Raw genomic sequence first — 65,580 nt, 5'->3', positions numbered from 1 at the left:
AACAAGCTTCCCTGAACTGACGGGCTCTCCAAACCAACAAGCTTCCCTGAACTGATGGGTTCTCCAAACCAACAAGCTTCCCTAAATCAGCAGGTTCTCTAGACCAACAAGCTTCCTGAAAACAACCAGCTTTCCCGAACCATGATGGTTTTCCATAACAGCAAGCTTTCCTAAACTGAATTTTCTCCAAACCAGTGTTCTCAGAGCCGGTAGCTTTGGGTGCGTTTCTTGAACCAGAAGATTCCTGACCCGACTCACTCCACCAAACTGAACCAAAGGTCCTCTCAGAGGTGACCAAGTCCCATAAACAAAGAGCTAGTGGTGTTTTTACACAAATGTAGTTCAGCGAGGGTCATTAAAGTGAGAGAGAGAGAGAGAGAGAGAGAGAGAGAGAGAGAGAGAGAGAGCTGATCCGGCAGGATGAAGTTGTTTAGTGATGCAGGAATGAGCGCTGACCGGATGATCTCCCTCTGTGCATGAAAGGTAAGTGTGTGCGTGTGTGTGTGTGTGTGAGAGAGAGAGAGAGAGAGAGAGAGAGAGAAACAGATAACTGATGTCTCTATCACACAACACAGCTAGAGCTGAGGATGAAGCATTCCTTTTAATGCTAAATTGTTTCCAGATTTTACTATTTCACAAAATAATCTCTCTTTCTCTCTCTCTCTCTCTCTCTCTCTCTCACACACACACACTATTGTCTAGAGGCTCTCACAGCTGTGAAGGTGCAGTACTGCCAAAGTTTACCTAATTTAGGCATGCAGTCTAAAACAATGCAAAACTGGCAGCTAGAAGCTTTCAGGATTTTGTTAGCTACATTATCCTCAAAATGCAAAACACACAAAACAACAACAACAACAACACAACTTAGACACTAAACACTGAAGAACATTTGGAGCAAAGGGAGGAAATCTGGACAATGTGTAATCTGAGCCAGATTGTTTTTTTCCTTTTTCTGCAGAAAAAGTAGCAGATCTACAAAACACTTCACCAAACCTCACAAAAATCCGATTTTACTAAAATATCTTTGACCTTTAATCCAAATTAAACCAACACACACACACACACGTGTTATATTGTAACACAGACACATTGAGCCATGCTGCACTTTCTGATCACAACAGAGCTGCTAACAACTTTCAAATGTTTTATAACGAGTGTGTTATAATTAAATACCCGTTATTAATGATGTAAACCCTGTTTATTAATCTAAACTCCAGCTCTCATCTTACCTTACACAAAAATACAGCTCCGGTTTGAATCCCTAATCCGGAGTTCCTGAACCGATTCATGTCCTCTCCTCCCACACCCACAGAACCCGTTATTCTCTCTCTCTCTCTCTCTCTCTCTCTCTCTCTCCCTCCCACCCTCGAGTCTTTCTTTTTTTCTTTCTCCACTCCCCCTTCCTTCTAACCATTCCTCCTGCTCGACTCAAGGAACCGAATCCTCCGGCTTTAGTGAGTCGAACACGTCGGATGTTGATTCGTTTGAGTTCAGTCGCTTGAATCAATATGTCGTGATAATAAACCTCACTTTAATTAAACAGAAATAACCCAAACTCACTACTAAATAAACATTTATATAAAGAAATGTACACATAATGCTTATATTTAAACTTTATATTTATATATTTCCATCAAAATAATTTACACCAGATGTTAAGACTACAGGCGAGTCCAATAGGGCCCGATATCAGTAGCGCGAGAATTGTTGAATTAGTAAAACAATAATATCCTGATATGTTGAATCAGTCTTATTAAAGATTAATGACTCTTTCTCAGCCCTCGTTTGTTGTGTAAAATGCTTTAGAAAGAGTGTTAAACACAATTCTCTGACCACACCCCCCTCTTCAGAGGCACAATGGAATGATCCGTTTCCGTGGAAACGTGCGCCCGCGCGATTGAGTCGTAAAGCTAGTAAAGTTGAGTTGTAAAGCTATGTGGTTTTTGTGTTTATGGTTTCAGTAATATTCCGAGGAGGCAAAATTAAAATGTATTTGCTATTAAACAAAAGACGAAATTAAAATGATTATTTTTTTAAATTACAAATGTGCTTTGTGCGAAGAATAAACGTTGTTTTGTTGTGAATCGGTTACTTATGAATTGTCTGAAAGGCGAGATGAATCGATTCCTTAGAATCGAACCGATTCTGTTGGTATTACTTAAATTGAATCGATTCTGCAAAACAGGGTCAATCTGTACGAGAGAGAGAGAGAGAGAGAGAGAGAGAGAGGACAAGGTCACACATTGTCTGTATTGTTGTAAGGAACATATCAGTTGAGTTGACAGATGGAGCAGGATTTTATTGTAGCTCCACACACACACACACACACACAGGAAAGTTGCCTAATCACTTGACTGCTGCTGAATTTGCAGATTGGGTCGATCTGCTCCAAGCTCCTTGATTCTTTTCTTCTCTTCATCTGAACGTCTTGTGAAAGGGTATTTTTGTAAACACAGAACAGAGTTTTCTTTCTTCTCGAGATATTTCGCTTGCTTCCACCAGGGTTGCCAGATTGCACAGAATATTTTCAGCCCAACTACAGCTTAATAACAGCCCAAAGTGCATACTGTGATAACTAATACAGTAACAAACAGAAAACCCAAAACAAATGAGTTAGTGCCAAGGGAACTATTTACACACACACACACACACAGTGTTGGGGAGTAACTAGTTACATGTAACGGCGTTACGTAACTTAATTACAAAATAAATGTAACTCGTTACAGTTACTTAGAAAAATATGTAATTAAAATTACAGTTACTTATGAAAATGTTAAAGATTACAAATAGAGTTACATCTGAATATTTTCTTTAAAAAAACTATTATATGTTGAATAAATATTAATTTGCTGTTCGAGTTTGTTAAAGCGGTGCTATTCTGATGATTCTGATTGGTTCTCTGATTTGAATTTGCGGATCGTCTGCCAATTACATTAATCCACATTGCCTCGGAAAGCTTTAGGCTAAAACACTGTCTGAGAGTGACCACCATGGCGACTGATAAAAATGCATTTCAGTCCTGGAAATTTAAAAATAATTTCATCCTGAAATCCGATAAGGGGCAAATATAACAGTTCAGGGGGAAATTAGTTTCCCGGCTGTTAAAATGCTTTCAGTATCAAAGGCTTCAATGTTGAACCTGAGGAAGCATCTGCAGGTATGGAACCTAGCCTTTCTTTATTTTATAATATATTTAAAATGTAAAATTTTTGTCATTATTGTGAGTGTACAGAAATAAAAACAGACCGTTTATTTTGGGATGATATATTACTCGTTTCTGTATAATAAAAAGTGACGGAGTGGTCAGTTGATTTCCTGAAGCTGCTGTGTGGAAAAAAATCCACTGAAATGCGCCTGCGCATTCATCGAGCCCATAGAGTACTCAAGACCTGTATTCATAACATTCACAACAAATTAGCTAGTCTGCTGGCCATGGGCGTCATTAGGCCATTTTAAAGCCCCCCTAAAATTCTGCGATTGTCCATAAACTGTACACGAATAAGTGACCTCCTCAGTCCCCTTTACATTTCATATGAAAACTCCAGGAGACTTTCGGCTCCTCCCACTCTTTCAGCGCGTTCTTCAATCCGCAAACCGCGGCGTCACAGAGCGAGGATCAGAGGACAAGTGTGTATGTGTGTGTGTGGCTGTGTGAGTGTGTGTGTGTGTGTATGTGTGTCCGTGCGTGTGTGGCTGTGTGAGTGTGTGTGTGTGATCAGGAAGACTCGTATTTGTCTTGTTCAGTACTCAAATGTTATACACATCTATGTAATACAGTGGAATGCTGCAATAAGTTTACCATCCTCCCCTGTCAGTCAAACCTTTATTTTATTTTATTTTATTTATTTATTTATTTTTACTATTATACCCACACTGGGGGCTGAGCCCCCCTTAAATGAAAATCCTAAAATCGTCCCTGCTGCTAGCTACCAGGCACACTTCTATTTATGAACTCTGACAGTAAATATATATCTCACACTTTTCCTCCTTGTAAATGTGTTGGTGTCAGATCTAATATAACTTAGTTATTTTAGCGCTGTAGCGTACATTATGATGACTCTTTTGTTCTGAAGTCTGGTTTTGTGGCTGGGCTTAAAATGAAATCAATATAATCTTAATTCAAGTGATGAAAGATTTAAAATTCTTAAAGTTGAGTTCTACTGTAAGGTTAATGCTGCCTGGGATAAATGTTTGGAAATGATTTAGTTGAAAATATCCATTAGAAACTGAAAAGTAATCAAAAAGTAATCAAATGTAATCAGTTACTTTACTTTTATAAAGTCATTGAAAAGTTACACGACTTATTACATTTTAAACAGAGGAACCTGTAATCTGTAACCTATTACATTTCCAAAGTAACCTACCCAACACTGCACACATACACACACACACACACAACGTTAAGTTTTATTTATTTATCGAACATTACATCAGAATTTTAGAGCAGAATAATAGCATATAAACACTCTTACCTTTTTATAGTACAGTGTGTGTTTAATGATTACCTTCATTACTCCATTACTGATAATAAACCCACATTGAACTCAAATACACTGATTTATAGTAGATTTATTGCATGCTTTCACAATAACATTTTCAGTTTTTTATCTTAGCAGTAATGATACACAATCACCTGATAAATGCTTATTTACAGCCCTGCATTACTAACAGTTTGAAGTTTATTATTTTTCAGCACAGCATGTGTTAGACTGTAGAATTGATAATTGATATTAAAGCCTGGTGCTGCTTTAATTATCCTCCTGCTCTCATTAATTACAGCCACAGAACAATAGTGAAGACAGGAGATTTACCCAGTGAACAAATATTACATTCATTCCTCTCCGTTCTCCTCCCACACACACATACACACTCACACAGAGTACACACCCTTCTCTGGAGATCACTTTTTGAACAGCAACTTTTTGAGAGCATTTAAAACTCGAGGAGAAAACATTCAGATGGTTTTTTATGATTCAGAAGTCAGTAGAGTGAGCCAGACGGACAGAGAGTGAGCCAGACGGACAGAGAGTGAGCCAGACGGACAGAGAGTGAGCCAGACGGACAGAGAGTGAGCCAGACGGACAGAGAGTGAGCCAGACGGACAGAGAGTGAGCCAGACGGACAGAGAGTGAGCCAGACGGACAGAGAGTGAGCCAGACAGACAGAGAGTGAGACAAACAGACTGAGAGAGAGATTAAATCCTGGTCATGAGATACCATTTGCAGGAGTAATTCTTCAGAAGAGAAGGATCCTCAGAGTAGTAAAGATAAGCAAGAAGAGTTTTTCTGAAGAAACAAAGGCGTGGTCATGTCCAGCTCCACAGCGCTGCTCTTCCTCATCCTGCTGAGTCTTCTAGCTTCCACAGGTACGACCTGACCGCCACAACACTCTGCACTCTTCATTAGCACTAAATCACCACCACATGACCCGCTGAGTGTGAAGGGTGGGTGTGATAGTGCAACTTTAAATCTTTTAAAGAGAATAACAAACATATATATTTATATTTATAAGAAAATGGAGTTCATTCAGCTCTACTGTGATGAAGGACGTTCATGTGAAGTGATGTGAAGTGATGTAGTGTGATGTGAAGTGGTGTGAAGTGATGTGGTGTGAAGTGAAGTGGTGTGAAGTGATGTGGTGTGGTGTGAAGTGATGTGGTGTGGTGTGATGTGGTGTGAAGTGAAGTGATGTGGTGTGAAGTGATGTGGTGTGAAGTGATGTGGTGTGGTGTGAAGTGAAGTGGTGTGAAGTGATGTGGTGTGAAGTGAAGTGGTGTGAAGTGAAGTGATGTGGTGTGAAGTGAAGTGAAGTGGTGTGAAGTGATGTGGTGTGGTGTGAAGTGAAGTGGTGTGAAGTGATGTGGTGTGGTGTGAAGTGATGTGGTGTGAAGTGATGTGGTGTGAAGTGAAGTGATGTGAAGTGATGTGGTGTGAAGTGATGTGGTGTGGTGTGAAGTGAAGTGGTGTGAAGTGATGTGGTGTGAAGTGAAGTGGTGTGAAGTGAAGTGATGTGAAGTGAAGTGATGTGGTGTGAAGTGAAGTGAAGTGGTGTGAAGTGATGTGGTGTGGTGTGAAGTGATGTGGTGTGGTGTGAAGTGGTGTGGTGTGGTGTGAAGTGGTGTGAAGTGATGTGGTGTGGTGTGATGTGATGTGGTGTGGTGTGATGTGGTGTGAAGTGAAGTGATGTGGTGTGGTGTGAAGTGAAGTGAAGTGGTGTGAAGTGATGTGGTGTGGTGTGAAGTGGTGTGGTGTGGTGTGAAGTGGTGTGAAGTGATGTGGTGTGGTGTGATGTGAAGTGAAGTGGTGTGAAGTGAAGTGATGTGGTGTGGTGTGGTGTGAAGTGATGTGGTGTGAAGTGAAGTGAAGTGGTGTGAAGTGAAGTGAAGTGGTGTGGTGTGGTGTGGTGTGGTGTGAAGTGAAGTGATGTGGTGTGAAGTGATGTGGTGTGGTGTGGTGTGAAGTGATGTGGTGTGGTGTGAAGTGATGTGGTGTGGTGTGGTGTGAAGTGATGTGGTGTGGTGTGAAGTGAAGTGGTGTGAAGTAAAGTGAAGTGGTGTGGTGTGGTGTGGTGTGAAGTAAAGTGAAGTGAAGTGGTGTGGTGTGAAGTGATGTGGTGTGGTGTGAAGTGATGTGGTGTGAAGTGAAGTGAAGTGGTGTGGTGTGGTGTGAAGTGAAGTGGTGTGGTGTGAAGTGATGTGGTGTGATGTGGTGTGGTGTGAAGTGAAGTGGTGTGGTGTGAAGTGATGTGGTGTGGTGTGGTGTGAAGTGATGTGGTGTGATGTGGTGTGGTGTGAAGTGAAGTGGTGTGGTGTGAAGTGATGTGGTGTGGTGTGAAGTGGTGTGGTATGGTGTGAAGTGAAGTGATGTGGTGTGAAGTGAAGTGATGTGGTGTGGTGTGGTGTGGTGTGGTGTGAAGTGAAGTGATGTGGTGTGAAGTGAAGTGAAGTGATGTGGTGTGAAGTGAAGTGATGTGGTGTGAAGTGGTGTGGTGTGGTGTGAAGTGGTGTGAAGTGAAGTGAAGTGATGTGGTGTGGTGTGGTGTGAAGTGGTGTGGTGTGGAGTGAAGTGGTGTGGTGTGGAGTGAAGTGAAGTGGTGTGGTGTGGTGTGAAGTGGTGTGGAGTGAAGTGAAGTGAAGTGGTGTGGTGTGAAGTGAAGTGAAGTGGTGTGGTGTGAAGTGATGTGTTGTGTGGTGTGGTGTGAAGTGGTGTGAAGTGATGTGGTGTGGTGTGAAGTGATGTGGTGTGGAGTGAAGTGGTGTGAAGTGGTGTGGAGTGAAGTGGTGTGGTGTGAAGTGGTGTGGAGTGAAGTGGTGTGGTGTGGTGTGGTGTGAAGTGAAGTGGTGTGGTGTGGTATGAAGTGAAGTGGTGTGGTGTGGTGTGGTATGAAGTGAAGTGGTGTGAAGTGAAGTGGTGTGGTGTGGTGTGAAGTGGTGTGGAGTGAAGTGAAGTGGTGTGGAGTGGTGTGGTGTGAAGTGGTGTGGTGTGAAGTGAAGTGGTGTGGTGTGGTGTGAAGTGGTGTGGTGTGAAGTGGTGTGGTGTGAAGTGGTGTGAAGTGGTGTGGTGTGGTGTGAAGTGGTGTGGTGTGGTGTGAAGTGGTGTGGTGTGAAGTGGTGTGGAGTGAAGTCAAGTGGTGTGGTGTGGTGTGAAGTGGTGTGGTGTGAAGTGAAGTGAAGTGAAGTGATGTGGTGTGAAGTGAAGTGGTGTGGTGTGAAGTGGTGTGGAGTGAAGTCAAGTGGTGTGGTGTGGTGTGGTGTGAAGTGGTGTGGTGTGGTGTGAAGTGGTGTGGAGTGAAGTGGTGTGGTGTGAAGTGGTGTGGAGTGAAGTGAAGTGGTGTGGTGTGGTGTGAAGTGGTGTGGTGTGAAGTGGTGTGGAGTGAAATGAAGTGGTGTGGTGTGAAGTGGTGTGGTGTGAAGTGGTGTGGTGTGAAGTGGTGTGGAGTGAAGTGAAGCGGTGTGGTGTGGTGTGGTGTGAAGTGGTGTGGTGTGGAGTGAAGTGGTGTGGTGTGGTGTGAAGTGGTGTGGTGTGGAGTGAAGTGAAGTGGTGTGGTGTGAAGTGGTGTGAAGTGGTGTGGTGTGAAGTGGAGTGAAGTGAAGTGAAGTGGTGTGAAGTGGTGTGGAGTGAAGTGAAGTGGTGTGGTGTGGTGTGAAGTGAAGTGGTGTGGTGTGATGTGGTGTGAAGTGATGTGGTGTGAAGTGATGTGGTGTGAAGTGAAGTGGTGTGGTGTGGTGTGAAGTGAAGTGGTGTGGTGTGGTGTGGTGTGGTGTGGTGTGGTGTGGTGTGGTGTGAAGTGAAGTGAAGTGAAGTGGTGTGGTGTGATGTGGTGTGGAGTGAAGTGGTGTGGTGTGGTGTGAAGTGAAGTGGTATGGTGTGGAGTGGAGTGAAGTGGTGTGGTGTGGAGTGAAGTGAAGTGGTGTGGTGTGGTGTGGAGTGGAGTGGAGTGAAGTGGTGTGGTGTGGTGTGGTGTGTGGTGTGGTGTGAAGTGGTGTGGTGTGAAGTGAAGTGAAGTGGTGTGGTGTGGTGTGGTGTGGTGTGGTGTGAAGTGGTGTGGTGTGGTGTGGTGTGAAGTGGTGTGAAGTGATGTGGTGTGGTGTGGTGTGAAGTGAAGTGAAGTGAAGTGGTGTGGTGTGGTGTGGTGTGGTGTGAAGTGAAGTGAAGTGGTGTGGTGTGAAGTGAAGTGAAGTGAAGTGAAGTGGTGTGGTGTGGTGTGATGTGGTGTGAAGTGGTGTGGTGTGAAGTGGTGTGGAGTGAAGTGGTGTGAAGTGGTGTGGTGTGAAGTGAAGTGATGTGGTGTGGTGTGAAGTGATGTGGTGTGAAGTGATGTGAAGTGGTGTGGTGTGAAGTGATGTGAAGTGGTGTGGTGTGGTGTGGTGTGGAGTGAAGTGAAGTGAAGTGAAGTGAAGTGGTGTGGTGTGGTGTGGAGTGAAGTGGTGTGGTGTGGTGTGGTGTGGTGTGGTGTGGTGTGAAGTGGAGTGAAGTGAAGTGAAGTGAAGTGAAGTGAAGTGAAGTGGTGTGGTGTGGAGTGAAGTGAAGTGAAGTGGTGTGGAATGAAGTGAAGTGAAGTGAAGTGGTGTGGTGTGGTGTGGTGTGAAGTGATGTGAAGTGAAGTGATGTGAAGTGATGTGGTATGGTGTGAAGTGATGTGAAGTGATGTGGTGTGAAGTGATGTGAAGTGATGTGGTGTGAAGTGATGTGGTGTGAAGTGATGTGGTGTGAAGTGATGTGAAGTGATGTGGTGTGGTGTGAAGTGATGTGAAGTGATGTGGTGTGAAGTGATGTGAAGTGATGTGGTGTGAAGTGATGTGGTGTGAAGTGATGTGAAGTGATGTGGTGTGAAGTGATGTGGTGTGAAGTGATGTGGTGTGAAGTGATGTGGTGTGAAGTGATGTGAAGTGATGTGGTGTGGTGTGAAGTGATGTGAAGTGATGTGGTGTGAAGTGATGTGAAGTGATGTGGTGTGAAGTGATGTGAAGTGATGTGGTGTGATGTGGCGTGGCGTGGTGTGGTCTGATGTGGTGTGTGAAGTGAAGTGAAGTGAAGTGATGTGGTGTGGTGTGGTGTGAAGTGAAGTGGTGTGGTGTGGAGTGAAGAAGTGATGTGGTGTGGTGTGAAGTGGTGTGGAGTGAAGTGGTGTGGTGTGGTGTGATGTGGTGTGAAGTGATGTGGTGTGAAGTGAAGTGAAGTTAAGTGATGTGGTGTGGTGTGAAGTGGTGTGGTGTGAAGTGATGTGGTGTGGTGTGAAGTGATGTGGTGTGGTGTGGTGTGAAGTGGTGTGGTGTGAAGTGAAGTGATGTGGTGTGGTGTGGTGTGAAGTGGTGTGGTGTGAAGTGAAGTGATGTGGTGTGGTGTGAAGTGGTGTGGTGTGGCATGGCGTGGTGTGGTCTGATGTGGTGTGTGAAGTGAAGTGAAGTGATGTGGTATGGTGTGGAGTGAAGTGAAGTGAAGTGAAGTGAAGTGGTGTGGTGTGGTGTGGTGTGAAGTGGTGTGAAGTGATGTGGTGTGGTGTGAAGTGAAGTGAAGTGATGTGAAGTGATGTGGTGTGGTGTGAAGTGATGTGGTGTGGTGTGAAGTGAAGTGATGTGAAGTGATGTGGTGTGGTGTGGTGTGAAGTGGTGTGAAGTGATGTGGTGTGATGTGAAGTGATGTGAAGTGGTGTGGTTTGAAGTGATGTGAAGTGATGTGAAGTGATGTGAAGTGAAGTGGTGTGGTGTGGTGTGGTGTGATGTGAAGTGATGTGAAGTGGTGTGGTGTGGTGTGAAGTGGTGTGGTGTGAAGTGGTGTGGTGTGAAGTGATGTGAAGTGAAGTGGTGTGGTTTGAAGTGATGTGAAGTGATGTGAAGTGAAGTGAAGTGAAGTGAAGTGGTGTGGTGTGAAGTCATGTACTGTTATATGAAGTGACGTTATGTGACGTGATGTGAAGTGAAGAAGTGTTACAAGATGTCGCTTTAAACACATTCATTTACAACTCTATGAAGCAGGACCAAGCTCAGAGTGAAACGTTTCACACATGTCCAGGACCGATGGTCTTCAAACTAATCATTTTTTGTACATTTTTGTGTATCACTTCTACAGGGTGTGTAAATTAAACGAAAGTGGGGCGGGGCTAATGTCCAGGTCTGAAACGTGAGATCCACTGCAAATCATAGTGCTTTTGGAAGCAAATCTAATCCGGGAGATCTTCATGCTGAAATCTGAATCTCGTGCTACAGAGAAAGAGAGCTAGTGCTCGCTGTGTTCATTCACTCATCTTCACTAACTCCTTTATTCCTGAGTCACAGTCATGAGACTTTAAATATTAATTCAGGAATGTTTGTTAGCAGATGAAAGTAGAAGCACAACACCTCTTTTCAGTGAGTCGACTCTTTCCACTTCTTTTTTCGTTCGGAGTCGACTCTTTCCACTTCCACATTTTTAATTCATGTTTTTAAACCTGAAACTTTTCCTTCATGATTTAAAGCCAAGCAACTTTACTTTTCATGGGTTTTTTTAATAACAGCCTGCCACACACAGCTGAGAGTCAAACTCAGTGTTCACCAACAGCTGGGACATTTCTCATGACACTCGATAACAAAATCAGTATATACTCTAAACTCTACATGCTTATATACAGCTTTAAACAAACAAAAAAAAACACATTATAATTATTATTATTATTTTAGTAGGACTTGTTTTCCCATCTAATTTGATATTTGTTGCATTTGATTCAAAGAGTCGACTCCTTCATGAATGACTCCTCATGTGTGTGACTCTGTGAGCTGAGCTGAACACTGGCTGCTTGTTGTTTCAGGTTGAGGAAACTGATAAAGCCTTCAGCATGGCTGAAATGTGGAGGGTGGAAACTGAACAAGAAGAACAGTATGCCTATAGACAATGCATGCTTCTCTCCACAGTATAACTATTTATTCATCGCTCCGCCTCTCCATTATCACCACCGTTATATCTCAACGTTCCAGTTTCCTCAACCACCTCATCAATTCTGCTAGCTCCAGATCAAAGAGGCGTGGCCTGATTTTTACCTTATAAACCAGTCACTCATTTTCATAGCCAGCTTTAGGGTTTGTTTTATTATCTAAAGTCTACGGTGGCTGAGAAGTGCAAAACACAATAATAAATCCAGAAACACAAGGAGAATTCAGACAGAGTGGAAAAGGTGGGTATAGTGTGTGAATGGAATTTTTATCTCTGATTGGACGAGACATCGGTCACTCAGGATCTACAGGAAGTAGGAAATTGTGTATCTAACTTGATTTCTTGTAGAAGTGTGGAGTTCTGCCTTCACTTTAAACTGTTTTTCTTTTTCCGATAGTGCAACTTTAAATCTTTTAGACAATAATAAACCTATATCTTTATCTTTATAAGAAAATGGAGTTCATTCAGCCCTGCTGTGATGAAGGACGTTCATATGGTGAGATGTTGGATATACTGACAGTATATCATGGCGTAAAGATTAGTTTGCGATCTCTAAACACCAGGTATGTGTGGAAGACCAAACTATTCCAGATTAAAGGATGTAAGGAGCGCTATAAGAGCAGAGGTGTGTTCATACACACACCAATCCACTTTCTACTGCTGCAGCTACTGCTGGACTTCCTGTAGGTCCTGAGTGACCGATGTCTCGTCCAATCAGAGGGAAGAATTCAGTTCACTAACTATACCTACCTTGTTTGTTGGAATTCTCCTTGTGTTTTCTGATTTATTATTTTGTTTTCATTTCTGTTATTGTTTTTTGCACTTCTCAGCCACCGTAGTGGTCACATGGGTCATTATTTCTCTACTAGGTTGAGCCCTAAGTGCCATTACTTATGCCAGCACTAGATGGCGCTCTTGGCATTGGAATATGATCTAATCTCACAAAAGCCACCATCTAGATCAGTATTTGTAATTCTCTAAATATCTGTTCATATTTCTATTTGAACCAGAAGTGGGCGCGGCCTACATCAGAACTTTATTTATTGACCTAATTTTTTGGTGAACTGTACTGGACTTCAAAAACAAAAGAAAACAAAACAACAGCTACCACAATGCAACACTGGAATAAAAGTTAAGATCATTATATATTTCAGCTGTTCACATTTAAAACCACATTTAATTTGCATAGAAAAATCATTTTGAAAATATTCTGTTTTCTTTCCAGACCCAACTTTAATGAATGTAGTTAATTGATTTCATGTAATGTTAATAATCACAGGGCTGTTTTTAAATATTTAATAATAATTCCGTTATAATTGTTAGGACTGAATGATTTCTGTTTCTTCATTTCACTCACCTTATTCCCCATCAGGGGGGTTTCTGTCCATCACCAGGCTTCAGAGAAGTGTGTGTGTTCTCACCCCATCTCATTATCACCTCTCTGTCTGTCTCTCAGCGGTCTGTCTCACCTGCTACACCTGTGTGTTTTCAAGCATCTCTCCACTTGAATGCCAGATGCAGTCTAATAAATGTGCTGCAGGTGAACGCTGCCTGTATGCCACCGCCACAGCTGAGAAGGGTGAGAACACGAACACACACACACACACACTGATCCACCCATACCAGCACCTGATTCTAATTGGTCAGATTGGTTGGTCAGACTGGCTGGTCAGACTAATTCTAACTGGTCAGATTAGTTGGTCTGACTGATCCCTAACTGGGTCGAGCTGGTTGGTGCTGGTTCTTTCTGGCCAGACCTAGTCTAGGATGTTTTAGAGGGGATTTGAACACTTGGTGGTTGCTTCTAGCTGGTCATGTGTGATGGCTTTAGAGAGGATTTTAGAAATATACAGACTGGATCTAACTGATTTGAACTGTTTAAAGAGGATTTGCACACTTGCAGGCTTTTACAGTACTTTGGGACACATAGAGCCTTAAATCTAATTGGTTGGGCTTGGCCTTGCTGGTCAGATCGGATATATCTGGGAACCAAACTTGCAAACCGGCCTATTACTACCTAGACCAGCCTGGGTGAGCAGCTAGACCAGATACAGCCATCTTAGACTGGTGTAGTCTAGATTTCTAAGCAGGGTGGTGTTTCTGTAAATGTTATGTTGCTTGCTGTATTAATCTGCTTGTTGATGTAGTTAGCTCACACTAGATATGAAGGGTTAGGGGTTAGGGAAATGATATGAATGGAAATGATAGATTTTTCCATTTAAACACCTTACAGAAGGGATTCTAGTACCTGTGTTGTTGTTACTGTTGGTGGTGTAGGTCACAGTGGAGGCACCATACCAGTTGTGCAGATGTATATCTGGGGTTTTCCTGGATGTCAGGACCGAGTGTGAACTGTCTTGTTGCTGTTCTTCCTCAGACTCCAGACGTTTTGTGCTTAACGACAAGAGCTGTGCCACACCGTCTAAGTGTGGTGTTACTGGAGAGAAACGTGTTGCAGGACTTGTCTTCACCTTCACCACACGCTGCTGCGACACTGACCTGTGTAACGCTGCGGCCATGACAATGCCTGCTGCCCCCTGCTGGAGCCAAATGGCACTGAGCCTCGTCTGCATGGCACTCACTAGCTTGCTGGCCTCAGCGTGAATCCACACACACTCACACTGAGCTAAGCTATTTGCACACCAATTACTAGACAGATTACTAATAAAATACACATTTATGGCAACCACAATGACACACACACATACATAATGAGTGTATTTATGAGTGGTTGCAATGAGTCATATTCTAGATCTCACACACACACAATACATATATATAAACCTGAGAGAACAGCTACATTTCTCACTCTCACTGCTTTAACAGCACAAAGCCTCTGTAACTGACAGGACCGTTCTAGAACAGTGAATGTTGATGTATTACTCAGAGCAGGTTCTATACATTATACATATAATAAAATATAACGTTAGTAGCAGCTGACCTTAAAACTAATGTCGCCTGAGGGAACCAGTGATGTTCTGGATGGTTCTATCTCATTTCCATAGCCACTGTATTTTTACAATGTTTTCTATATAAAGACTCAGTAGCTACAAGCTAGCTAAATAATTAGCTTTTGTACTAGCTGTATAGAAACACTGACTCTTACGTCACTTAAGTCACGTGTTTCTAGAGAAGTCTCTCTGCATCAGTCCACTGCCTCGAGTCAGTTTATTTGTTAATAAATAAATCCATCACATTTTTAAAGGTTCTTTATTAAGGCACATGGATTTGTGTACTTATAAAAAAAAAGAATACAAAAGACAACACACATCTCCATCTGATTATCTGGATCTGATCGAAGCGGGTCCTGCATGGTGGCTGTAGACGAGCGCTGATATCGGCTCGTACACGCCCGGGCTTCCACAGAAAGAGGAAGGATGTAAGAGTGCAGAGGAAGAGAGAGGAGGAGGAGGAGGAGGAGGGAGAAGAAACGGACGGTGAGGTTACAGGCTGAGGGGCAGGAGGAGGGGGCTTTGCTCTGTGGTTTTCCTCTCACTGGTGTGGACACTCGAACTTCCTGGTTTTACAGGAAACCTGCATCTGCTCTTATTTCTCTAAGCTCAACATTCAAACCAGTAAAATCCCAATCATCAGTCTGGCACTTTACAAGTAATGTTTCTAATAAAAGTATACAAATAGATCATGCACATTACTCTTGAATCGTTCTGCAATCGTCCAATCAAAAATAAGCAAAGTGGGCGGGGCAAATCTCTCTCTCTCTCTCTCTTTTGAGTTAGCGTCAATCCTGCAGATTCCTTTGTTATTCTCCTTCCAAATGATCCATTGTGTTGAAACGATGGCAGGAATGTGTGTGTATACGAATCAGTGTGGTTCACCAGATCAACACCCACAACCTCACCGAGTAACTCAAAGCACACACACCTCCGTCTCAGCAGAGAAATGTGACACCTTCACACTATTGTGTCTCTAGAACACAGTGTGTGTGTGTGTATGAAAAAAACCTGAAATCACAGTGCTACCACATAGCCCCGCCCCCTTTCACTAAGAGAAAACTGTTTGACCCTTCGTTCCTTCTCGCACTACCGCAGTAAGGCACATCAGATAAGGAGCGGCTGCTGTGAGAGTGAGTGCATGGTGTAAGAGTGCGTTATTAGGCAAGCTAGCTGCACAGTTGCTTCATCACCACCACGCGCTGAGCAAACGGCTGCATGGGGTTTCGTTTCCGAAACAGGAACAGAGAACGTGTGCGAGCCAACGACATCCTGCTCACAGACGCTCTGCAGTCCAATCAGCTAGCTGGATTTCATTTATCTAGCTAAGGACAGGCGGTTAGCATTAACGCTCCAGAACCGTCTGATGTTTAGCTAGCTAACAATTATGTAATCTGTAACGTGATGATGTCATATGACTGAGTTTGAGATCGGCTGGCTACTTTTGACTTAAACTCCGCCCCCTTTTTGGACTGTCGTTTGGAAAATGTTTGTGTATGCATGAGTTCAGCTAAGCGTAGGAACGTAAGACATCTCTAGAGCGCATATGAAGCAAAAAAAAAAAAAAGAGTTGATGAACTGAACTGAGACACTGAAAGCACAAGCAGAAAAAAACACAGAGGTGTGTATGGAAACACTAGCATGCTCTCTAACAGGTCTGGATGTCTCCCTAGTACAAAATTGCTTTGCTTGTTAAAGGGACGGTTCAGCAAATACCTCACCTTCATCTAGCTGTATGATTTGTGTGTTTTCAGGAGGAAGTGCCACGCCCTCTACAAAGGCCCCTGATTCTGTGAGGTTAAAGTTCCCCTACATGAAAAACAGAATAAATAAAAGGCTTTGTGTTAGTTAGATAAATGATTACTTCAGTCATTAGCTAGCTCCTGCTTGGGTGCATGTTGTTGCCTAGCAACAGTGATCTCATGAGCGAATGCTCGATTTCCCGAATGCTCGCAATATTACGGCTTTGCTTAAATAAACCGTTACATAACGATACTCAAATTTAGGGGGCGTGGCCTCTAATCCAGAGTGACCTGTGATCAAGTAAGCGCGGTCATTTTTCAGCAGACGTAGATGACCTTCTAATATCATTCAAGATGACTTATGTAAAATTTGCAAACATATGCAAAGATGCAAATTTGGAACCGTCCCTTTAACAGCTACAGAAATGCCAACAGATGAGAAACCTTGTGTGTGTGTGTGTGTGTGAGTGTGTGTGTTTATATACAAAATTGCGTATGTGTGTGTGTATGTGTGTTTATTTGAGAGCTTTAACGACAGATGAGTAGGCGATGTGGATCTCTGCGTCACTCGGGCATGTGGAGGAGAATTCCTCACGCGCGTACGCAGCATCCAGGTATCGCCATAGAGACACCAGAGAGCGAGGGATGGAGAAATTCCGAAACTTCTGACACACCACCTGAGAAAGAGAGAGATAAAGTGTTAGCGCTGATAGTGATAGTAGACAGTTCAGGTGCTAGCTTTATTAGCTATGACGCGTCACCTTGACGATGTGTAACTTGGGCAGAAGGTTGCAGTCGGCCAGTGTGAGCTCCTGTCCATCCAGGAAGGGGCGGGATGATGTGGTGACATCCTCAGCACTGTTCTCGTCAATCTCATCAGGTAGAGGAGAGCTGAGGTAATCATCCAGCTTCATCAGTGCCTTTAGCAGGCCCTTCTCCAGGTCTACACACACAAAACACACACAATTAGTTTAGTTTATTATTATCCTTATTATTATTATTATTCTCGTTGTTATTAGTAGTAGTACTGTAGGACTCACTGTCATTCATGGCAGGGTTGGAGTTCTTGATGTAGGCAGAGAATTTAGAGAAGACGTCCATGCCAGCAGTGTTGGACTCTGGGTTACGGGCAGCCAGGCGAGGATACCTGTGTGTGTGTGTGTGTGTGTGTTAGGGGGCAGCAACCAGAGGAACAACAAAGGTTAGGAAGGTGACAGATCAAACAACTCTCAGTCATTCATGCATCTATTCATGTAATCATCCATCCATCCAATTACTTTCCCAGCCTGCCCACACATCCATTCATCCAATTAACTATCCATCCATCCATCAATCCATCCATCCACTTACACACCCATCCATCCATCCATCCAATTACTTACCCACCTATCCATCCTTTCATCCACTGACACCCTTCGATCAGTAAATGCATCAGTCCAACTTTCTATTCGTCTAACCATCCACCCCTAATTCTCCATCCACCCAATAATCCTTTCATCTAGTTCTCTAGGTCTCTCTGTATGAATAAATAAAAAATGAAAGACTAAATGAATGAGTGCATACTTAGGAGGACAGAGGTGCTCCTCAATAAACTCCTCGATCTTGTTGGTGTCCGTTTTCACTTCCCGTCCATACAGCAGGAACGGGGGCTGGGCCCCTGGAGCCAGGTCCTTCAGGATGTCCGGCTTCCTGAATTTTATTTGGACATTTCATTCTTTAAATACGGAGCTGAAGATGATTTACAGCATGTGAAAAACATAAGCAGTTATAAACAGAAGACTTTATGAAGTGAAAGCAGAAGTGAAGAAAGTGGTCACACACACACACACACACCTCTTCATGTCGACGGTGGTCACGTTAAACGTCACTCCTTTAAGCCACAGCACCATAAATAGCCTCTGGGAGAAAGGGCAGTTCCCAATGCTCTGTCCATCACTGCCTGCCTACACACACACACATACACTTCAGTTTACACCAGGTCACGCATATCACAATCAATTTTGTATTACTAATCTGAAAAATATCCAATTAAAATACAAAATGCTCTTCCACATTGTGTTTTTTTTTTTTTTAAATAAGTATAAATTAGTGTAACTTATGGATGCTTTATATATATATCTTTCTCTCTCTCTCTCTCTCTCTCTCTCACACACACACCATTGGACTGCATAATGTCCCAGTGTTACAATAGGGGAATCTGATACAGAGCAAAACAAACATCTTTATCCCTTCACTGCTGAACAGATGGTCAGTGTGTTAACCATTATACGTGTGTGTGTGTAATGGCTGCATTATGTTCTTTCATGCTATCAACTTTACTTTGCTAGCTAGTTAGGGCAGAAAGCCAATGTTTGTCTAGCATAAGCTTTCTAACTAGATACTGAAATGTTTATTAGTCGATAAACTAAGACCTCACTTTGCTCCAGACTCTGTATGGAGTCACGCTGCCTGGTTAACTCGCTAGCTCGCTAAATAACCACGCTCAATTTAACCAGTGCTTTCACTGTCCCTAAAGATGAGTTGTTACTCACTATTGTTTATTCACTCACATTTCCAGGTTTTCTATTTTAAACCTGGGATATTTATAGTGACAAAAGTGCATTGTTTCGTCCGTAATCAGACACTTTCCAGGGTTAAATATGCAAACGACCCTTATCACGTTCAGCAAGTAACGCTGGGTATACGAAGTCATCTCGCTACTTCCAGTGACCGTTGTAAGGTACTTTCCCATTAAAAGAGTTAGCAGCACTGTAGTTCTCTGACATTGACATGACCTTGGCTAGACCGAAGTGTGAGCATCTTTTAAAGTCGATGATGACTCTATTAAGAAAATATTATAAATACGTAATGTTAGGTTACACACGGTGTGGTGGAAAAGTCTTCAAGAGTGGCGCCGAAACAACAGGTCTGTGTGCGGAAATGGGAGAAATCTGAACGAGGCTGGGTGTTGAACAATACCTGCTTTCATACTGAAGGGAAAGAAGGAGAAAATACACACTTTCCTGCACACAATGACCTCTTTATTAATGTGGCTCTTTACCTCAGCCTGAGAAAATACACATATTTCCCTCAGGGTACTGAAAAAGCTTCTCTCTCTCTCTCTCTCTCTATCTCAAGGGACAACGCCCCTCTGTTTTGATTAAGTTTTTTGTGACAAAAACCCACAAAAACACCTTCATTTCAGGGTTAAGGTTTACAAAATGGCGGCGCCTCTCTATATAAAAACGTCCGTTAGAACACTTTTTTTTTGGTTTTAAATCCAAACTCCATTTTGTCCTTAAAGCGGAAAAGCGAGGCCGCGTACTAAAAAATCTGCGCGCGCCCTGTATGAGTGCACTACAAACCGCGATTACATAACGCAGACCTAGGGCACTTCATGCTCACTCCGAGAACGATTTGGAACGCGATTACACCTTGCACTGTTATCAAATACCGTTCATCATTAGGTAGTTTATTATTCAGTGACGTTTTCTAAATAAAATAAAACCTTTTTATGTTTATTATCAGGTCAATACTGATTAAAATACATTTTGATAAGATGCGATTATTAAATTAGAGATTTGATGCAGAGAAATTGTTATAAAAGCATCACTGCTACAGTTGTGTAAACTACTAGAATAACTTTATCTTACACGAGACTGTAGTGCATTCATAAATAAGCCTTTAAATGTGTAAAGTGTCAGCTCTTATTGATGTTCCCCATCCATAAAGATCTTAAATCAGCCTTGCTGACTAGTAATATGATAAAACAGTAGAATAATAGTTTTACTGTAAATAGATTTTCCTCATTATAATCCCCGACTCACCTTCACAAACAGCTCAATTTCCGGCTGGTTTGCCTCGCTCATTTTAGTTTGGTTTAATTTATTACAATCCTTTAGACCAAACAAGAGACAAAATCCAGTTCTGGATACTTTAAAATACTTCTAAAAAAACAATTTGGTGAGGAAAAATGTCAAAGTGTTCTCCACCGATCCGATTCGACTTCCGGTCCGAAATAACGTTACAGAACCCGGTTGAAAACTCCAGGGAACCGCCGCAGGTCCGCGTGAGAGGGAGGAGAACTGCCCAACAACACCACCACACACACCAGGGACTCGTCTGGAAATATTAGACTTTATCTCAGAGACTTTTTAGACTCGTGTACCAGACTCAGCCCACTTCCCTTCAGCGCGCAGCTTCGTTTCCATGGGTGACCGCAAAGCAAATTAGCCGCTCTCTGCTAGCTCCGGCGACACGTCAGCGCGTCCGCCATGATGGGAAGGTCTGTTTAACTAACCCAGTGCAGGTCTATTACAGTCAACTGATTATAGTCTGTCTCTCTCTCTCTCTCTCTCTCTCTCTCTCTCAATCCCCCTCTCCCTCTCTCTCTCAACCCCCCCCTCAATCCCCCCCTCCCCCCCTCTCTCTTTCTCAATCCCCCTCTGTATCTCTCTCTCTCTCTCTCTCTCTCTCTCTCACTGATGCAGTGAGTAGCTTCTCATTTCTTAAACAGCCACACCGGAGGACATATCCTGTGGTCATGGAAAAGACGTTTCAGAGTGGTCCAATTATAGGCCTGCATCAAGCAAAGAAAACAACTGAGGAGCTGAAACTACCAGGCTTGAGTTAAGGACTGTCTAACACATTATTACAAGCTGGAAGGTCAGTGGAAAATCATCTTCAAGGAAAGAAATGTGGTAATTGGAGATCACTAAAATGTTTATGGAAATCAAATTGTAAAAAACAACAAGAAGAAGAAGTCACGTCTGTGTTTAACAGAGACAGTAAGAGCACCCACACACACACACACACACACACACAAAATGTGAAGAGAAGTCAAGGGATTGGGAGTAAACAGCTGTGTAGCTTAAAATCTTAAGACTGGGGGAAACATTACAAGAGCAAGAGACAAAAAAACAGAGAGCAGGCAATTTATTGAAAACTGAATTTAAACTCCAACATGCTGATCATCTGCTGATCAAAAGTTTAAGACCATAGGCCAAGAAAAGGCTTTCTGACTTTGATCATGGCAGGATTGTTGAGCTGCACAAGCAAGGCCTCATTGCTGAAGTTGGATGCAGTAAGACTAACTGTTTTTTTTTTTAATTTCTTAAAAGATCCTGAGTTAGGGGACAAAAAAGTCAAGTGGTAGAACCAAGAAAATTTCACCTGCTCTGAGCAGGAGGATCCAGAGGGCTGTTCGTCAAGACACAGGCCGATCGTCAAGCCAGATTAAGGCCCTTACTGATGCTGACTGCAGCCCAATAATCATAAAACGGCATCCACGAGAGAAGGGCTTAATGAACAAAAAATGTCTTCAAAGGCCACACCTCTTCCAACACCACAAACTTGCTTGTTTGGAATTTGCAAGGGAGCATCAAACATGGGACACTGAAAAGTGGAAGAAAGTTTAACCAGAAAACAAGAAAAAAATTAACCTGGATGGTCCTGATGTCTTCCAGTGTTACTGCCATGACAAGGAGATCCCACTGGAGATCTTTTCTACACGGCACAGTGGAGGAGGCTCCATCATGATCTGTGGTTCTTTTTCCTTCAATGGAAAAATGGAGCTTCAGGTTAGGCAGGGGTGTCAAACGGCGGCTGGCTATGTGGACATGATGTAGTGGGCATCCCTCTTGACTGAGGGCCCTCGTCTGTGATGTAATGACCGGGTCTTTCAACAGGACAATGCAGTCTTAAGACTTCCTCAGGAGTATACCATCAGTGGATTTTTTTTCTTGCTTAATGGCACATGGGGATATTCCAAGATTCCAAGGTGTTGGGCTACTGGTCAGAAGGTTGTGAGTTTGAATCCCAGGTCCGTCTTCCATCATCAGTACAAGGTCTTGGCCGGAAATGACTTCAGCTCGGGATGAAAATAAATTGTTGAGACAATGCACAAGCTTATTAAAACTATAAACAAAGCATAATGTGATCCAAACAAATATTGGAGTGTGTGACTTCTTGTTGTTGTTTGGCCAGGTTGTGTATACACACACACACAGTATATACTGCTAACACATAACTAGGTTTTTCAGTGTATTGTGTTTGTTTATAAGACGATCCTTTCTCCTCACCACCGTCACCTCTGTATAGCTCATTAGGCATAAATTTACATTATAATTTATCATTTATAATTTATATCCTGATTCTATATATTTATGTAAAGTTGCTTTGCCTTTATGTCTGTTGTTAAAAGTGTAACACAAATAACATTGAATTAAAATAAAGTTAAATTTGTCCTGGTCTTAATAATGTTCAGTGAGCAGGTACCTCTGATCTACAGATATGGTGATTAGTCCACAAACACATTTCTAAATTATTAAATGTATTTAAGTCGTGTTTTTTTTTACTAATTAATCTAGTATTTGCGTGATTTGAGACACAGGTGTAATTTAATTGTTTTAATACAGTAAAATGTAATGTTAATGGCGCCCCCTGGTGGAGAAGCCTTGTCATCCTATTAAACATTAAAGCGGATTATACACTGATCAGCCATAACATTATAACCAATATTTTGGTGGTCCCCCTTTTGCTGCGAAAACAGCCCTGACCCATCGAGGCATGGACTCCACTAGATCCCTGAAGGTGTGCTGTGGAATCTGGTACCAAGATGTTAGCAGCAGATCCTTTAAGTCCCCTAAATTGTGAGGTGGAGCTTCCATGGATCGTACTTGTTTGTCCAGAACATCCCACAGATGCTGGATTGGATTGAGGTCTGGGGAATTTGGAGGCAGAGTCAACACCTCAAACTGGTTGTTGTGGTCATCAAACTATTCCTGAACCATTTCTGCTTTGTGGCACGGTGCATTATCCTGCTGAAAGAGGCCACAGCCATCATGGAATAGCGTTTCCATGAAAGGGTGTAGATGGTCTGCAACAATGCTTAGGTAGGTGGTACGTGTCAAAGTAACATCCACATGCAGGGCAGGACCCAAGGTTTCCCAGCAGAACACTGACCAAAGCAGGACACTGTCTCCACTGGCTCACCTTCTTCCCATGGTGCATCCTGGTGCCACGTGTTCCCCAGGTAAGAGACGCACATGCACCCGGCCATCCACGTGATGTAAAAGAAAATGTGATTCATCAGACCAGACCACCTTCTTCCATTGCTCCGTGGCTCTGTGGTTCACCACTGTTCCTTCCTTGGACCACTTTTGATAGATACTGACCACTGCAGACCGGGAACACCCCATAAGAGCTGCAGTTTTGGAGATGCTCTGATCCAGTGGTCTAGCCATTACAATTTGGCCCTTCATCAAACTCTCTCAAATCCTTACGCTTGTCCATTTTTCCTGCTTCTAACATCAACTTTGAGGACAAAATGTTAACTTGCTGTCTAATATATCCCCCCCACTAACAGGTGCCATGATGAGGAGATACTCAGTCTGATTCACTTCACCTGGAACTGCTCACAGTGTTATATCTGATCAGTGTATATTTATATGCTGTGGTTCTGGGACACGCCCACAGTGGCCCGCTAATGGTGGAATATATAATAAGGGCGTGTTCAGACTTCAGACCACAGTTCAGTTTAAGGTCTATAATATATTACACAGAACAGACACTAGATGGCGCCTTTGTCTCGTTTTAATGCCCTGCGCTGTAGTTATTTACAGTCTCATTATTGAAAACACCAAGCGAGTGTTAATGCTGAGTGTTTGTGTTTAATACAGAGTTTATACTGAGCATCATGTTTACATTTACGCCCAGTGTTTACTGTGTGTGTGTTTACGCTGAGTGTTTACTGTGTTTATGTTTGACAGGTGTTTATTGTATGTGTTTTTGTTGAGTGTTTATTTTGTGTGTTTATGCAGAGTGTTTATTGTGTGTGTTTATGCAGAGTGTTTATTGTGTGTGTTTATGCAGAGTGTTTATTGTGTGTGTTTATGCAGTGTTTATTGTGTGTGTTTATGCAGAGTGTTTATTGTGTGTGTTTATGCAGAGTCTTTATTGTGTGTGTTTATGCAGAGTCTTTATTGTGTGTGTTTATGCAGTGTTTATTGTGTGTGTTTATGCAGAGTGTTTATTGTGTGTTTATGCAGTGTTTATTGTGTGTGTTTATGCAGTGTTTATTGTGTGTGTTTATGCAGAGTGTTTATTGTGTGTTTATGCAGTGTTTATTGTGTGTGTTTATGCAGAGTGTTTATTGTGTGTGTTTATGCAGAGTGTTTATTGTGTGTTTATGCAGAGTGTTTATTGTGTGTTTATGCAGAGTCTTTATTGTGTGTGTTTATGCAGAGTGTTTATTGTGTGTGTTTATGCAGAGTGTTTATTGTGTGTGTTTATGCAGAGTGTTTATTGTGTGTTTATGCAGTGTTTTTTGTGTGTGTTTATGCAGTGTTTTTTGTGTGTTTATGCAGAGTGTTTATTGTGTGTGTTTATTGCAGAGTGTACGTGGGTGTGGTTCCTCACAGGGTGTGGTGTATAATACAGAGGCATACTGTTCATGGTGTGTGTTCTCCTGGTTGCGTGCCAGTGTGGCTATTTATCCTCTCTCTCTCTCTCTCTGTCTCTCTCTCTCTTTTAGTTTTTTCCTTTTCCTCTTTCCTTTTCTCATCTTGTCACTTTCTATTGATATTATTATTATTATTTATTCAGTGTTATTCAGTTATTAAATAATATTTATATTCAGTGTGTTTTTTTTTACCCAGGTACAGACATAAAGCTGGTTGAACAGCATTTATTCACATGGTTTGGATTTGATCAGAAACCCATCTTGTTGAGTTGCCAGAGATTTTTTTCCACCTCATGCTAAATAGCCTGCTACACTATACACACATGACTCAGTTTGAGCAACGCTAATTGCTCTTAATCCTTTCTTTGCAGGGTAACGGCTTAGTTTTTTATTTTTCTCTTTTATTTTTTACATGTTCTAATGTAGCAAGCCACACATCTGTGTCGAGATGGCGAGCCCTGCTCCATGCTAAGCAGAAAACCACTCTCTTACGCTGAGCAGAAAACCACCCTCATACCCTGAGCAGAAAACCACCCTCATACCCTGAGCAGAAAACCACCCTCATACCCTGAGCAGAAAACCACCCTCATACCCTGAGCAGAAAACCACACTCTTACCCTGAGCACAGAAATGTACCAATGTCTTGTGTGAAGTAAAAATGGATGTTTCTCCATTTTTCCCAGTTTTTATTTATTTTGCCACGCCCGACCCTTTTCCAGTCTTTAGTCTATGCGCTCGGAGCTAACGTATCACACAACTGTTTAACAGAGGAGCTCACGGTTCTGCTGACTCATTGTGTTATTATTAGGGCTGGGCAATGATTAAATTTTTTAATCGCGATTAATCGCACTGTTATACGCAAAATTGAACAGGTAGCCTGTCTATCTATCTATCTATCTATCTATCTATCTATCTATCTATCTATCTATCTATCTATCTATCTATCTATCTATCTATCTATCTAAGTGAAAGGAACTCTGAATGCTTCATCATACCAAGACATTTTGGACAATTCCATGCTCCCAACTTTGTGGGAACAGTTTGGAGCTGGCCCCTTCCTCTTCCAACATGACTGTGCACCAGTGACCAAAGCAAGGTCCATAAAGACATGGATGACAGAGTCTGGTGTGGATGAACTTGACTGGCCTGCACAGAGTCCTGACCTCAACCCGATAGAACACCTTTGGGATGAATTAGAGCGGAGACTGAGAGCCAGACCTTCTCGTCCAACATCAGTGTGTGACCTCACAAATACGCTTCTGGAAGAATGGTCAAAAATTCCCATAAACACACTCCTAAACCTTGTGGACAGCCTTCCCAGAAGAGTTGAAGCTGTTATAGCTGCAAAGGGTGGACCGACGTCATATTGAACCCTATGGATTAGGAATGGGATGTCACTTAAGTTCATATGCGAGTCAAGGCAGGTGAGCGAATACTTTTGGCAATATAGTGTATCTATCTATCTATCCATCCATCCATCCATCCATCCATCCATCCATCCATAATGAAACTGTCGAAGTAAAAGTTTGGTGCCTTTCTCCATGCTTGTTTATCCGCCGGTTCTATTTCTTCTCCGGTTCTTGTGAGCGTCGCAGCAGTCTTATGGTCTTCACAAATGCTCTCATTGGTTGAGACGCGTGATGACGTTTATCCCAAGCCAATACGGATCAAGATCCCACCCCTCCCATCACCCATGGTTTGTCTGTATGTGTATTCAGAGCCAGTGAGCAACAGACTTTTAAAATAATTTACAAAATAATAAAAACTGCGTTAATGCACGATAAAATAATTGTCGGCGTTAATTAATTTATGAGTTAACGCGATAATAACGCGTTAACTTGCCCAGCCCTAGTTATTATAAAGACTGTGTACATATTAAACTCTTTAGAATTTAAAGTATGCACACTCCCTGTTCATCAGTGTGAATCAGAGCCAGTATGTAATTAACTCGTGTGGTGAAAGTAAATACAAATCCTACACTTAAACAAGAGTTTAATAATGATGGACATACAGATTGACAGCAGAATGTCAATTGAGCCACTTAACATGTAAGCAATATATTTCTATGACAAAAGGAAGGAAGCTATTAAAGAAAAACTTCAGACACTTGACATTGCTGTGACCTTGACTCTGTTTGACTCACCTCTCCCACTTACTGGTGGATTTTTGACTAGATTCCACCCACAGACCACATGAGGTCTATTGTACATGTACATGGCTATATGTTTCAGATTGCTCCAAGCTGTGATCTGATTGGCTAACCACATGTCTGTGCTTGTATTCAGGAACCTATTGAACCTATTGTTTGAGTTTTGAACCTATTGAACCCGTTGTTGTGAGTTGTTTTGATAGCAGATGACTCACTTATCTAAAGAAAAATAAACAAACAAATGAACAGATCCATTGAAATGGTGACTTTTCATTACTAGCCGATCAGGGATGTCTGTCAGTGCGTGTAGACACAATACAGCAGTCTTCATGTCATCAGCAATGTTTGTAACAGAGGTATTTATTTTAAATTCATCCTTTTTTGGCTAAAAGCCAGACTTTGATGGGTCCTGACCCCAATCTTCATCCATTCATGCCTACTGAGATGGAAGAATCCTACTCATTTTGGTTTTAGAAAAGATTATACACCACCAATAGGCTCTAACTCAGCAACCATATTGCCTTTTACCGCTTTCTCCTGTCCAAATGTTCTTCTAAGTGACTTCATCTAACAAGGAAAAACTGGAAATGTCTGCACAAGATCCTTGTAAGCTCCACAACATGTTTTCTCTACATATGCCCCTGGCTCGTCCTGCACTGTTCTCCCCAAGTGCTTAAGACTTTGCCACCTTTTATGACCTGCCGGACCTTCACATCCTGCTAAACTACCCCACACTTACTGTCCCTCTTCTAAGTCACTGTCATGTTTTTTGTAATTTAGCAAAAGAAGAAATCCAGAAAGTCATCTTCTCCTGCAGTCCTACCACCTGCCCACTGGGTCGAATCTTTTCTCACAAGACCTCCTGTTCTTCATCACAGTCATCAGTGACTGACTCCATAGCATCTGGTAATGTTTTAGCTGCTTTCAAAAGAGCAAGGGATCCTGAAGAAACCTGCTCTGGATCGCACAGACATCAGCAACTACAGATCAGTATCACTTTTCTTTTTTCCTTGATTGCACTATTTACAGTTAACAGTCTCTCACAGAACAGCCTCTGGGATCCAAACCAGTCTGGCTTCAGACTGGAACTGCCCTTTGGCTGTCTCTGAGAAACCTCATGCAACTACATGCAACCTAGAGATAACAACTGTCCTTTTCCTTTGCTAATCGGATATGCTCATGTCAGTATCTCCATTACAGTATCGGAAAGATTTGTCCATTTTTATGCACAAAGGCTGCTAAGGTGTCCTATCATTTGTCCTTTGTCTTTTCGAGACCGGACTACTGCAACTCAATCCTGGCAGGTCTGCCTCTGAGTGGCATTTGACCTCTGAAATGATCCAGAATGCAGCTGTGTGACTTGTTTTTGATCTTCCCAAGTTCTCCTACACCACTCCACTGCCACGCTCCCTCCACTGGCTTCCAAAAATGCACTCTCTGTACTGCACCACACTCCCTCAGATCTTCTAGCACTGCTCCTCTAGGAACCACCATCTCTCAGGGTACAACGAAGGAATGCATCAAGATTCATCTCTGTTCTGGTACCTAGATGGTGGAATGAACTTCTCCTAGATGTCTAAACAGTTGAATCACTGGCTGTCATCAAAAGATGCCTAAAGGCTTGATATACTTGAAGTAGTTTTATACTAATGGTATTACTCTGTGGCCTCGCTCTCGGTAAGGACAGCACACTGTGCCTACAGTACGTTGGTTAGATTTGTGTATGGGTTCACATATTTAAGACTGATGTTACATATAAGGTATATAATTTAGGAATTTAAAAATTCTTAAACATACACTATATTGCTACAGGTTTTGGGACCAAGAATGGCATGTCATTAAAGTTCATGTTCATGTTAAGGCAGACGTCCCAAAACTTTTGGCCTTATAGTGTATTAGCTGATAGAGAACACACTCATCAAATAAAAAAAATGATTAGAAAGCAGTTATGGCCTCATTCTGTTTAAAAAATATCAGTTAACTCCATGTCTAATGAGACATGAATGAAACGGCATTCGAGAACAATGTGATTTATTCCCCTGTTGTCTATTGCTATTGCCAATTGTCTTGAGATTAATTCAGAATTAATCTCAGGTATGCCTCACAGAGCTCTGAATTACATTCTCCAGGTGGAATGTTAAAACAATGCCCCGTGTCTTAAAAAGACTTTTCACATATACATAACACGTGGCTAATGTTCAGGTTACAGTGTTAGTATAGTAACCATCCTGACTTATAGTAACCACCCCATACCAAGAACTGATTGCAACATGTTTGTTTATATAGCACATAGAACCACATCATGACGTATTAAAAAAACCCTTTCTGTACAAACATTGTTGTAGGGCAGAATTCTGTATTGCACCCGAAGAATCCTGCTCATGGGTTAAACTATTGTTTTCCTGACATTTAGCAGTGAATCATCGGGCCATATCTGGTAGCTGATGGATCAGACACACCGGAGCGCTGAGGGAATGCAGTTCAACTCGATTTCTTTCTTTCTTTCTTTCTTTCTTTCTTTCTTTCTTTCTTTCTTTCTTTCTTTCTTTCTTTCTTTCTTTCTTTCTTTCTTTCTTTCTTTCTTTCTTTCTGTCTTTCTTTCTTGGTCTAGTGGTCTTTAGTAGCATTTTTGGATGAAAACATTTGTGCTGAACCCTTACTACCCTACAACTATTATTACTACTTACTGAACCAGAACAAAAAACATTTAAAGGGTAAAATTTGCAAGACAAGTATTAGACATCATCTCGGCTAAATCTAAGAACAGAAGACGTGATTCTACAGATCTCAAAGATCTGTAACCCTTAGGAAAAAGAAATATGAGTTTATATCAGTCTTAAAAACGTTTACAATGAGGAATGTCTTCTGGTGACCTCTAGAATTTGAGGAAGGATTGAATGATCTCACATCTTCTGGAGATATTTTGGAAACAAATGAGCTCAGAAATATATATATATATATATATATATATATATATATATATATATATATATATATATATATATATACAGCTCTGAAAAAAATAATAGACCACTGCAAAACAATCAGTTTCTTATGTTTGTTCTTCCAGGTACATGTACTGGTGAGATGAACAGTTTAAATTCCAAATATAACTATTGTTATTTAGAGTGTATATTTAAAGGAAATGACAACACATCAAAATAACCCAAGATCATGCAGTATTTGCAGAGCTTTAATAACTCAAATAAAACAAAATGCAAATAATTTGTAAACAGATTGTGTTAATGCTTTGGCTAAATAACATTAAGAAATCAGTATTTGGTGGAATAACCCCGATCTGCATGTGTTTTAGCTCCATGATCTCCACCAGTTTTTCACACTGCTGTTGGGGAACTTTGTACCACTCTTTTTGCAAAAAAGCAAACAGCTCAGCTTTACTTTGCTTGATGGTTTGTGATCATCCATCTTCCTCTTGATGACATTCCAGAGGTTTTCAATAGGGTTCAAATCTGGAGATTGGGCAGTGCTCTCTTATTTTGTTTCCATAACTGTACTTCTGTGCCAAGCCATGAAGAGTTGAATAAAAAAAGCAAATAACAAAATTCTATTCTATACCTAACTGGCAAGACAGGAGAGATGCCTTCCTCCTGTGGTTCTGGTCAGGAGCACAGCAGCTGTGTTTTGCACCGGATGAAGATGGTACAGTGGCATTTTAGTGACCTGAGATCAACAAATATTGGAATTTCTTTCGAGCACTTGTTTTGTTTTGTAATTGTTGACTTTTTTTTTTTTTACTTCTTAGCATATCATCCTCATCATCATCATCAGAGTTTAAAGAAAACCACACTAAGCACTAAAAGAGCAGGGCAAGAACATATTGGTGTATTTGTGTTACACTGACTTTGGGTTGCGTGGAGGAAGAAAGTAACCACTCACATGTAAAAGCTGGAGGAATGTGAGTATGTTACATTCCTCCCAGCCAATACATTAAGAAATTCCAAAATGAGAACTTTCATGATATATAAATGAGATAATTGTAAGTTGCTCTAGATAAGGTTCATCCTCCAAATGCCATGAATGTAAATGCTGTTAGCATCTGAAGTTGCGACAGTGGGTATTGTGAATGCAGACCACACCCTGAAACTCACCAAGAGTGAATGTGGAAAAAAATGGGATCAAAGCTGATTGTAAACTCAGACTCTGGGGTAGCAGAAACATTGTTAATATTGGAGAAAGATGGGAATTTATGTTATATTAGACACTTTATATTAGATATTATTAGACTGAGTCCAGGAAACTGGAGAGAACCCAAAGGAAATCCATGTGAACATGTGAGGGAGAACACATGAAACTCCATATACACAGTAACACAAGATAAATCCTACATGCTGCACCATTATGCCTTCATATAGATTTAAATATGTAGATTTTATAACAACATCTAATTTTTAGCGAGCCAGCCAGGAGGTTAAATCATTGTGTATACAAGAGTTTCCTAGCACCTGATGTTGTATTATGTAAATGTAGACCAACACAATGAAACACAATGGGCTGCTGATCGCGTGCGAGAACTCTGAGAAAACCAGCTACAGTTCTTAGAAGATTGTTTTGTGTTAGACAACCTGGAGGTCGACAGGATCGTTCTCTACAACACACTGAAGACACATGCTGCCAGAGCTGTGACCAAAGATGTCTTTTACTCCAATAGATTGTTTTGTTTTTAGTTTATTTATTTAAAAGATGTAGATTTTATACCAACAGCTAACAATTGGTGAGTCAGCCAGGAGGTTAGCAGACAGTGGCCAGTGGAGTTTTCACATTAAAACCAATCTATTATAGAATGGTCTCATTTTCATTTTCAGAAAGTACCCAAGACTCAAGCTTAGTTTTCAGTCCACATTTTAATGTGAATTAAAAATGGTAGAAATGAGGTAATATAGCTTATAACATTCCCCCCAATGTACACATTATTATAACATTATAAAGAAACTAGTACAATCATGTTTAAAGCACAGCTTTCATACTTCAGAAGGGAATTTTAAAACATATCTATTCACTTCATCATAGTATTTCTCTTATTCAAAAATATGAATGTATACTCAACGTCCTCTCTACTGGAACTCTATTGTTCCATTTCTCAGACATTTCTCCCATTGTTTTTTTTTGCCTATAGATTAGAAACCCATCATTCTGTCATAGTGTAAGTTGATTATTTTAACACAGTGGTAGAGTTGTATCAAACATTAAAGTCTCAAAATATCTATTGAAACACAAGTCAGATTACAGCGGTCAGTAGACGGACTGGCCCCAGATACAGGCCAGCAGGGCGACACTCAGGACTGCAGTGAGGGAGACGTGAACGTAGGAGGCGCCACTCAGCACGAGGGGGTTACATTTGTCTGTGCTACAGCAGGTTCGGCTGATGGTGTATGTGGCACCCAGGAGGGTACCGGAGGTGGTGCCGTTACACTGAGACGACTCCAAGCAGCCCTGAGAGCTGAAGCCACTGAAGGCAGTGATGCTGGGGAAACCTGAGGAGGAGAAACAAGAAGACATTATACATCTACTGTAACTATCCACCTTTATACTATGTCCTAATGCTAGAGTTAGCATTAAAAACAATCAAGAAAACGAAAAAGGGTGATTTCTCGCAGATTTTCTAACACCCCATGCTTATATCTTGAACGTTCTAGTTTGGATTCTATATTAAAAACAAAGAAATATAAATTCCTGCACCATCCATGCGGTTCCCGTCTGTAAAATCGACTCTTCAGCTAGTGTTCGTTAAGGTTTATTTTCTGATCTTACTGATTGTTCTTTACCCATCAGGCCAAGCTGTCAGATTACACACGCATGTCATTACACGTGTAAGTGCTTAAACTGTTTCAGATTTCCATCTCAACACTACGTTACTAATCAGTGTGTTAGTCCGGGTGTGGAAAAGGTGCAGGGTAAGAGCAGTGTGTCCTGGTGAGTGGTGATGATGATGGTGGTGATGGTGGTGAGACTCACTGGCTTTTGATGTGGTGCAGGAAGATGTGTTGGTGCTGCAGGTAACAGATGAGGGGTTCAGGCAGAAGCCGATCAGACCAACTGAACATGAGTTACAGGTCAGAGACTCCGCTACAGAGAGAGAGAGAGAGAGATTTAAAATATTCTTCCTATACACCATCTTAGTTTCTTTATATTTATTTTGTTTATTAATTATCCATCCATGTGCATGTATAAAATAGTATAATGACAGCATTGTCACAACACACACACACACTTTGTCCTTTTCGATGGAGGGACAAAGGATCCATTTTAAATAATCAAAATTAATGGAAAAAAATCCATATTGTTCCTTTTGTGTGGTCTAAATTCAAATTTTTAACTAAATATTTAATAACGTTTAATTTTATTCTGCTTTTGTAGATTCATGAAATTTTGGCAGTTAGACAGATATAGCTGGTAAAAACTAAAAAAAAAAAAAATGAAAACATTTTAAAAATTGGATTTATTACCATATTATTAAAGTTAAATATTTATATTTATTTGTTCATCATTTATCCATAATCCTAACTGGTTTACTTCTAAAAGTTACCCAAATATGTAAAAATATAAAATTCAGTGTGTGAGATCTGCCCGGACTCACCGAGAGCGAAGAATCCGATCGCCGCCACGATTCCCAAAAACACAGCCTTCATCCTGATGCTTGGAGTGTAACACACACACACACACTCAATAACACACTGTCCTAAAAGAAGTGTCCTCGCAGGCGTTCCTCACAAATGACGGCGGTGTTACAGCTGGGGACATTTATATGCTGGCCAGAGGATGGGGTGTGTGCATACACACACACACACACACATTTTTTTTTTCATTACAGGTGATGTATGCAGGGCAGAAATGTGGTTCAGCAGCACAAAGCAGGTTGTGAGTCACGTCGCAATGACAGCCTGTGAAACTGGACGGAGCAGATACGGAACAGGACACGGAAAACAAAGACTCCGTTAATTATAACATGAGTGAATAACAAAAAGCTATGGAATGCATCCGAGGCAAAGAATTACTGCGTTTTTCTCCTAAATTGCAAATAAAAAGGATTTTTTTTGCTCGTGTGGAGGAGTCAGATTTTAAAGAGATAAAATGATGGATTCTTATAAATTGAGGTGTAAGAGGAAAGAAATTCACAAATTCTATTTCTGTTCATTCGTTCAGTTGAATAAAGCAAATTATACTTTGTGATGAATAAGAAATGATCTTTCCTTTCACGTCATCATGTCAGATTTTCCTCTCCACTTTTTCAGTTTGAAATGATCTCTTGATTTTATCTTAAAAATACTAGTTCTTTCTTCAGTCTGTAGTTTCTATCCCAGATTTTTTTCTAAAAAAAAAAAAAATTAGTTTTAAGGTTTAATTGTGGCGTTTAAAGGGAATGCACTCCAGGACACGTCTCACACACGTGTTTATCGGCGTATCAGCCGCGTGTACAATCTCATGTGAACACCTCATAACTGGGACAAATTGTTTTCGTTGTTGTTGTTGTTGATGACGGACCAAACTCAGACTAATGAGTGATGTACAGGATGCATTTGAGGTCATTTCCTGGATAATATTTAGCTAGCTTAGACCTGACCTGTTAGCTCTATGCTAACCTGCTAGTTAATCCAGAAGAGCTTGTTGTTGGGTTCAACTTTAGAAATGTAGAAAATCTGTCTCTGGGTAGTCTGAGGTCATGTGAGTGTGAGAGAGGGGGGATGCAGCAAGGATGACGCAGAGGCATGTGAAATATGCTGTTTAACAAAGTTCTTCTGCATTTCTACTCATCTTTCAAGGACACTGACTGGTTTTGCACATATTACATTAAGGTGTTTAGCTTTTATTTTCATTTTGCATTCCACATTCATCTGGTAATTTCTTTTTAAATATTAAATATGAAAATTTGGTGATATGAAGCTTTAGCTTTAGTGTGGCACTAAAGAACCAAAACAGGTTTCTGAAATATGTTTCAGTGAAAAGAAAGAAAATTGATAGAGATCTTAATGTATAAAAGCTGAGTATGATGAGTAACAACGATAAAGATGTATTTCTTATCGATATATATCAGCTCAAATCCTCCTCGCGGTGTGAACGTAGCTGTATAGGATACCTACATTTTCACAACGGTGACAGTAGTCATAGCAACAAGAACGAAAAATGTACCTTTACAGCAGACGTCTTTATCCAGAGAGACTTATTTAATTTTTATCTCATTTTATATAACTTAGCAGGTGAGGTGAGGCCTTGCTCAAGAGCCCAGAGGTGGACACTTGGTGGACCTGGGATTCAAACTCCTATCAGTAGTCTAACACCTTCACCACTAAAAGCTGACTTTATTACACATTATTTATAATAATAATAATAATAATAATAATAATAATGCCCCCCCTAAATGTCCCTGACTCCACCCCCATCAGGACTAAAGCTCCCTTTCTCATAATTATAAACTTATATATTAATTTTATATATTTTTTTCACCTAGTGACGATAGGTTTAGTGAAGAGTCTTGATTTATTTTTTGATCATTTCCACTTCAGGAAAGAAAGTAAATATCACACTTATCAGACAGATCATAAGGCATTCCAATAACCCCAGAGATAATAAATACATGAGCTCGTATTTCTGCATCAGGCAGTGACATTGTATTTCTTATCTTAGCAGATGAATCATGTCTACCTGACTGATATGATCTACACGAGTTCGGAGATACACGATAGATGCTGTGGATAGAAGCTTGTGAAGAACATGGCGCTGGCTTTGAAGTGCTGGTGTAATGGTCAGTCTGAGCTCAGGTCTCCAATATTGAATGTTTGATAACTTTAAGAGAAAAGTCTTCATGCTGAAATTTCTAAGTAGCTCCAAAGCTCCTGGTTACACACTTGACCATATATATAGAAAGTAAATAATCTATATTCTCACTGTCCAGTGTCACCCAGATGAGGATGAGGTTCCCTTCTGAGCCTGGTTCCTCTCAAGGTTCCTTCCTCATATCATCTCGGGGAGTTTTTCCTCACCACCGTCACCTCAGGCTTCTCATTAGGGATAAATATACGTTTAAATTAATATTCATTTCTGAACTTTTATATCCCTTTAAAGCTGCTTTGCAACAGTGTCCTGTTCTAAACAAATAAAATTGAATATATAACAAATAAAATAATCTCTGACACACTGCTGTGGAGGACCAGGAAATAAACACTCCAGGAAATGCTTTTAAGGGAAAAGAATTAATTAGCGGTAAAAGTAATGCTAGGTCAGTAACGCTAGGTCAGTAACGCTAGGTCAGTAACGCTAGGTCAGTAATGCTAGGTCAGTAACACTAGGTCAGTAACGCTAGGTCAGTAATGCTAGGTCAGTAACACTAGGTCAGTAATGCTAGGTCAGTAATGCTAGGTCAGTAATGCTAGGTCAGTAATGCTAGGTCACTAACGCTAGGTCAGTAATGCTAGGTCAGTAACACTAGGTCAGTAACGCTAGGTCAGTAACACTAGGTCTGTAATGTTAGGTGAGTAATGCTAGGTCAGTAACGCTAGGTCAGTAACATTAGGTCAGTAACTGACGGGGTCAAGGTCAGGGGTTTGATAACTTTGCTAAATGCTAAGGGAAGAATTCATTCTTTGTAAAACAAAAAAAAAGGTGCTTTTGCTGTTTGAAGAAACACTTCATTGTGCAGAGATCTCAGAAGCAGATAGATACATCACAGCCGGTTAGGTGACAGTGACTGTTTCTCAGGTCCACACAGCTCCGGAATCTGAAACATTCCTCAAACAACTCTGCACTGAGGAATCCGGTAAACAGTCACTAATGTCAGGAACAAACTGTTCCTCCAGCACAGTGCTGATGAATCAGTCAGGTACACACACACACACACACACACTCAGAGCAGTGTGTGAGCAGGAGCACACGTTTCCTCACACAGCTCGTACTGGAAGAGCTCAGAGCTCCTACCTGCAGATCACACTGACAACAAACACTGCTCTGAGTCTCACTGATGACATCATGACACTGTGTGTGTGTGTGTGTGTGTGTATTTTGATAGTTAGAAACCCTGACCTTGTTAGAACTCATTAGTCTCAGTTGTTGTGTTGTTGTAACAGTTGATCCTAACAACCGTCTCCTTGGTGTGTGTGTGTGTGTGTGTGTGTGTGTGTGAGAGAGTGTGTGTGTAGCGTTACAGTTACCGTTAATTAATTCTTTTCCTAAAAGCATTTCCTGGAGTGTTTATTTCCTGGAGTGTTTATTTCCTGGAGTGTTTATTTCCTGGAGTGTTTATTTCCTGGAGTGTTTATTTCCTGGAGTGTTTATTTCCTGCTCCTCCACAGCAGTGTGTCAGAGATTATTATAATTTATTCATTAAGAACCGGCACATTGTAATTTTTATCCTTTTATGGTTACCATTTAATTATTTTAATGTTGTTGGAATTTCTGTATAAAACCACAAAGAGTAACAGCTCGGTTTTCACAGAGCGTCCACTTTACGGAACGTCCCTGTGTAAAGATCAGCTGTTGCTATAGAAACCTCCTCCTGACCAATCAGAGTCCAGAACTCAGCAGCGCTGCTTTCGGAGTGTTAATCTGTGAATCGGGACGCAGCATCAGTGTGCTGGATCTCATCTGCATTACAGTGGACAGATGTGTGTCCCAGTGGTGGTCAGAAATCTTACAGCTGGAGACTCGTACTGGATTTTAGCTAGCTCTCTGACAGACGTGACGTGACGTCTCTCGGCGTCTGTGTAACGCATCAGCGAATCCCCGACTACATGCCCTGCTCTGATTCACTGCTTTAAGAGGAAACAGAGGCGAGATATTTTATGGTATTTGATATGGACTGACTGAAACACACCTCTTTTTTTTCCCTTTTTGTAAACTCCAGAGGAAAAATATGTAAGGTCAGTAAACCCCACAAAGCAGATCTGTTCAGAAATGTCAAATATTTCCTGTACTGCAAATACTTCCTCCACCAGGTAACTCTAGAGTCATTCAGTTGTGTAAAATACAGTCAAATATGAACACACACACACACACACACACCCACAGCACATGTAACTATACACTGATCAGCCATAACATTATGACCACCTGCCTAATGTTGTGTTGTTCCCCCTTTTGCTGCCAAATCAGCCCTGACCCGTCCTGCACTGTGTATTCTGACCCCTTTCTATCAGAACCAGCATTAACTTCTTCAGCAGTTTGATCAACAGTAGCTCGTCTGTTGGATCGGATCACACGGGCCAGCCTTCGTTCCCCACGTGCATCAATGAGCCTTGACTGTCCATGACCCTGTCTCCGGTTCACCACTGTTCCTTCCTTGGACCACTTTTGATAGATACTGACCACTGCAGACCGGGAACACCCCACAAGAGCTGCAGTTTTGGAGATGCTCTGATCCAGTGGTCTAGCCATCACAATTTGACCCTTTTGGTCAAACTCGCTCAAATCCTTACACTTGTCCATTTTTCCTGCTTGTAACAACAACTTTGAGGACAAAATGTTGACTTGCTGCCTAATATATCCCACCCACTAACAGGTGCCATGATGAGGAGATACTCAGTGATATTCACTACACCAGTCACCGTTCACAATGTTATGGCTGACCGGTGTGCTGCTGTAGGACAGGACTCCATCTGGATGCTTAAAAGTGTTTAGCTTTAAATAAAGCATCTGGAACATTTGTAGAAATTTTGATCTATTCAGAAATGATTACTCTGTGCTCAGGTCCAACAGGAAGTTGATGATTATGATATTGGGCGTGTCAGGTCACTTTAGTCAGGGCGTGATGAAGGTAATTAAATACACAATTAAATTTTTCTTTCTGTTTCTGAAGCGGACAGAATGCACGTCTGGATACATTTTGCTTCTATTATGAATCACTTCATGACGCCGCTGTGAACCTCACTGTTACGTCTTATAGAATAATCAGATCATTATTATTATTATTATCATTTCTCTCCTCCAGTTGATGAAATGTTTATCTGTTTGCTTTTTATTGATCACTTTCATCTGAAATGGACTGAAAAAAAAATATCTGAACTTCTGCGGTGAGTAAACGTTCAGTTTTATTTAATTTACTCCATCTACAGAACAGGCGCTGTGTCCACCATGATTTATTGGAAGACTCGGATTATTAGTAGGTCACATGACCATGACACGCCCCTGAGCTTTTAAACATCATGTGTGTTTCACTCGCCTTATTCAGCTCTTCATTCGGTCTTTACTCTGAAGAAGAAAAAACATTTACCACAGGATTTACTCACAAGTCCATTCTGATGGAATCTTCTCATCATCATCATCATTATTATTATTATTATTTTTATTTTTATTGTTGTTGTTGTATTTATTATTATTGTAATTATTATTATTATTGTATTTAGTATTGTTATTATTTTTATATTGTTGTGTTTATTATTATCATTGTATTTATTATTGTTATTATTATTATTAGACACTTCATTACGACAACAAAGTTTTAAAAGAACCTCATGAGTAGAATCTCCTCCACTACGCCTCGTTTAACCCTATCTATCATCATTAAGGATTTTTGTTCCCCAGGTCACTCACACACACACACACTTTCATAAGGATGACTGAACAGCTATTAAATATTTGAAATAGATTCAAAACATCTCTGCTTCAATAATCACACATATCTACTGCGGTGTTTTTTTAATCACTTCCTTCCTGTTTTAATCAGCGGTAATTCTCAGGGCCGGACGCGGAGACAGGAAGGAATCCACTCCCTGATGGTTCTGGATGAAAGACAACGTGACACAGGATCTGTGGCCAATTCCGCTTTATTTTAATCCAGTACCTGATCAGGAAGCTTACAGCCAACATCATCTCAGGCTAACTTCTCTCTCTTTAATATATCACTCTTACATTTTTATACACTGAAGAGTTTCCAGTTCACCAAAAAAACAAACCCCAATCCCCTTTATTTCTCTTTAGGATACAAAAGATCTGATGTGAGGATGAGTGTGTGGACGCTCGAATACACCGGGAGAGCAAATCACAGGAATTGAAAACATGTTTAAATCATCAATATTAATTACTTTAAAAAAATATTTCATGGCTGAGTCTCATCATTGAATTGAAATGAAGACAAAAAATAAATGTAAAAAAATAAGAGATAAAAAGCTTAAATGATTGAGAATGAGAGATTCTCGGCGCCTCCTAATTTAACCCTTAACGAGAGATTGAGAGAAAACTGACATCGTAACGATATATTTCTTTACAAAACAAGTAAGAAGAGAGAAAAAAAACGATAGATAAAGAAAGATAACAGAAGCAGGATCCAATCAGACGGACGGAACTGAAGCACTGCTGGAGAAGGAAATGTGACACCATATATGTGTGTGTGTGTGTGAGAGTGTGTGTGTGTGTGTGAGAGTGTGTGTGTGTGTGTGAGAGTGTGCGTGAGTGAGTGTGCGAGTGTGTATGTGAGTGTGCGAGTGACAGACACACCCCCTTCACCCCAGCACCTTGGTGAGGAGCAGTGTGGCGAGCGAGGCCATGGCGAGGGTAAGCGTGTGTGTGTTAGCGAGCGGCGCGGCCGTGTTGCACAGGTCAGTGTTGCAGCAGGTTTTGGTCATCTTGTAGATGCTGTTGTTCGAGCTGCTGGGGAACGTAACGTCCGACGTCTTATTGCAGTCCGCTACATCCAGACAGCCGCTCATACGCACAGGGACCAGACTACCTGGGCGGGGGGGGGATGAAAAAGGGGAGAGAGATGAAAAAGACAGAGAAAGACACAGATATTTCTGTGGATATTTATGTGGATAAATCAGCTGAACTGTACTATTACTACCAACTGCTCATGACCTCTTGGTGAACTTGGATGCCAACTTTATCATGGAAATGCTAGGATAATGATATGAGAGAGAGAGAGAGAGAGAGAGACAGATGTGATGCAGGTGTTGTTACCTGCTGTCCCCTTTCCAATGAAACACTGCTGGTTAGATGAACATGTCTGTTTTGTGGTGATGCATAGATCCCAGATTCCAATTCCACATTTGTAGCACTCAAGGGTGTAGCCTGAGAGAGAGAGCAAGAGAAAGAGAGAGAGAGAGAGAGAGAGAGAGAGAGAGATGGAAAGGGTGAATAGAGAGAGAGAGAGAGAGAGAGAGAGGTTAGTCTTAAGACAGCATCTTGTGATGAATCAGAAGATTCTGAACTGATTCATTCGACTCACTTAAGAGTTTTTTAAAAGAATCGGATCATTCTCTCTCCTCTCAGAGTTTCTTTAATAACAGAGCATGGATCAGTAAAAGCTTGTGTTCCTTCATTCATGGAGACTCCTAAACACTTTTGTACGTCTCTCTGGATAAAGGCATGGCTGTAAAGGTTCATGAACACGGTTCCTTCAGTAAAGTGTGCTGTGATCATGATGGAGCTTCAGCACCATATGGACTGACCATTACAGAAAAGAATCAAACACTCATGCTGCCCCTAACCTGTGGGACTTCAAGTGACCACGCCCTCTAATGGCATGCCAGTGACTTCAGTAGCCATTGGTTCTGTTCGTTTCATCTTCCCTAGTAAACTTTCATAACCTGAAACTCGTCCACCCTGAAACTCGGCTCCTGTTATGCTGAGAAGAGTAGATAATAGATCATGTTCACTACAGCTGCAGGTCTTTGTGTGTGTGTGTGTGTGTGTGTGCGAATCTCCATGAGCAACTAATCCATTCAGTGTGTTTGTCCTTCTAAACTGATTCACCCGAACGAGTCTTTTCAAAATGAATCTCTCATTACTAGTTTGATTCATTTATTTTGAACCTTTTGAATTAATTGACTCATGCACATCTGATTCACTTTTACGAACACTTCCGATTCATTTGCATCTGTGCTTTCATCCTGATTCATCCGACTCAGCTTCTAGGGGATATTAAAGAGAACTGATTCCTTAATGAATCAGTGATTCATTTGTTTCATGTACACACTTGATTCACCAGCTCGAGTAACTTTATGTAAACTTTGATTTGTGCTTCCAGACCAATTCACCTGACACACTTAAAGAGCTTGTTTAAAAGGAACTGATTCGTTTGAGAGTCTCATTACTGGAGAATGACTTCATTTGCATTTGAATCGTTTGAGTAAACTGAATCATGCTCATCCGATTCAGACTTTGATAAAACTTCAGATTCATTTAACTTTCTTTTGCGCTTTCAAACTGGCTCACTCAAAGAAGCCATTTTAAATAGAACCAATTTGTTTAAGAATCATTATTAAGAGTGATTCATGAATCATGTACATTTGAGTCAATCCTGAGTCAATTTGATCCCAATCCTGAGTCAGTTTGCCACTGATTCATTTCCAATTTGTATTTCCAAACTGATTCATAAAAATCACGTTTGTTCAAACACATCATCACAATTTCCTCATATATTTTTGGTCACATGTGAGCTCGTTTATTAGCAGTTAGCTTTAAGCTAATTTCCTCTGAAACACAGAGTTAAAGCAGCCACAGTTAGCAGTATGTTTTTTTTTTCTTCTCTTTCTATCTGTAGTACACGAAAAACATTGGCTTTAAAATCCTCAGTCATTTAACAAAGCAGCAGTTAGATGAAGCCAAATATGCGGGGTGTAGCATTGTTTTCGCAAATACGGCTCACTCCACGCAGTTTCACATTCCAGGGGAAGTTTCTAGAAACCTGTGTGTCCAGTCCAGTTTGCTGTTGTAACTTTCACTGCAAGCTGATTTAACATGGAAATGAACTTTGTTTTAAACCACTTTGTTCAAATTTGATATTCATTTGCATTTGGAGTGATTTGATTCGATTCACCTGACTGACTCACTCACTCACTCATTCGAAAAGAACTATTTGAGATTTAGAATGATTCGTCTCATTTGATTCACCAACAAAAGTCACGTTTCATTCATTTGTATTCATTGATTCACTCAACTCACCCAAAATAAAAAGTAAAGAAAAACAAAAAAATGATAAAGTATATATATAAGAATTCCCCATCGCTGTCTCACACCAGTGACACGAATTAAACTCATTAAATGATTCTTTTTTTCCACTTAAACAACCAATTTAAGTGAACTGTGTTTGAAATTGATTCGGCGAGTTGTTTAGAAAGAGTCTCTCGTCATGGCTTAAACTTCAGTGACGCATTTCTTTCAGAAAAAAGACAAGAAAAAAGAAAAGAAAGGTTAACCTAGCCGAGTCACTTGCTGCGTTCACCTCAAGAGAGAATCACCTCAAGGACACGGGAGCTGGTTTAGCGTATGTTAAGGTCACGCCGGTTTTTTATTAGCAATTGATGGATTAAAAATAACTTGCTTCGTCTGTTAATTATGACTCGATTCATTTGAGTCAAATCCGTTAAACGAGTCAATGTGACATGAGAAGAATAACTGGCACATTACAAATACAGTACATTAATTCCGAACATTGCTGATTCATTCGGTTGTCTGATTTCTCACACTCATGGTATTTACCTAGCAGGCTTTGCATCAGTGTAATGGTTTGTACACACACTACACACACACACACACACACACACTACACAATGGAATCTTAGTTTTCGAGACACACCTGTGGGAGGACATAGTGACGCCGACTCACATGGCAGCATTAATGAGAGCCAGATATGTAATCAGAAGTGAATGTGAAGGACGAGAGGGTTAAATAGTTTTACGTAACTGTTAGGGAGCACGCTGTGTAACCTCGATCATAATTGATAATTACGGCTATTTAAAGTCGCAACATTGCATCATGGGAAATTCCCCGTGACTCAGCAGGGTGAGGTTATGGGCCGAACTGACCAGGTGATGACGAGCGTGCTTCTGATCGAACGCTGCACGTGTCACAGGTATAATTAAACAATGCCACACCATGACATCAACACATCACACAGACTCGATCACGTGACGGCGTGAAACCTATAAAAAGGTTAAAGCGGAAAATTGAAAATTCTCTCGCCTTTGATATCTTCATGCTTGTTAATCAATTCTCCAAATCAATTCAGAAGGAATCGACTCATTAAAAAAAAAACAACAGTGTCTTTTTATCTCAATGTACTGCTGTGGAATCTGGTACGATCCATCCTGCTTTTCCTTTACTCGACTTATTCGCTCACCTGAGCAACTCCGTGTCAAAACTTTTCCCCGACTCATATTTGTGCTAATGAGTAATTTAAAATGATTCATTTTTTAAAGTATGAATCATTTGAAATGATTCCTAAGCACAAATATGAGTCATTTAAGAAGAATAAATCTATTTGTGCCAAAAACTTAACATGAACACACCGACAGGTATCATGAGTCACTTTTAGTGATTCGTTTCTTTCTTTCTTTCATCTTAAACGAGTCTATTATAATAATTCAGTTATTGAAAAGAACTAAGTAAGTCGAAAGAACCGAATCATTGACTGATGAACAAATGATTCGTTTTCTGGAATCATACAGCTGTTGTATTTTTTCCATCTTGCCTTCTGATCCTTTATCTTCAGCACACACTCACAACCACAACCAAACACACACACAAACACACACACACACAATGGCACTTGAGCCAACCTGTTTTTAAAGACACACCCAGGACATTGATTTAGCTAAAGTTTATTGTTTTTGTTACTTTGGGTTTTGCTGAAAGCCGAGTGTAACACACTGAGAGGGTTTTTGCTGAGAGTGACACACTGAGAGTGACACACTGAGAGGGACACACTGAGAGGGACACACTGAGAGTGACACACTGAGAGGGTTTTGCTGAGAGTGACACACTGACAGGTTTTTGCTGAGAGTGACACACTGAGAGGGTTTTGCTGGGAGTGACACTGAGAGGGTTTTGCTGGGAGTGACACACTGAGAGGGTTTTGCTGAGAGTGACACACTGACAGGTTTTTGCTGAGAGTGACACACTGAGAGGGTTTTGCTGGGAGTGACACACTGAGAGGGTTTTGCTGGGAGTGACACACTGAGAGGGTTTTGCTGGGAGTGACACACTGAGAGGGTTTTGCTGAGAGTGACACACTGAGAGGGTTTTGCTGGGAGTGACACACTGAGAGGGTTTTGCTGGGAGTGACACACTGAGAGGGTTTTGCTGAGAGTGACACACTGAGAGGGTTTTGCTGGGAGTGACACACTGAGAGGGTTTTGCTGGGAGTGACACACTGAGAGGGTTTTGCTGAGAGTGACACACTGAGAGGGTTTTGCTGAGAGTGACACACTGAGAGGGTTTTGCTGAGAGTGACACTGAGAGGGTTTTGCTGGGAGTGACACACTGAGAGGGTTTTGCTGGGAGTGACACACTGAGAGGGTTTTGCTGGGAGTGACACACTGAGAGGGTTTTGCTGAGAGTGACACACTGAGAGTGACACACTGAGAGGGTTTTGCTGAGAGTGACACACTGACAGGTTTTTGCTGAGAGTGACACACTGAGAGGGTTTTGCTGAGAGTGACACACTGAGAGGGTTTTGCTGGGAGTGACACACTGACAGGTTTTTGCTGAGAGTGACACACAGAGGGTTTTGCTGGGAGTGACACACTGAGAGGGTTTTGCTGGGAGTGACACACTGAGAGGGTTTTGCTGAGAGTGACACACTGAGAGGGTTTTGCTGGGAGTGACACTGAGAGGGTTTTGCTGGGAGTGACACACTGAGAGGGTTTTGCTGAGAGTGACACACTGAGAGTGACACACTGACAGGTTTTTGCTGCGAGTGACACACTGAGAGGGTTTTGCTGAGAGTGACACACTGACAGGTTTTTGCTGAGAGTGACACACTGAGAGGGTTTTGCTGAGAGTGACACACTGAGAGTGACACACTGAGAGGGTTTTGCTGAGAGTGACACACTGAGAGGGTTTTGCTGAGAGTGACACACTGAGAGTGACACACTGAGAGGGTTTTGCTGAGAGTGACACACTGAGAGTGACACACTGAGAGGGTTTTGCTGAGAGTGACACACTGACAGGTTTTTGCTGAGAGTGACACACTGAGAGGGTTTTGCTGAGAGTGACACACTGACAGGTTTTTGCTGCGAGTGACACACTGAGAGGGTTTTGCTGAGAGTGACACACTGACAGGTTTTTGCTGAGAGTGACACACTGAGAGGGTTTTGCTGGGAGTGACACACTGAGAGGGTTTTGCTGAGAGTGACACACTGAGAGTGACACACTGAGAGGGTTTTGCTGAGAGTGACACACTGAGAGTGACACACTGAGAGGGTTTTGCTGAGAGTGACACACTGAGAGTGACACACTGAGAGGGTTTTGCTGAGAGTGACACACTGAGAGGGTTTTGCTGAGAGTGACACACTGAGAGGGTTTTGCTGGGAGTGACACACTGAGAGTGACACACTGAGAGGGTTTTGCTGGGAGTGACACACTGAGAGTGACACACTGAGAGGGTTTTGCTGGGAGTGACACACTGAGAGTGACACACTGAGAGGGTTTTGCTGAGAGTGACACACTGAGAGGGTTTTGCTGGGAGTGACACACTGAGAGGGTTTTGCTGAGAGTGACACACTGAGAGGGTTTTGCTGGGAGTGACACTGAGAGGGTTTTGCTGGGAGTGACACACTGAGAGGGTTTTGCTGAGAGTGACACACTGAGAGTGACACACTGACAGGTTTTTGCTGCGAGTGACACACTGAGAGGGTTTTGCTGAGAGTGACACACTGACAGGTTTTTGCTGAGAGTGACACACTGAGAGGGTTTTGCTGAGAGTGACACACTGAGAGTGACACACTGAGAGGGTTTTGCTGAGAGTGACACACTGAGAGGGTTTTGCTGAGAGTGACACACTGAGAGTGACACACTGAGAGGGTTTTGCTGAGAGTGACACACTGAGAGTGACACACTGAGAGGGTTTTGCTGAGAGTGACACACTGACAGGTTTTTGCTGAGAGTGACACACTGAGAGGGTTTTGCTGAGAGTGACACACTGACAGGTTTTTGCTGCGAGTGACACACTGAGAGGGTTTTGCTGAGAGTGACACACTGACAGGTTTTTGCTGAGAGTGACACACTGAGAGGGTTTTGCTGGGAGTGACACTGAGAGTGACACACTGAGAGGGTTTTGCTGAGAGTGACACACTGAGAGTGACACACAGAGGGTTTTGCTGAGAGTGACACACTGAGAGTGACACACTGAGAGGGTTTTGCTGAGAGTGACACACTGAGAGTGACACACTGAGAGGGTTTTGCTGAGAGTGACACACTGAGAGGGTTTTGCTGGGAGTGACACACTGAGAGGGTTTTGCTGGGAGTGACACACTGAGAGTGACACACTGAGAGGGTTTTGCTGGGAGTGACACACTGAGAGTGACACACTGAGAGGGTTTTGCTGAGAGTGACACACTGAGAGGGTTTTGCTGGGAGTGACACACTGAGAGGGTTTTGCTGGGAGTGACACACTGAGAGGGTTTTGCTGGGAGTGACACACTGACACACATTAGTAGGCTTTTTATTTCTCGACTCCTGTGACATGTATCCCAGTGCTGTGAGAGATGAAATGACTCAGACTCCAGACCACAAGCCTAAAAAATCTTCCAATGGAAATGGGGTGTGTGTGTGTGTGTGAGTGTGTGTGTGAGTGTGTGTGTGAGTGTGTGTGTGAGTGTGTGTTTGTGTTTCCACTGACTCATGTTTTACTTTAAACAAACAAAAACATGATGTCATTAAAATACACAGTTATGAGTAAACTAAGACACGGCATCATTTATTGTGTTTGATATTGTTAAAATCTATAACTATATAATCATATAGTTATATCATATCTATAATCATTATACACTTCTATTCTCTACGTCCAAACCATCTAGTAAAAGCTCCTGACCAATCATCATTTCCATTCCAAACAGCTTCAACCTGCCTGGTCACATACTGACTGCCGTCAAGTGCTAGATTCCTCACTTAACACAAGCTAGCTTAGAACTCTGTCCTCTTCTACTGTTCCTCTACTACCTGGATGTCAGAGAGGAAATACCACAACACCGTCAGAGACAGAGGGTCAGACAGTAAGACAGACTGTAATGGAGGCAGTAAGACAGAAAGCAAGGTGGTTAGATAGACTGTACGGGAGCAGACAGTAAGAGAGATAGCGAGGTGGTTAGACAGACTGTAAGACGGGTAGAGAGGTGGTTAGACAGACAGTAAGACAGATACAGAGGTGGTTAGACAGACTGTAAGACAGATAGAGAGCTGGTTAGACAGACAGTAAGACAGATAGCGAGGTGGTTAGACAGACAGTAAGACAGATTGAAAGGTGGTTAGACAGACAGTAAGACAGATAGAGAGGTGGATAGACAGACAGTAAGACAGATAGAGAGGTGGATAGACAGACAGTAAGACAGATAGAGAAGTGGTTAGACAGACAGTAAGACAGATAGAGGACAGGTGGTTAGACAGACAGTAAGACAGATAGAGAGGTGGTTAGACAGACTGTAAGACAGATAGAGAAGTGGTTAGACAGACAGTAAGACAGATAGAGGACAGGTGGTTAGACAGACAGTAAGACAGATAGAGAGGTGGTTAGACAGACTGTAAGACAGATTGAGAGGTGGTTAGACAGACAGTAAGACAGATAGAGAGGTGGTTAGACAGACAGTAAGACAGATAGCGAGGTGGTTAGACAGACAGTAAGACAGATTGAGAGGTGGTTAGACAGACAGTAAGACAGATAGAGAGGTGGATAGACAGACAGTAAGACAGATAGAGAAGTGGTTAGACAGACAGTAAGACAGATAGAGGACAGGTGGTTAGACAGACAGTAAGACAGATAGAGAGGTGGTTAGACAGACTGTAAGACAGATTGAGAGGTGGTTAGACAGACAGTAAGACAGATAGAGAGGTGGTTAGACAGACAGTAAGACAGATAGCGAGGTGGTTAGACAGACAGTAAGACAGATTGAGAGGTGGTTAGACAGACAGTAAGACAGATAGAGAAGTGGATAGACAGACAGTAAGACAGATTGAGAGGTGGTTAGACAGACAGTAAGACAGATAGAGAGGTGGTTAGACAGACAGTAAGACAGATAGCGAGGTGGTTAGACAGACAGTAAGACAGATTGAGAGGTGGTTAGACAGACTGTAAGACAGATAGAGGACAGGTGGTTAGACAGACAGTAAGACAGATAGAGAGGTGGTTAGACAGACAGTAAGACAGATAGAGAGGTGGTTAGACAGACTGTAAGACAGATTGAGAGGTGGTTAGACAGACTGTAAGACAGATAGAGGACAGGTGGTTAGACAGACAGTAAGACAGATAGAGAGGTGGTTAGACAGACAGTAAGACAGATAGAGAGGTGGTTAGACAGACTGTAAGACAGATAGAGAGGTGGTTAGACAGACTGTAAGACAGATAGAGGACAGGTGGTTAGACAGACAGTAAGACAGATTGAGAGGTGGTTAGACAGACTGTAAGACAGATTGAGAGGTGGTTAGACAGACAGTAAGACAGATAGAGAGGTGGTTAGACAGACAGTAAGACAGATACAGAGGTGGTTAGACAGACAGTAAGACAGATAGAGAGGTGGTTAGACAGACAGTAAGACAGATAGAGGACAGGTGGTTAGACAGACAGTAAGACAGATTGAGAGGTGGTTAGACAGACAGTAAGACAGATACAGAGGTGGTTAGACAGACAGTAAGACAGATAGAGAGGTGGTTAGACAGACAGTAAGACAGATACAGAGGTGGTTAGACAGACAGTAAGACAGATAGAGAGGTGGTTAGACAGACAGTAAGACAGATAGAGAGGTGGTTAGACAGACTGTAAGACAGATAGAGAGGTGGTTAGACAGACTGTAAGACAGATAGAGAGGTGGTTAGACAGACAGTAAGACAGATAGAGGACAGGTGGTTAGACAGACTGTAAGACAGATAGCGAGGTGGTTAGACAGACAGTAAGACAGATTGAGAGGTGGTTAGACAGACAGTAAGACAGATTGAGAGGTGGTTAGACAGACAGTAAGACAGATTGAGAGGTGGTTAGACAGACAGTAAGACAGATTGAGAGGTGGTTAGACAGACAGTAAGACAGATACAGAGGTGGTTAGACAGACAGTAAGACAGATAGAGAGGTGGTTAGACAGACAGTAAGACAGATACAGAGGTGGTTAGACAGACTGTAAGACAGATACAGAGGTGGTTAGACAGACTGTAAGACAGATTGAGAGGTGGTTAGACAGACAGTAAGACAGATAGAGAGGTGGTTAGACAGACTGTAAGACAGATAGAGAGGTGGTTAGACAGACAGTAAGATAGATAGAGAGGTGGTTAGACAGACAGTAAGACAGATAGAGGACAGGTGGTTAGACAGACTGTAAGACAGATAGAGAGGTGGTTAGACAGACTGTAAGACAGATAGAGAGGTGGTTAGACAGACAGTAAGACAGATAGAGAGGTGGTTAGACAGACTGTAAGACAGATTGAGAGGTGGTTAGACAGACAGTAAGACAGATAGAGAGGTGGTTAGACAGACAGTAAGACAGATAGCGAGGTGGTTAGACAGACAGTAAGACAGATAGCGAGGTGGTTAGACAGACAGTAAGACAGATAGAGAGGTGGTTAGACAGACTGTAAGACAGATAGAGGACAGGTGGTTAGACAGACAGTAAGACAGATAGCGAGGTGGTTAGACAGACTGTAAGACAGATAGAGGACAGGTGGTTAGACAGACAGTAAGACAGATAGAGAGGTGGTTAGACAGACTGTAAGACAGATAGAGGACAGGTGGTTAGACAGACTGTAAGACAGATAGAGAGGTGGTTAGACAGACAGTAAGACAGATAGAGAGGTGGTTAGACAGACAGTAAGACAGATAGAGAGGTGGTTAGACAGACAGTAAGACAGATAGAGAGGTGGTTAGACAGACAGTAAGACAGATAGAGAGGTGGTTAGACAGACAGTAAGACAGATAGAGAGGTGGTTAGACAGACAGTAAGACAGATAGAGAGGTGGTTAGACAGACAGTAAGACAGATAGAGAGGTGGTTAGACAGACTGTAAGACAGATACAGAGGTGGTTAGACAGACTGTAAGACAGATAGAGAGGTGGTTAGACAGACAGTAAGACAGATTGAGAGGTGGTTAGACAGACAGTAAGACAGATTGAGAGGTGGTTAGACAGACAGTAAGACAGATAGAGAGGTGGTTAGACAGACAGTAAGACAGATAGAGAGGTGGTTAGACAGACAGTAAGACAGATAGAGAGGTGGTTAGACAGACTGTAAGACAGATACAGAGGTGGTTAGACAGACAGTAAGACAGATAGAGAGGTGGTTAGACAGACAGTAAGACAGATAGCGAGGTGGTTAGACAGACAGTAAGACAGACAGTACAGACAGGCCCTCGGAAGAGAGACCGGTTTTTGGGACCTGTTTAAAGAGAAGATTCTTGGTTCTCTCTCCCCTGAGGCAGCTGAATGGATGGAGTGCTTTCCCTCAGGGCACAACGGCAAAGTTCTTAATCCAGAACCGGTTGTGTGTACATGTGCCATACTAGCTGAGAGTAAGACAGCTAAACAGTAATGCAGGCAGAAAGACACTACTATAGTGAGACAGTTTGTGTAAGAATAACAGAATAAAACAATAATTTGTCTAGAGAGATGGTGAGAGCGAGCGTATGATCAGCGTTAATCAGTCTAAAATGCAGGCGGTAAACCAGAGGGTCACATGACCACCCCAAGGCTGGTGATGACATCACTCCGGAGGAATCACCCAAGCATATTGACCGAAAACAGAGGGTCATCTATCTGCTTGTTAGAAAGTCCCAGTGCTAACATACTAACATGCCGTACTGTATAAGGCTACAGGCCTGGACTGCCTCAAGAGCAAAAACATCAAAGCATCTGAAGCAAAAGGGGGCGGGGCATAAGAGGAGAAAAAGACTGTAACAAGGGATTAGTCAAAGAAGCATGCATGAGGCTGAAGAGTACTACCGCCACCATGCTTCAGAGACGGGATAGTGCTGCGTTTTCGGCCAAATGTAGCAAGGCCAAAACGTTGGTCTCCTGTGACCAGAGATGGAAGCTTTCTCCAGACATGATTTCATATTCCATGAGTCAGTAAACACGAGTCAGACGCTACAGAAAGAATCACAAACCATAAAACTGAGAGAAAGGAATGTGAGAGAGTGACTTCTGGGACTGAAAGGGAGGAGGGTGTAGGGTTGAGCAACACGTGCATAACTTCTGTTATTGCACAGCTCTGATTAACGATGACGAACATGCTAATATTCCAGTCGTTATTGCTAAACAATAAAGACTAGACGTTAGTCATGCTAATCCCGGAGTAGTTGAGTCGTAACGCTTATGCTGTTGCTATAGGACCCAAATGTGGCAATGAACAGAGACAGTCTTAAGCTGGTGTTACACACTGGTGTTAAATTTAACCTCAGATGCAGATGAGTACACTAATGTGCTCACAAACACACACACACACACATATGCACGCACTTGAGCTAGCTGCTTGAACGTGCAGTGATGCTGCCCTCTGCTGGACATGTGATGTAAAGACTGTAAATGTTAAAACAATGTAAGTTGTCCTTACACCATCTAACCAGCAGGGGTCACTCATCTCATCCCAAACAATTCTCATTCTTACAGACACGCGCACACACACACACACACACACACAGATTAAATACGGTCTTTGTTGTCCGCTATAGTATTTGTAAGAGTGAAGCATTTATGTAAAATCTAGTCGGTTCTCGGTGAATCAGGAGAGCGAGCCAGTGCTGCGAAGGCGGCAAGGCAATCGTTTGTGTAAGTGGGGCTATCAAAGCAAGTTCAGTCAAGCACAAGGTGTAATTTGAAAGGATTTGGGTGTGTCTCCAACTCATGCCTGTCATTCTTAGGTATCTGAGAGGATCACTCAAGATTTGGGGACAATTGAACTTACAATAATAATTATAATAATAATATTGTTGGGATCAGACTCTATTTGTTTCTCACGGTTCCTCCTTTTGTCTGATTAATCTAATATTTGGTGGATTCAGTCTCACATTTGATGTAGACAATTATTTGATGCACACTCATGTATTTAGAATATTTTCTTCAATATTTGGGCGTTTTTTATACTTTGTTCTGTCTCAGGTTTTGTCTTATAGTCTTGATGAACCAGTTTGTAGTTTAATGTAACGTGTCCCAAATGTGCTCTGATTAGATTTATACTGGTCTGGTCATTCTTGATCTCTTGATTTAGTCCAGTCCAAGGCTTAGTTCTCATCTCATGGTCTCGTGGACTCGGCATGAACCCTCATGAGCTCTGCTTTCGCATAAACACGTCTCAGATAAACAGCGTCAGTTCTGCTAAGATCCGTTAAACAGAAACAGGTCTAACAGGACCAACACTTGAGAGGAAATTATCAGGTGCTGCGATCCACATACACACACACATACACACACACACACACAAAGTAGAGGGAGAGGCTGCCGCTCCTGCAGACATCACTGATTTTTACTCTGCTGCTACACAAGCAACGAACACAACACACTGAGAGCTGGCTAATGGAATGGGGGCATTTGTGTGGGCTACTGAATAACACGGCATACAGGGTGGAGTCTGGCGCACCTACGCCTTCACAAAGTAAACACACTGAAAAAGGACTGGAAAATCTTCTATAAGCTTTTTAATCTTTTATCCTCTCGCTATCACGGTATGAGGATTTAACAAAACTAACACTACTGAATAGAACAGACATGAAAATGTAACCTGGGAAAAAGCCAGCCAACATGTAATAAAAATAATAATAATAATAATAATAATAATAATAATAATAATAATATGTTTATTTATATTCATATTCTATTAAAAGACAAGCCTGAAAAAAACAAACAAACAAAAAAGGAGAAAGAAAATGTTTACTTATAATTATATTCTATAAATAAAACATGCCTACAAAAACAAATAAAGCAAAAACGGAGATAATAATAATAATAATAATAATAATAATAATAATAATGTTTATTTAGCTTTTTTTAAGTTTATATTCTCCTGATGTAATACATACTGGTTATAATTAAAACATTTGAAGCTAGAATGTCAGAAAAGCAGGATGTATAAACAGCAGTAGAGAAATATGAATAAATATTTTCAGACATTTCTCTAATCTAATCTGATATAAAGTGTTAAAAGTTCCTTACCCAGTGTGAAACACAGCGCCACGGCGAAGATGCCCACCAGGATTTTGCTCATTTTTGCAGCAGCAGTAGTGTGTGTGTGTGTGTGTGTGTGTGTGTGTGTGTGTGTGTGTGGTTTTCCCGCTGTAATGGAATAAGATGGAGATTAAAGTCCAGACTAAGAGCCCGTGCAGAGATCCGCTAGGTTTTATAGCGTGACCCCGCCCCGATGCTGGGCGTCTCGCGCAGCCCCGTTAGCTTCCCCTCACACAGCTCTGAACACCCGGCTCCGTCCCTGATCATCACTTACTCCCTACACACGCGCACTACACAGGGAGCAAACCGACCGAGTTCCACAGCCTCGCTGGGGCACTAGATCTCTGTTTGGGATTCATCCTCAGTTACGGCAGGTGAAGTGATTCAGGTAGCTTACTAGCAAATGGTATGTGCGGTATATATTTTTTGTATATTTATTTATTTATTTATTTATTTATATTATTTATATATTTATTTATATATTTAATTCTTACGTAGTTTACTTTGTTTTAGTTAATTAGAATGATATGTAGAAAGTAATAAAATCAAGTAGGGAAGATAAAAATAGTCAATTTCAAACGGCTAGCTAGATTTAAGAAACTTCGATTAGTTTAACACACACACACACACACACAGAGAGAGAGAGAGAGAGAGAGAGAGAGAGCGAGTATACAGGAAGGGAAGAATTAGTTATATTGGGTTGACTCCCAAATGCGCCCTATCTAGGGTACAATATAGCAGGTCCCTGTGCCCTATCTAGTGCACTTCGTGTCCAGAATACATGAGCAACCTACTGTAAGAAAAAAAAGTATTTCACAACAGAAAGGGAAAATTACTTCATATTGGGTTAAATCCCAAATGAGTTGGATATGGGCTCTATCTAGGGTATGATATAATGGGTCCTTGTGCCCTATCTAGTACACTTTGTGTCTAGTGAATAAAGCTGTATCCCAAAAATAAGCACAAAACACACATACACACAAACTAGCAGATGAATTTTTTGTCATGGTAACAGATTTTGACTATCGTTAGTAAAGGTAAAGTACACATATTGCTCCTGGAGAAAGAGCAGGAGGTTTATGTCACATGAATAATTAAAACACACGAGGTAGAATATTATATATAGAAGTTACACACTGTGAAGTGCACCAGGTCGTGTTTGTTACTGTTGTGTACAGTGTCGCATAAAACAAGCGACACCATGTGAGAGAGACACGGCCGATGTCACTGTATTATCTTTATTGTGTTTAATTAGTAATAATCTAGATGAGTAATATTTAACTATTAATCATTACTATTAGTATTATTGCTGATGATTATTAATGCGTAATAATACTCGAATCATTTCTTTCTTTTATTCTATTTTATTTCTAGAGAGGACAACAGAACAACCATTAGGCATGGCGCGGATTAAGGCGTAAGTAAATGTCCTGATGTTAATTAGATAATAGAGACGGCTCTCGCAGCCAGATTACACAATGATGGGCAGGAAGCATGTGCGTGTGATTGACACGTTTCAGGGAAAAACCTTTCAAACGTGTCATTGTTGAAGCAGGGTGTGGTCAGAACACAGACCGACAATAACCCAGTGAGCTCATTGGCCAGAAACAGACGTCTTTGTCCGCGTTAATGAGACGTCTAGATTTTAGGCTAGTCTTAAATTTCAGCGCATCTTTCATAGAAAAATTCATAGCAAATATGATTATTTCTGTCCGAGAAACGATGTCTACGCTAACATGGATGACAAAAGACACAATGCAAACAGCAGAACAGGACACACAGTACACAAAACCCAGGCTCTATAGACCTGAGAAAACACAACTAATGCAGGACAAACACAAACAAAAAAAACCCAACAAACTATTCATGAACCGCTGGAAACAATCAAGAGAAAGGAACCAATCAGGAATCAAGGACTGTGGAAAGTATAGCTACTGCGGCAGGAAGCTGTGCGCATCAGATCAATGGTGCGTCTGTGCTTCATATGACCACAGATATCATCTCCCATGCTAATGAATGTTGCGTGTAATTCAGTATGCTCAGGAGCTAGGACTACAGTGAGAGTCAACAGTGATGTGTGTTATCTGATCAGGAATAACAAATCATTCCTGAAAATAAGGTAGAGCAGACTGGCAAGTGTTACACAAGCCCAGCTATCTATCTATCTATCTATCTATCTATCTATCTATCTATCTATCTATCTATCTATCTATCTATCTATCTATCTATCTATCTATCTATCTATCTATCTATCTATCTATCTATCTATCCTAGCTAAATATTGTTTGTTATTGTTCTTTAGGCTGCTCCCTGTTTGGGGTCGCCATAGCGGATCATTTGGTCCATAAGTTTCGATTTGGCACAGGATTTACACCGGATTCCCTTCCTGATGCAACCCTCCCATTTAACCCAGACTTGGGACTGCAACTCTTCAGAGGCAGGGTTAGTGCCCTGCCTGGTAATCGAATCCGGAATGTGGCAATGAGAGTGCGGATCCTGCCGTTGGAAAAAAATAGTTAATTAATTCGTTAAAAAGTATGAAATCATTTTTACTCTTTTTACTTAAAAATGTGGCCAGTTTTCACAGACACTTCACTATTACACAAGAGTTGGAGGCTATGTCACCGGGCAGTGTAACACACTCTGGGGAAAATGCTGTCTGCCCTCTTCCGCATCATTGGTCCGTGTTGCTGTAGGACTCACTGGACCCCCGCAACAGCCAGGATTCAAACTCATGAGCTCATGAACACTTTTGTCTTATTCCACACTGGAGCTCTTATCATAGACGTCAAAGAGAATCATGCCACACTGTACAACATGCAGCAACACCCACTGATACACTGTGTTCCATCGTTCTTCATGTTCACTGGAGTTATGGAACTGACTGCATGTTAGTTAATAAGTGATCGTTTCTCACCCAGAGATCCTGTAAAATCCAGTGCTACACCTGTAAATAGGACGTTTCCATGAAGCCTTGGCCTGGCTCCCAGTCCGTGTATACACAGGTGTGTTGGGTTAATGCACAGTATACATACACATTATCACTGATATGTTAGCAGTGAGACTTTAGCAGTGGTAAATTTACAGTGATACATTAACAACGTGACATGGATTTGATCCTCAAGGGTGATGCCAGGGTGAACCTGCTCACTGAATTCAAGTCATTGTACAAGTCATTATTGTCAATTATTAACAGTTTTCTACAGCAGAGCTGTTTCATATTCATAATGGCAAATTGAAAAGGAAACATGAACTCGATTTATATATTGTAATAGAAGGTAGCTAGTTTGGACAAAATCTGAATCCTCTTAGCAAAAACGTTTCTTGTAAAAGATCTTTGAGAATTTATTATAATGGTTGAAAACCCTGTGTGGATCCCTTGTGTGGTTTAAGATCTTGCATAAGCAACTTAGACATGGATTTTTTAAACAATGTTTCTTTTTTAAAATTGATTTTTTACACTGATGATGATGTACAGTTAAACCAATCAATGGGACAAAACAGTATACTCCTACATTAAAGCTTTGCATGATGTTGCATTGCAAGTCTGCTTGTAATAAGGTTTCTGATTCCACCTTAGAACCTGATGCCTACAATAATATACAATAATCTCCAGACCTTTTGGGATTATTTCATTATCATACCAAACCTGAGTAACCCTGCATACCTTCTACTCAGTCGAGGCCACTAAGTATTATTTACAGACACCTAAGGCCATATTCTTAATTTCTTCATGAATTTGGAGAGTTTAGATAAGATAAGATACATTTACATTTCTGGCATTTGGCAGAAGCTCTAGATGTGTACCTACCTCTTACCCTGAGAGATAGTGGGACCAATCCAGCAGTGCTAGTGGATCTGAGGGAGCGAGGTGCAGTGCGAGGAGTAATCTTTGAGGTAAGATGGTGCTGGTCCATTCTTGGCTATGTAGGCAAGCATCAGTGTTTTGAATCTGCTTTTGATGCAGCTACCGGAAGCCAGTGGAGGAGCAGCAGTGGGGTGGTGTGGGAGAAAACAAGTCACACAGCTGCATTTTGGATCATTTGCAGTGGACGAATTGCGTTCAGAGGTAGACCTGCCAATAGAGAGCTGGCGTTAGTCCAGTCTCTAAATGTCCAGAGACTGAACACTTCAGCAGCCTGTGTGGAAAAAAATGGCCAAATCCTTCTGATGTTGTGCAGAAGAAACCGACATGATTGTCTGACATTAGTAGTATGGGAGGAAAAGGACAGTTAATTGTCCATGGTTACCCGAGGTTCCCGAGCAGTGGCTGAAGTGAAGATCAGGGAGTTGTTCAGGGATATTGCAAGGTTCTAGGCTCTAGGTCTAGGATAACCAGCAGTTCAGTTTTGCTGGGATTGAGGTTCAGCTGATAATCTGTCGTCCATGATGATATGTCCACCAGACATGCAGAGATCCCAGCAGAAGCCATGGTATCTGAGGGAGAGAAGGAGAAGATAAGTTAGCATAGCAGTGGTAAGAGAACCCATGATATGAGAACCTAGATAATAAGTGCAAGGGAGCGAAAGTCTAATTAAAAAAAAAAAAACAAATCTAAAAAAAAAGGACTATGGGGTATTTCACCCCAGGAAATAGTTTCTTTTTGCGTTTTTTGTTGTTGTTCATACATTAACCAATTTATCCAACATAGGCAACACAGGTTCGTTCCCAATGATCAGATGAAGACATTTAAAAAAAAAAAAAGAACAATCTTTACTGACACACTGAAATTCCTTACAATGTTAAAGATACACCAACAAAATAAACAGTGGGCTGGATCCCTGATCAATGCTGCTACCTAACACAAACTCTGGGGACAGGCTGGGACTTACCACGATGACCAAAGTCTACTCTAAAAGAAGGAGGGGGAAGGGGGTCCTGGCTAGCACATCACCAGTGATACACACCGGAAAACACTACGAGTGAACCACAGCCCAAAAATAAATGTGGGAAACTCCACCACCGTAGAGTCAGCTGGCCACTCGCTTAGCCCTCAGCTTCTATCCAACCAACGAGAGCAAATAAGAAATAATGTTTAGCAAGAACTCCACAATTAGCTTATATCACCTCTCTGCTATGTATTCCTTTCTGCTAACTACACATCTTCTCCTGCTCCAGTAGCAAACGTTTGGTAATTTGGCTGCAACCTCACTGGCCCTCTGTAATACAAGAAAGCACAGGCCAACATAGATTAATTAGCCCCGCCCACAAAAGAAAATGAACATAGAAGATAGCATACAAAAAAATAATAACCAGCTCAATTAGAACACTAAACCCTAACAACTAGGGGAATAAAGAAAATAAAATGACATGAAACCCAATTGCCTTCCTACCACTGGTAGGAAAGACCTCCTGTGGTTGTCTTCTGTGGTCCCAGTCTATGGCTTCAGTAGGACTGCAATGTCGCATGCAGGGGGTGTGACATATTGTCAAGTATACTGAGATGTTTCCCAGCATTCTCCTCTCAGACACCTCAACTCCAGCTCCATTCCCATGACAGAGCCTGCTTTCCTAAAAAGCTTGTTAAGCATCGGCTATCTTTGCCCTGCTACCCCAGCACACTACAGGGTAGAAGATGACACTGTCTATCACCGAGTGGTAGAACATCTGCAGCATGGTTCTGCAGACATTAAAGGACTTGAGTCTCTTAAGGAAGTACAGGCAACTGTGACCTTTCGTATACAGTGCATCAGTGTTTTTGGTCCAGTCCAAAAACTTGTTGTCTATGTGGATACCCAGATACTTATAGCTGTTAGACCTGCAGCCTTACCTGGGTGAAGTTGACTGAACTCTTTCCTCACATCCTCTGCTTTGATGTTGATTGGAAACAGAGGAGATGTGGAGCAGGCAGGGGAGATGTCTGTTGTGGAAGTGAATCATTCAGGATAGATGATGTACTGGGGAGGGAGGTCCCGAGAGGGGTTTTGAAGTATATGGTGGTATAATGGAGGGTGGAGAGGGGGAGTGCATGGAGGAAGAGGAGGGTTGTTTTACTGGCAAGGGGATGAGTTACAGGAGGAGCTGAGGGACGGTTGGTCAGAAGCCACATTATCAAACCATTATCAAATCATTTAGGTCTCCCTCCATCACCTGGTCAGACCTTCTTCCATGGCCAGTGATGGTTCTCATACCATTCCAACAGGGTTTGAGTCACTGAGTTCCGGTAAAGGAAAAATTGTAAAGCTTCAGAGTTTATGGTAACAGTTTGGGGAAGAAACACATATGGGTGTGATAGACAGGGGTGCACATACCTTCGGCTGTAAAAAAAAATGCATAGCAGATCATTTGCATATTGATTGCCCATTTACTGCACTAGGGGTGTATACATAATTGCACAGTGAAATTCTTCCTTTGCATATCCCATACTTGATGGTTGGGATCAGAGTGCTCGATCAGCATGGTTGTTCCTGACCTCTAAACTGAGAATGAACATTATACACAATATGGAGCTCTGACAGCTGATAGTTGGACCTCCAGGGCAACTGAAAGCTATTTGGCAGAACATTGCATTTTGGATTGGATAATTGAAAGCTCTGTGTTACAGACATGACCCTTTTATAAAAGCCACACAAGTAGTCATTCAGTGGCTGCAACGATGAGTGCAGTAACAGAGTGGAAGTTGGAGAGACCTAACCATCACCTTTTCCATCTTGGTCACCACAGACAATGCAGAGAAGATGGAGAATGCCTTCAGAGAACACCTTTAGCTGGACAAGGACCACAAATTGAATGCTCAGCACATGTTTTTAATCTTGCAACCAAGAATTCCATAAAAGCAGAAGCTCATGTAAATCAAGCAGGAAGTGTTCGATATAGCTGATTACAATTTAATACATGACTTCCCGAGTTGATGGAACACCATTTATGGCATGATGGAGAGAAGTCAGGAGCCGTTTATGTTGGGTAGCTTTTTACCGCATTGTCAGCTGAAAGATGTTTAGCAAGGATGTCAAGGCAGAAGATTGCTCTGATGTAGATGCAGATCTACATGCATGCTGGAAGACAAAAAACTTGCAAAACAATCTGTGCATCAGTACCATGTGAGAGTTTTCTCCACTGCAGGGGACGTACGTTCACAAACACGAGTTGAGAACCTGAAGGAGTGACCCAGAACCTGTTACTGAATAAGCATCCGGTCACCAAACTGAAGTGAAACCCTGACCGTAAAACTGTGATACAGAGGGAACCACATCTGTACACATCACAGTTCAGCACACATGGAGTCACATCCTGCCATGCGGCTGCTTACAATGCACGTGTCATAGAAACGTGTCAGGCTTTACATTGATTCAGCGATTAACTCCAAAGCCCTGCAAACATCAAAAATAAATATCATTCCATGTGTGTTCTTTAATCAGTAGAATAAATACTATGACTTAATAAATGCAAATATTGAAATACTTTTTGTTTGTCTCTCTAAAATTCCACCTGTTCTACTTCCAGAGCCAGTTATTGCTGTTAATCAAAAGAGTAGATCATAGAAACGAAGAGTCTCTTTAGTTTGATGCCCCTGCTCCAAAACAGGGCACAGGTATCATCACAGGTGTCATCATTTAAGATAAATAAAAGACAAGTAAAAACGCTATAGCTTGTCCTTGTGTAATAGATGGGATGTGGTAGCTGAGTAGTGAAGGTTTTGGACTACTGATCAGAAGGTTGTGAGTTTAAATTCCAGATCACCAAGCTGGCCCTGCTGGGCCCCTGAGCAAGGCCCTTAACCCTCAGTTTCTCAGATGTATAAAAGTGATAAATATACGTCACTCTGGGTAAGGACATCTGACAAAAGTGTAAATATAGATACAAAGACAGGTGTTCATCATCACTGCTCATGAGGAGGCGACATTCTGAGAAGGACTCTCTCCACACACACACACACACACACTCACGCCTTACTCACACACACACTCACGCCTTACTCACACACACACACACACACACACACACACTCACGCCTTACTCACACACACACACACACACACACACACATTCTTACCTTACTGACACACACACACATTACATCACAACTTACTGATACACATGGAAATAATGTCCATTAAATCTTTACCTGTCTGTTCTCTCTTTACCTGTCTTTCCTCTGTTTAGCTGTCTGTGTTCTCTTTACCTGTCTGTTCTGTTTTTACCTGTCTGTCTCCACTTTACTTGTCTGTTCTCTTTTTACCTGTCTGTCTCCACTTTACTTGTCTGTTCTCTTTTTACCTGTCTGTCTCCACTTGTCTGTTCTCTTTTTACCTGTCTGTCTCCACTTTACCTGTCTGTTCTCTTTTTACCTGTCTGTCTCCACTTTACCTGTCTGTTCTCTTTTTACCTGTCTGTCTCCACTTTACTTGTCTGTTCTCTTTTTACCTGTCTGTCTCCACTTGTCTGTTCTCTTTTTACCTGTCTGTCTCCACTTTACCTGTCTGTTCTCTTTTTACCTGTCTGTCTCCACTTTACCTGTCTGTTCTCTTTTTACCTGTCTGTCTCCACTTTACTTGTCTGTTCTCTTTTTACCTGTCTGTCTCCACTTTACCTGTCTGTTCTCTTTTTACCTGTCTGTCTCCACTTTACTTGTCTGTTCTCTTTTTACCTGTCTGTCTCCACTTGTCTGTTCTCTTTTTACCTGTCTGTCTCCACTTTACCTGTCTGTTCTCTTTTTACCTGTCTGTCTCCACTTTACTTGTCTGTTCTCTTTTTACCTGTCTGTCTCCACTTTACCTGTCTGTTCTCTTTTTACCTGTCTGTCTCCACTTTACCTGTCTGTTCTCTTTTTACCTGTCTGTCTCCACTTTACCTGTCTGTTCTCTTTTTACCTGTCTGTCTCCACTTTACCTGTCTGTTCTCTTTTTACCTGTCTGTGTTCTCTTTACCTGTCTGTTCTCTTTTTACCTGTCTGTCTCCACTTTACTTGTCTGTTCTCTTTTTACCTGTCTGTCTCCACTTGTCTGTTCTCTTTTTACCTGTCTGTCTCCACTTTACCTGTCTGTTCTCTTTTTACCTGTCTGTCTCCACTTTACCTGTCTGTTCTCTTTTTACCTGTCTGTCTCCACTTGTCTGTTCTCTTTTTACCTGTCTGTCTCCACTTTACCTGTCTGTTCTCTTTTTACCTGTCTGTCTCCACTTTACTTGTCTGTTCTCTTTTTACCTGTCTGTCTCCACTTTACCTGTCTGTTCTTTTTACCTCTTTACCTGTCTGTTCTCTCTTTACCTGTTTGTTCTGTTTACCTGTCTGTCTTCTCTTTACCTGTCTGTCTTCTCTTTACCTGTCTGTTCTGTTTACCTGTCTGTGTTCCCTTTACCTGTCTGTTCTCTTTACCTGTCTGTCTTCTCTTTACCTGTCTGTTCTTTTTACCTGTCTGTCTCCTCTTGACCTGTCTGTGTTCTTTCTTTACCTGTTTATCTTATCTTTACCTGTCTGCCTTCTCTTTACCTGTCTGTCCTCTCTTTACCTGTCTGTCTTTTCTTCACCTGTCTGTTATGTTTACCTGTCCGTCTTCTCTTTCCCTGCCTTCTCTGTAGCTGTCTGCCGGCTGCTACACCTCTGAGGTTTACTGTAATAAAAAGCTGCAGAAGGCTTTACAAACACAGAGCAGCATGGTTAATGTGTGTGACAGAATGAGAGAAAAGGCAAAGATTGGGCTTTTGAAGTGGAAGACCAAAGGGCTAACCTCATTATAATACTCTGTTTGAACAGCAAGTCTCACTTCACTCAGGACCTGTTATAAGTGTAGCAAGTGTAGGATTTTGATATTCAGACCGAATTAGTTTCTCACAACAATAGATAGCTATAATTCAGATTTTTTTCCCCCCTTATGAACACATGATCACATGATTTTAGATTTGGAAGCTGAGCTGAGTGTGTGGATGTGGAGTTAGGTGTGACGCCTGTTTTTATCACTACAACCACTCATCTTATCAACCTTCTTACCTGCTCTCTGTTGATTGAACTCTACCATACTTACTTATCACAGGAGGTTGGAACTGTGAGGATTCTACATACTGAACCAGTCCAGCATTTCTCTTCAATATCAGCCCAGTAGAGTACTCAGTTCTTTCTGGCTAAGAACAGCAGAGCAGTGTGAAAGTTCAGTTATTTCCACAGAATCACAGTCTCCTTAGTTCCTGCTCAAACAAGCTGCCGGATCCACTCTAGTGCCATGCCACTGTCTTGCAGTTTTCCAGAGAGTTTTGATAATCACATGCTACTGAACAAGTGTGTTAGAAAATGAAATATCTATATAAGGAGTGTGTGACATGAAAGTTAAATGACCGGTTTTTAGTTCAACAGAATTCACCTTATCTTTGACCTTAAACTCACACAAGTCATACAGTAGAGAAATTCAAACACAGCTTATCTGTAGACTCAAACAAACCCCAGCACATGGGAGAAAGTGTGGCGAGGGGTTAAAGTTGTTCATTATTCACAGCATGCAAAAAATGTGACTGTGGAATCTGTCAGAAGTTTGTGATTATTAGCTCCTTCCTCAAACAAACCAGCTGAGAATCTTGGTGCAGACTCACATATTCACCCCAGCTGCTACTGTTGAACCCTGGAGCAAGGCCCTTAACACCCAGCACCAGGGACGCTGCATCATGACTGACCCTGTGCTCTGAACTCAACCCTTGATAATGGGATATGTGAAGAAAGAATATGTGACAAATAAAGGCTACTTAACTTCATTACACCAATACATACTTCCTCTTTCAGCATCAGGGTGAACCAGTGGGTATGGGTCATAGTTGTTAGAGTTTTAACTCTCAAGCTAGGTTATTTTTTACAGCATGGGATAATTCACCTCAGGTTGACCAGTTACAAGAAATTAAGGTCAGATAAACTGCCTAAGTGAGACTACTTATCCAGACTTACTGTACTTAAGAGCTGGCACATCCATGCCCAGTGTGCCTGGACTTTCAAGGTCACAAGCCAGCAGGAGCGGGGGGTAATCCATGTTCCAGGTAGAGGATTTCACAGACACCTACCTCCATCTTTTGGTGATTTCAAGTACACCAGAAACCTACATGATTGACTTCCTCCCTGTTGAACCCTTTCCTACTCCTCACACAACTCCAGCAGGATGATGGATGATGCTGTTGATTTAGCTACGCACATTACTTGCGTGCAGATGAGAAGAACATCTACTTGAGAATGAGCAGTATTTAACACTACTGTTCAAAACAAGCTTACCACAAAGCTGAATGATTTATAGCAACTGCTTCCCTGACTTCCTCACAGGCAGCCCCGGGGTGGTAGGAACAAGAAACAATCTCCTGCACATTAAATGCACTTTAAGTGTGTATATGTGTGTGTGTGGTGTTGATGCTCTGGGGGGAGAAGAAACCACATACAGGGGTTGGACAATGAAACTGAAACGCCTGGTTTTAGACCACAATAATTCATTAGTATGGTGTGGGGCCTCCTTTTATGGGCAATACAGCATCAATTCGTCTTGGGAATGACAGATACAAGTCCTGCACAGTGGCCAGAGGGCCAGAGGAATTCTTCTTGCAGAATAGTGGCCAGGTCACTACGTGATGCTGGTGGAGAAAAACGTTTCCTGACTCGCTCCTCCAAAACACCCCAAAGTGGCTCAATAATATTTAGATCTGGTGACTGTGCAGGCCATGGGAGATGTTCAACTTCACTTTCATGTTCATCAAACCACTCTGTCACCAGTCTTGCTATGTGTATTGGTGCATTATCATCCTGATACATGGCACCACCTTCAGGATACAATGTTTGAACCATTGGGTGCTCATGGTCCTCCAGAATGGTTCAGTAGTCCTTGGCAGTGACGCGCCCATCTAGCACAAGTATTG

General features: G+C 41.7%; 4 protein-coding genes across 5 annotated transcripts in view; 1 reads left to right on the top strand and 3 right to left on the bottom strand.

Moving 5' to 3' along the window:
- Positions 1–1,350, bottom strand: part of ddah2 (dimethylarginine dimethylaminohydrolase 2) — a 14,407-nt gene extending 13,057 nt beyond the window's left edge. The window contains exon 1 of the mRNA XM_058407372.1: positions 1,230–1,350. The gene's annotated coding sequence lies outside the window, so the exon portion shown is untranslated. The remainder of the gene's footprint in view (positions 1–1,229) is intronic.
- A 3,509-nt stretch (positions 1,351–4,859) lies between these two features.
- On the top strand, positions 4,860–15,972 carry lypc (ly6 domain containing, pigment cell). Its single transcript, XM_058407376.1, has 3 exons — positions 4,860–5,365; positions 12,862–12,984; positions 13,783–15,972. The coding sequence occupies exons 1-3, from the start codon at positions 5,308–5,310 to the stop codon at positions 14,007–14,009; spliced, it is 408 nt and encodes a 135-aa protein (XP_058263359.1). The 5' UTR covers positions 4,860–5,307; the 3' UTR covers positions 14,010–15,972.
- clic1 (chloride intracellular channel 1) lies at positions 14,600–53,926 on the bottom strand. 2 transcript variants are annotated; one of them, XM_058407374.1, is made up of 6 exons: positions 53,755–53,926; positions 17,932–18,041; positions 17,662–17,787; positions 17,139–17,245; positions 16,860–17,041; positions 14,600–16,775 (listed from the first exon to the last, which is right to left on the bottom strand). In XM_058407374.1, exons 2-6 carry the CDS (start codon positions 17,985–17,987, stop codon positions 16,614–16,616), a joined length of 633 nt encoding a protein of 210 aa, XP_058263357.1. In that variant the 5' UTR covers positions 17,988–18,041; positions 53,755–53,926; the 3' UTR covers positions 14,600–16,613. The 2 variants fall into 2 exon arrangements, with proteins under 2 accessions (XP_058263357.1, XP_058263356.1); XM_058407373.1 differs by lacking the exon at positions 53,755–53,926 and adding an exon at positions 19,905–20,348.
- On the bottom strand, positions 31,531–33,444 carry lye (lymphocyte antigen-6, epidermis). The gene is made up of 3 exons (XM_058407377.1): positions 33,283–33,444; positions 32,661–32,771; positions 31,531–32,179 (listed from the first exon to the last, which is right to left on the bottom strand). Exons 1-3 carry the CDS (start codon positions 33,332–33,334, stop codon positions 31,938–31,940), a joined length of 405 nt encoding a protein of 134 aa, XP_058263360.1. The 5' UTR covers positions 33,335–33,444; the 3' UTR covers positions 31,531–31,937.
- Positions 53,927–65,580: the final 11,654 nt, after the last annotated feature.

Source organism: Hemibagrus wyckioides, linkage group LG14 (genome assembly GCF_019097595.1).
Source record: "Hemibagrus wyckioides isolate EC202008001 linkage group LG14, SWU_Hwy_1.0, whole genome shotgun sequence".
NCBI lineage: Eukaryota > Metazoa > Chordata > Actinopteri > Siluriformes > Bagridae > Hemibagrus > Hemibagrus wyckioides.
The sequence above is the reverse complement of the archived record's forward strand: the minus strand, read 5'-3'. Positions and strand labels throughout refer to the sequence as shown.

What these genes read in the sequence shown, in the direction of transcription:
- lye (XM_058407377.1), bottom strand. Translation starts at nt 33,334, where the DNA reads ATGAAGGCTGTGTTTTTGGGAATCGTGGCGGCGATCGGATTCTTCGCT. An exon ending in GATCGGATTCTTCGCTCTCG is followed by an intron (nt 32,772 to 33,282) that starts GTGAGTCCGGGC and finishes CTCTCTCTGTAG; the next exon opens with CGGAGTCTCTGACCTGTAAC. An exon ending in CTGCACCACATCAAAAGCCA is followed by an intron (nt 32,180 to 32,660) that starts GTGAGTCTCACC and finishes TCTCCTCCTCAG; the next exon opens with GTTTCCCCAGCATCACTGCC.
- lypc (XM_058407376.1), top strand. Translation starts at nt 5,308, where the DNA reads ATGTCCAGCTCCACAGCGCTGCTCTTCCTCATCCTGCTGAGTCTTCTA. An exon ending in GAGTCTTCTAGCTTCCACAG is followed by an intron (nt 5,366 to 12,861) that starts GTACGACCTGAC and finishes TCTGTCTCTCAG; the next exon opens with CGGTCTGTCTCACCTGCTAC. An exon ending in CACCGCCACAGCTGAGAAGG is followed by an intron (nt 12,985 to 13,782) that starts GTGAGAACACGA and finishes GTTCTTCCTCAG; the next exon opens with ACTCCAGACGTTTTGTGCTT.
- clic1 (XM_058407373.1), bottom strand. Translation starts at nt 19,946, where the DNA reads ATGAGCGAGGCAAACCAGCCGGAAATTGAGCTGTTTGTGAAG. An exon ending in AAATTGAGCTGTTTGTGAAG is followed by an intron (nt 18,042 to 19,904) that starts GTGAGTCGGGGA and finishes GTGTGTGTGTAG; the next exon opens with GCAGGCAGTGATGGACAGAG. An exon ending in CCAAGTTACACATCGTCAAG is followed by an intron (nt 16,776 to 16,859) that starts GTGACGCGTCAT and finishes TCTCTTTCTCAG; the next exon opens with GTGGTGTGTCAGAAGTTTCG.